We start from the raw sequence: 72089 nt of genomic DNA, 5'->3' as shown, positions 1-72089 counted from the left end.
TCATCCAGCCTATCCCAAATACCCACTTGCCATAAGGCCTTAAGTCTTGTCCCTAAGGGTCTCGATCTTTTTAAAAGTTTATACAAAAAGGTTAAAATGTGCAAAAAGGTAAATAAATAATATAATAGACTGAAATTAAGCAGATATTAACATTTTGCCATATTGAGATGGTTCTCCTCTTAAAAGAACATTATAGAGTTCTGCTAAACTTTCCCCTTCATCTCCATGTCCCTATGCCCCCAGAGGTAGCACTAATTAGAAAGGTATCTATCGTTCCTATGTGTGTTTTATGCTTTTGCTACATTTATGGTATCACACTGTACACATCAATTTGCAGCCTGCTTTTCTGAATTCAGCATCTTTTGTTTACTGAGATTCATCAATGTTGATACAGGTTGATCTCATTCGTATTTTTCAACTGCTTTATACTATTCCATTTCATGATTAATATTCATTATTTGTTGTTGGTTTTATATAAATGATGGTGGTTTATGCATACTAATCGTATATCAAATAACTTCAATGAACTCATTATCTTTAATAGTTGTTCTATAGATTATTTTATTTTCTATGTTGAAAATTATTTCATCTGTGATAATAACATACTTTTTCTTCTTTTCATATAGTTGTTCTTTTTATTTCTTTTCCTTATGAGTATGATTTTGAAGACAAGTGCTAATACAGGCATCCCATCTTGTTTGTGACTTTTAAGGTAATGTTTCTTAGACTGGACCATTAAATAAGATTTTGCTGTGGGTTTTTGGTGGGCCTTCTCTATTTGGTTAAAGAAATTCCACTCAATTCTTATTTTGCTAAGGTGTTTTTTTTAATCAAGAAAGAGTGTTGAATTTTTGAAATACTATTTCTATGTCTATGAGGTGATAGCAGGTTATTCCTCACTTTTGTTAATGTGTTCAATTACATTAACAACTTTTTAATTATTCTTAATTTCTGAAATTAAGTCAACAAATTCAACTAAGTCACTATGTATTTTTTAATGCATTGATGGGTTTGGATTGTGAATACATGATTTAGGCTTCTTCTGTCTATTGTAAGTGAGATTGACCCATAATTTGCTTGTCTTATTAGTTACCTGAATTTCATATCAAACTCCAACTTTATTCCCTGATGCAATTTATATGAAATAATGATTGTTTATTCCTTGAAGATTTTGTGGAACTCATTATAAAACCATCTTTTTGCATCATTCTATTTATCTGTATTGTAGGTAGCTGTCAAAGTACTGATGCAATCTCCTTAATGGCTTTAGACCTATTCTTGTTATCTGCCTTCCTATTCACTCAGCTTTGATTAAGCTGTATTTTATCCGGGTTTTCAAATATATTGGTATAAAGTTCATCACAGTTAGTTCCTAACTTTCAAATCTATACTGTAAATGGGATTCATTCTCCATTTCAACTTCTATTTTGTTTTTGCATGTTCTTTTATTAATCAATATTGCCTAAGGATTGCTGGTTTTGTTACTTTTCCTAAAGAATCAGCTCTTAGTTGCTTCTTTGTATTATTTTTTCTTATTTCGTTCATTTTACTCTTCTCTTCATTATTTTCTTTTAGAAAAAAAGAAATTTAGAAAATTTAAATTTCCATGAGATTACCCCCACTGCTCTTTCATAACTTGATTTAGACTCTTACTTCATGAGTTTTAGCATTCTTTATATCTGCATATATCACTAGTGGTGCACAAAGAGAGTCTGGTACATAGGCCCTTAAAAAATGTGTAATACTTACATACTTAATAAAATGTGTCTTTAACAATGTAATAATCACCATCTCAAACTTGACAGTAGCTTGGTTTGAGTGTGGATGTTGCTTACTATAAGGAAGTAGTAAGTTAAAAGACAAAGTTCATTCAAGTAAAAATGGAAATAGTAGTCAAGTTGCCCAAGTTTGAAAAGAGTGTATTTTTCTAATATACACTGAAATCTAATTTTCTAATATAGAGTGTAAGAATTTTAGTTATGTACATTGGGTAAAGGTTGTTAATTGTGTTGTTCAAATCTCCTGTGTGCTATTTTTTTTAATCTGCTTGATCGATCAGTTTTTAGAAAAGCATGTTAAGATCTCACTATAAATGTATTTGCCAGTCCTTCCTTACATTTCTGACAATGGTTGCATTATATAGTTTGAATTTGAATTGTTAGGTGTAATTGAGCTCAGAATTATTATATATTCCTCATAAATTATTCCCTTAGTAATTAAAGAATGACTCTATCTCCAAAAATACCATTCTCTTGGGTCTTTTTTGGCTGCCATTAATATGGCAACCCTGGTTTTCTCTTAGTATTATTTGCTTGGTATGTATTTTTCCATCCCTTTATTTGCAACCTTAGTGTGTCATTAAGTTTTAGTATTCTTTCCATCACATCAGCCAGTTCTTTTCCTGGTTCGCTCTCCTTCACCAAGGTCTTTCATAGTCTTGAGTTTTGGAATGCTAGTCTGTCCACATGACACATATATCCAAATATCCAGATGGAAACAAGAAATCTTTAAGAGAAGTCTGGATTCTCACAAAAGCAAGTTAGAGCCCCTGGTTTGCATCTGGAGACGGACAAGGGACAGCATGAGCTCTGCAGTCTCCTGCCAGCCTAGGGAGTGCGTGTACAGCCGCGTGTAGTGGCCTGGTTGTAAAGCTGGGGTGCATACAGTTCTGCCTCCTGATATTTATAGCTCCATGTAGGTGGGGATGCTGCTCCTCAGAACAGAGAGAGAAGTTCTAAGCCCCAGGGAGACAATGTAAACCACTGTATGACTGATCAAGTGTCTTCCTCTAGCAGTTGTTTGACAGATTGTCACCCAGGCCTTAATTCCTGGTGATGGGGATTAAGGCAGAGGACCTCAGGAAACAAGGGGCCTGTCCCCAAGCCCTGCTGACACTGGAGATCTACTCTCAAAAAAAAAAAAAAAAAAAAAAAAAAAAAAAAAAAAAAAACAAGCTATGAGTTACTTCTGCTTCTATATACTGCTCTTCATTAAGTGAGCAGGCAGAATTAATTTGTCTTGTTTTTTCCAAAACATCCAGGCAACACTGGAGTCCTGAGGCTCCAAGGAAACTACCTTTCTGTCTCAGATCCACAGAAGGGAAAAACAAACCATACTCCACAGGATGGGAAATGTGTGTCTGGAGGAATGAGGACAAGAAGCACTCGCCCTTCAGTGGGAGGAGGAAACTGTGGCCCAGCTCTCCAGGAAGAGCTCTGCCAATTAGGAAGCAAGGATGCTGACCAGGCACCAGACTCCAATGTGGGACTCAGGAGAAGTGGCCCTGGAAAGCATTCCTAGGCAGGTGGTGTCCATGGAGGCAGTTGTGGACACCACAGTTCTGGTTCCTTATCAACCATTTCCTCGTTTGGGCCTCAGTGTCATTCTCTGTAAAACAAGACTACACCAGATCTGGTATTTCCAAACTTCATTTGATATCACTTTCACATTTTCTGACACATTCGTTTGCCAGCTTTAGTACTGACATTTCTCTTTACATTGACTTTGTTTTACTTCTCACCTTATCTTAATCACTACTATTTGTGGACTTATGGGTTTAATGTGACAGTTATATTTCTTTCTAAGACACATTGAATTAAATATACAAGTACTAAACAAACACTTTTTGAGGTCCATGTAGCCCCTGCAACCTCCTTGTATGCCATCAGTTATAAAATATATCAATAAATATCATGCTTGGAAGCTATTGAATGATCTTTAAGTTCCCCTACCATTGTAAAGAGTCTAAGTGTCCATGAAATCAGCTTTGACCCACATCCCCAAGACCCCAAAGAAATCAGTCAGGAGAACCAGAGGAATATTGAGTGCCAGGCCCCAGGATCTACACTGCCCATTGCTGCTCTGGTTCCTCCTCCGTGTTTGTTCCCTGGGAACTTTGTGAGAAGGTCCTCACTGCTAAAAGCACAGCCTAAGATCCAAGTTCACATCTGTACTTCCAAATCAAGTTTACAGATGGCTCATCCAGATTAAACAGAATACCATAAGCAAGACAGATGCCAGGTGCCTGCTTGGGAGAGTTCAGTGTGATTGGCATGTAGGTTTGGAGTCAAGCTTAATCACTACCAGATTACACACTATTGCTTGTCACCCTCCCCCCAAATGACACTAATCCCAGACTCTATTTGATCTTGATGTCCAACTAATGAAGGATTCACATCTTATACTTCCTTCTTGCAGCACAAATGCCATTTCTTACCTGCAGAGAGGTGCTCTGTGAGCCTGTGGCTGACTGATCAGCTTCAGAGCTGGGAGTATATGTGGCTTAGAGGGTGTAGGTATATTACTCCATGCAAATAAGGATTTTCAGTGACAACAACGAATCATACAGACCGAGCATTCAGAAAGCCATAGTGATATCTAGAAACTAATCATGGCATAGATTCTGTTTGGGTTGTTAGTTTGATTTTGGACCCTCCTACAGAATTTTGCTTAGACCACCTATTAGGTAAGGGGCATCTGAGACCTCATATCTATCACAGAGGAAAGAAGAATGGCCTAAAATCAGGATGCTTGGTGCAGAACTAGAGTTTGATTTCCATATGACGTTGGAAATGTCACTGACCTTCATGGTCCTAAACTGTACATCTGCAAACTGGAACTTATAATCCATGCTTTATTAACCTCCTAGGCATGTTGATTTTTTTTTTTATTGACTACTTATTGAGTAATGCTTAACACAGGCCCATGATTCTGAAGCCCAACAGAAAGGAGATCAGGATCCTAAAGAACCTGGAAGTCGCAGGGTTAATAAACTCAACAAAGACAATGACGAGGGCATTAGTAACTAAGCCCAACTCTTGCATCATCATGGAGACATCAGGCCACGTGCGCAGTCTAGCTGGCAGCAATGCATCAGGACTGAGCCTCCTCCTCTAACCAGGGTGACCATATGACTTATTGGAACACTTCTGAGAGCAAAAGCAGGCACTGTTAATAATTATGCCTGGACAGTAGGTGTAAACCAGAACTGTCGTAGGCAAAATAAGATGGGTGGTCATTCCATCCATAAGTTGAAGAAGTAGCTAGAGGCATTTTCCTTTCTATAAACTTCTCTATGTAGAGTTTGGTAGAAGTGTCTGAAAATCCATGTTAGACAGACCAGAATGTCCTGGATAAATTGCAGTATTGGGAACCAGAGTCTATTGAAATCTTCTACCTTAAATTCCTAGACTTGACACCTTGCAAAATACTAACCAACTCAAATGTTCTAGGAAACCAACAAAACTCGTATTCTTGCAGTTTATGTCCTGAAAGCCTTCATCACTGGGACAAACAAAATAGAAGTGAACCATGGTGGAGCCACCCTGCAAAAGCTCAGTTCCTTGCAGTCCCAGATTTACAACCTTTTCTGGGTGCTGAGGATGGAGCTGTCACCAGCACCAGGTGGCTCTGCAACACAGGGCTGAGAGCCCAGCTTCAGGGCTTGAGAACCACCCTCCCCTGAGTATATTGCCATCTTTTTAGAGAGGTTCTGAGCTATTCATAAGGTGTTCCTTTCATCCAGTGTCTGTAAGAGAAATCATAGTGACCTCTCATTGCAACCAACTCCCCTAACATGGATATTCCCAGAAACCTCAGGAAATGTATGAGACGCTGCTGTGAGTTCACCAAATACAAATCTAGTTTCCTTTCCCAGTCTTGCTTGTAGGCATATGGGGCCATGTATATGATTCTGGGCAATGGAATATTGACAAGAGTAATTTATGCCACTTCTAGGACTGGCCTTTAACACTCCTCTGGATAATCCTACTCCCTCTCTCTTCCCTTCATCCTTCGCCTTCAATCCACAAGCAGTGGAAAACCATGAGGCCTGGGGAATAGCAGGGCCTGGGTCCCTGGAGGCATGGAACAGAGCCTCCCACATGCCCTCCTCTTTCACCAACTCACTTTGAACTATGACATGAACGAGATAGGCATTTTATTGTGCTAAGCCACTGAGTCATTGTTGTTGTTGTCGTTGTTGTTTTTAAATGTTTATTTATTTTGAGAGAGAGAGAAAGCATGAGCATACATGAACATGTGTGAGTGAGGGAAAGGCAGAGAGGGAGAAAGAGAGAATCCCAAGCAGACTCCAGCACTGTCAGCTCAGAGCCCAGTGTGGGGCTCGATCTCACAAACTGTGAGATCATGATCTGAGCCAACATCAAGAGTCAGATGTTTAACCAACTGGGCCACGCAGGTGCCCCTTTGTTGTTGTTTGGTATCCTGACCAATGTAAGGAATTTTCAAACTAGCCTATGCCAAAGCAGTAAGGAGGGGATCCCCATGTCAAATGGAAACAGTGTGGGGTCACAGTTCTGGATTTTCTGGATGAGTGTTGTCCTTTATGAACAAGAATCAGTCAAGGGAATTACTGAACTGTTTTCATACCCACATCCCCTCGAAGGATTCAGGGACTCAGATATTCCCAGACTTCTTAGTTCTGTGCAGTGGGATGCACTTGTGCCTCCCAAAGTGTAGGGTGTAGGATGGGAGCTAGTCATCCCCTGACCCAGCTCCAGTTCTACCCCAACCTTTCCTGCCACGCATACCAAAAGAATTTCGCCAGATGACCTGCTTAACACATGTACCATTTCTCAACTTTTCCAGTTAAGAAGTTCTCCCATTTATCTGATCTCAATCCCTCTTCCAACAGAAAAGTCCCTTGCACTCTTTATTCCCTTGGGGAGAATGGTTCTTAACCTCTCCCACTCTGCTCCAAACATTTGCAGTCACCCTCTTCCCCAGCTCCCATGACCCCGTCCCCGTGCCGCCCTTGTGTCTGCCCATGGTTCTGAGCCCCTGCCCTGCCCTGGCCCACCAACCACACTGTGTGGCCAAGAAGCAGCCAAAGCACTCTAGAACAGGCGCAAAGGAAGCCAGAGAGGCAGCGTCTAAGCTTTTAGTTACAGCTATTTCCTTGGACATTGCCTTGCTCGTCCAGATGGTGAGCTGGGTAAACAAGAAGTCCCTGTTCTCCATCAACATGTCAGTGAGCGCCTTACTCTCAGGCATCTGCCAAGCTGGGAGTACTGTCTCCGTTTAGAGTTTGGCTCCCTTGGCGTGCCAGAAATGTGCCCTTGTGTAAACACTCAGAGCACTTCCTCCAAGGAGGACACACGGACAGAGCTGTGAACACCTTGCTCCCGCTGGCATAAGGAAACCAGAAATATCACTCTCCTTCTCCAGGCCCTCTACTCAGCCACCCCAGCCCATCAGCTGCCATACTGCCCCCCCCAAACATAGGCACACACCCAACTGAGTCAATTTCTATCATATCCCAACCGCCTGCCAGTTTTCCCGAATCTGTATTCAGCTGCTGCCCTCCCACCCCCCACCCCCCGGCTCTGCTACTTACCAGCTGTGTGACCATGGGCAAGTCACTTAACCTCTCTGAGCATTTGTTTTCTCAAACAAATAATAGAATAATACCACTCATCATATAAAAGTCTCTCCTTGCCACTAGGACTTGAGAAGATACATGCTCGGCCAGAGGACTTCAGATATACAAGCCCTGATATATCCCAGGGTTTCTCTGCAAGTGTTAACCTCTTTCCTCTTCTTTGGTGCAGCTTAGGGAAATCTCCTATCTGGCATTATTTCTTGTACCAACAAGAAGTGAGTAAGAACCTAACAGTTGGGCCAGTCTCATGCTTTAAGGTCAGGTTTATTGTGAGCCATGTTGTCTGCTCACTGATGCTGAGAATCTCCCTCCTACCTACTGGCCCTGAGAGCCTCCCCTATTGCTTCCCATAACCCCAATGACTGATTACTTCTTAACTTTCATCTCACATGCCAGGATTCATGATCTACTGTCTGTTCCTGCCTCTGACATCTGACCTCTGTCTTATCAGTACCTAACTGGTGGCTCTTCTCTTCTGTTTCCCATCATCTCCATGCCTGGGCCCTCAGTTTGTTTCACATGAATAAATGATCAAATGAATTCCAGGGCCATATAAGCACTAAGGAAACTGGAAAATGATATATGGACTTAAATCCTCAAACTTCATTCATCACTTTAGGGGATTTGTACTCCCTATTAAAAGTACTCCATGACATTATTTTTCTAGTTCTGGTAGGAAGTTGTGATACATTTCCTAGAAGACAGGAAAATTTTGCTACCAGTGAATGTAAAATCTCTTCTGAAAGGGATCTAGGCAGAGATCACATTTTGTCCTCCTAAACAGAGCCTGCACAAACACATGGCCTGGGAGCTAAGAAGCCAACTTCTATCCCTCACTGCATTCCTAAGTCTCCAAGTTGGCCTGGGCAAGTGACTTTGCCTCTCTCATCAGCACTGGCTTGGAGCTCCCTCAGTGTCTGCATAAATACAAGCCAGGGGAGGACACTAGGCTACATCAGAGGTATGTTGGAGCCAGCTCCTGTTAGCTTGCTAGAACCCAATTGTTACATTTTCAGGAATTCTGCAACCCAGGTAATAAACCACTAGTAGCTTGAAGTTGGCTACAGTGGGGTATTTATACCAAGGGAACTTGCAAATCCTCCAAATAAGGGTGTTTTCCCTTAAAGGGTCAGTTGTTAAACATTTGCCAATACCCACCAATTGCATGCCATGTTCCCTCTCCTCTGAGCACTAAGGGAAGCCAAAATGGCACAGAACTTAAAGCCTCAGTTTCCCTCTCTGTAAAATGGAGGGAAAGGCCCTTGCTTCCTACCTTCAAGGCAGGCACAGCCTCAACGTGGGGGGAAGCAAGGGTCTTCCTGGTGGTGTGGCTTGTAGGAATATGGATAAGATGGCCCCATCTGGACCCTAATCACTGCAGGTGGCTTCTGAAATATAAACTTGATCTTGTCATTTTTCTGCCCCCAAACCTTTGATGACTCCCTATTGCCTCCAAGAAACAGTCAAAATGTTACCTTTATCATCTTATCCAATCTACTCCTCTGGTTTCCTCTCCATCCACTCCAGGCTACACCCCTTCCCCCAGCCACAAACAATGGCTGTTTTCCATGTAATTGTCTGCTCACTATGCCCCTTTATTGAGTAAAAGCACCTGCACTTTTGGAGGGAGAGTAGAACCCGTTTTATGGGTTAAATATCTGGAATGCATGAGGGGCAACGAGGGACTAATAAAGCATGACAGAAGGCATTGCCTCCGAGATGAGGCTCTGGAGGCAGACTTCCTACACAGGAGCCTCAGTTTACCACTTGCCTGTTGTGTGACCTTAAACAACTTACTTAACCTCTCTGAGCCTTATCTGCAAAACAAGAACAGTAGCAGTACCTATCTCATGGGATTGCTGTGAGGATTAAATGGACGGCTGCATGGCAAGCACTTAGCACAATACCAGGTACAGACTTAACATTCATGAAACCCTAGCAGATATCATCATCTTCATCATCACCATCGCCATCACCACACGTCACCATTTATTAGCCTCAGATCATCATCATCACCATTACTAATCCCACTCACGGCGTCTTGGACCATAAGTAAGTCTCTGGCCATTCATTCTTCTGTGCTCTTCTGTCCTTAGTTGAGTTCTCTTTGGACCTGGAAAATCTCAGAAAACAAGTGGAAACAAGCATTCCTACCATATTGACAAGGACAGACTTTGCAGATTCCTAGGATCCAATTAACAGTCCTGACTTTTCCAGTCGCTCACAAAACCCCACACTATGGTCAGATAAACAACCTCACAGACAAATAGGAGAACCATATATAAAATACACAGAGAGGGGGAGTTTGCTATAAAGGAGTTTTGGCCTGGGACTCTCCTCCCTGCACAGCTCATAGTAGCCCAGCCAGAGCACTTTGCTGAGAGCATATCCCCCTGGAAGCTATGTGTCTTCCAACTGGAAGCTTAGTGTGGGGTAGTCCTGCTCCAGAGCCTACCAAAGCAGCAGAAGTGCCTTGGAGATCTGGTGGTTTGTCACTGGAGACTTGAAGGGGAAGAGGACCCAGTAAGAGCAAATGTCTTGTAACAGTTAGAAAATGCTATCTGTGTTCTAATGCGACAATACTGTAGCCTTTAATGACCCCTGTGGCCAGGCACATAGTGTTCAAACTCCCTAGTTTGTTGGTCCCTCCCCATCTGACTCATCTCAAAACATCAGCTAGAGAACAGAAGCTTCTTCATCATATATTCAAACCCATGTGCACTTATCTGAAGAACTACTGAGGAGAATCTAACAGAGAAGGTGATTGTCCTGAGAAACCCGTGCCCTCTGGGGACAAGGAGGGGGCTCCAGAGACTGGACACTTTCCATCTGGAGGCAATGGCACAGCATCTGGGGTGGGGGGAAGGGAGAGAACAGTACGGTCCTTTGTGTGTCCCTCGGATGGCCCAGGCCTGGGACCCACACTGGACCCTGGCTTGTGGGGGATGGGGTGGGGAGTGGGGATAAGATGGAAACACAGGAAAAGAATGGAAGCCATTTCACTAAAATCTCTGAGGCCGGGCAGCACAGAGCAGCTTGGGCTGGTGAAGTCGGCTTTCCCATGCAGGTCACTTTAGGAACATTTTAAGGCAAACGATGGAAACTGCACCAGAAGCCAGAGAAGAACAAGGGAATAATCAGGAATGGGCGTGAAAGGAAACCAGTGGGAACCGAGTATTCGCTTCCAGGACAAATCCTAGAGCACATGATGCACTTTGGGGACACTCAACACCATGTGGAAGGAATCTTGGTGGACCTGAGTTTCCTCTTAGAACCATAGAGGCAGAGCCAGGCAAATAAAAGCTTCTGACTCCAGTTGTGATATCCTATGAATACTGGTTGTTCCCCAGCCCTAGGGAAATGGGACTGTGCTTCTCCCCAAAGCACCCCCACGGCTTACTAACAGAGGTGGTTTGCCTGAGCAATTCTCCTACGTTCTCTGTGCCTGTTTCCTCCTCTACAGTAGAACCTACCTCTAGGGCAGATATGAGGACTGAACTGATTAATGCATGCAGAGTATTTTGGGTGGCATCTGGCACACCACACCATCATCTTCTTCATCCAGAGGGAAGGAAGGATGGCATAATAGTCCCGGACTCAGCTTGTCAGGGTTGGTCTTCCAGCCCCTCCCCCTTATTCACTGTGAGCCCCTGGGGAATGCCTTCAATCCGTCTGTGTCTCTGCTCTCTCTCTTCTCTGAGTGAGGACAATACTCATGCCCATCCCTCTGGACTGTCCCAGGGATTCAAGAGCCCAGTGTGAGAACTAAGAGCTGGTGTTCACTGTCTAGTGGTCTTGCAGGGGTCTCCTAGACCCTGGCAGCCCAGCACCCCTGTGGGAAAATACTCAGCCTTGCTTCAGTGCATTAGCCCACGTGTCCCCCTACCCACTTGTCCTTTTGTATTTTAGGGCTGAACCCAATCCCACCTCTTCCAATAAATCTCCCTCCCACAGTGAACCCTCCCTTTCTGACCTCTGACCTAACATGCTCTCACACACTGGCACACACAGGTGTCCTCTGCCCCAGGCACCTGCTCAGGAATGGACCCCATGAAGATATGCAGGATGAGGTCATAAACTGGAAAGGCCCCTACCTTCACCCTGAGATTGAGGGGGAAACAAAGAAATTAGGGTCAGACACCCTAATGACAAATGTCACCACAGGGATAAGCTCAGGTTGGCATGGAGAGGAGACCCTGACCAGGAGAGGTGTCTGGAGAATCAAGCCCCTGTGCTGAGTCCTGAAGGGGAAGGCGCTAAATTATAGAAACTTACCCTCTCCCATTTCTAGACGCCCGAAGTCTGAAGTCAAGGTCTTGGCATGGCCGTAACCCTTACAAAGGCTCTAGGGGCAAGTCCTTCCTCGCTTCTTCCAGTTTCTGGTGCCTCCCAACTCTTCCTCTATCTTCACCTGGCTTTGTCATCTGTCCTTTGTGTGTCTCTGGTAGGAATACTTACCATCGGATTTAAGGCCCAGGCAGATAATCCAGGATGATTGCATCATGAGGTCTTTCACTTAATTACATCTACAAAGACCCTGTACCCGAATAAGTCACACTAGCAAGTTCCAAGGGCTAGGATATGGACATATCTGTTTGGAGGCCACCATTAAACTCCCTGCACAGACAGTGGAGTAGTATGAGTGAGGGGATGGTGGCCAGGAGGATGGGGTGTTTTCCTGTCTCCCACAGGCCCTCTGGGACTCTGGGACTCTGAGCCTAAGACACTAGTGTTGACAAGGGGGTCTTCCCACACCTCTGTGTCTTTCAATTCACCACACACCACATGCTGCCAGCAGCCCTGCTGTCTCCACATTTTCCCCTAACACACACACACACACACACGCACACATACCGGTGGAGATGAGTGGACACGTGGTCCTGGAGAGCAGGCTCAGATGCACCAGCCTTGCTGGACTGGGCACTCCTTGGAATGACAAGGTTCTTCCATCCTCTGAGGTGGGCCCTGGCCAGGCTGGCATGTTCCATGGCCAGAAAGGCAGTTCCCTCCCTCTAAACTGGGCTCAGAGCCACCTCCCTGAAGCCAGCCCTGATTAGCCACACCCTCCCTCTCCCCCCACCCCCAGCATTTGTCATCCATTAGTGCTGGTTTCAAGTTCCATCTCTTCCACTTCCCTGTGGGACAGACTTTGGACCTGGGACTTAACTTCTCTGACCCTCTGTTTCCTTAACCATGGACACAGACAATAAGTCTTGGCCGGCTGGTCTCAGGAGCATATTGTGAAGACACGCAGCATAAAGGGGTGTGAAAAGCACTTGGAACATTGTAAACATGATAGCAAAATGAATTAAGTCATCCTAAAACTGTTTTGATGCAAGTTATTATACATGTGAATATCTAGTGCACACAATACACACACACAAACTCACTTTTATTATTGGTTTATACCGTTGCTCTATGACCTGCTGTCCTCATTTTCAAGTTACATGGCTGTCATCATTTCAATTTGTACTTGCAGATTCATAAATGATTTTTTTTGCAGTTCCTGGTTTTGTATTCCTGCCTCCCCACAATGACACAGGGTCCTGAGCTCAGAGATGCCTCTGTTTCTCCAGGGTCATGGGATTCCATGCCAGGTGGGAATCAGTGTCACTGATGAGTTGGCTGGCTGGTGGACTGTTGTCCCGGAATGAGAGGCACTTCACTGTCTTGTCCCCACTCAGCTGCCCCTGCAGTCATCAGGCTCAGTGGCTTCCACACAGGCCATTCCAGGTGTGGAAAGCATGGAGTTTGCAGCCCCCTACCTAATACCCCAAGAACTCCCCTTGGTAGGAACTTTGACTCCACAGGGGATGAGGCTGACACAGCCCTCCATCACCTCCTAGAGGCAGCCTATCTGTCTCTTTGCTGACGCGGTTTCTTTACAGCTCATAGTTTGGGGCCTTCTGAGAACAGGCGACTTCATAGGCAGATTTTCCACAGCCTGCCTGAGCCCTCCAGCTGGATGAGAGCCTGCACGCTCTGGCTTGCTGATTTCTTTGCCCCCAGTTTGAGGGAAATTCTTCCCCGCAGGTCAGTAAGGCACTTGCCTCTTTACCCTGGGAGGGAATGCAATGTTTATCCCACATTGTTAGGCAAAGAGTGGCCAGTGGCCACTGGAACTGCTGGAATTCTAGCCTGGAAGCAGGGAACCAAGGTTCTACTTTCTGCTACTAGTGGGCTGTGTGACTCTGGGCAAGTTACTGCACCTTTCTGGGTGTGTGTAAACTCTTCTGCACAAATGAGAGGCTTAGATCTAAGGGTGTCTTCAGCCTCTTCCTGCTAAGGTTCTGAATTGCTTCTCATTCTGGGGCCTAACCTTATGTATGTATGTGTGTATGTGTGTGTGGGGGTGGGGGGTGGTCACTATTTTCCCCTCAACCCATTCCTGAACTGGCTTGGAGAGTGTATTGGAAGGGTCAGAGAGAAAGCCTCCCATGGATGATTTTCCCATGGCACATTTTGCTCTTTTTATTAATTCATTCAATAAATATATATTCAGTGCCTAAAATGTGCCAGCACTGGTCGGGGCACTGAGGGATTTGTTGCGAACAAAAGAAGCAACATCTCTATCCTTATGGAACTTGGGTGACAAACAATAAACCAAAGATGGTAGGATATACGGTACATCAGGTGGTGATAAACTAAAAATTAAGCAAGGAGAGGCATGAGAGAATGCTGGAAAGGGAGGTGGATGATCAGGGAAGGACTCACTGAGTATTGAGGAAGTAAGAGTCCAGGAAAAGGGGCATCCCAGAACCCCAGGCTTGTGTGGAGCCTGATATAATAAGCAAAGAGGCCACCGTGGGATCTGCCGAGTCTCAGCCAGGTAGCTGTGGGAATATGTGAGGATGGGGAGTGTGGGGGTCTTTTCAGGGCACTCAGAGCTCTGGCCCCCTCCCCCACCTGCCAAAGGCCTTGAGGTAAATGGCTAAGTTCCAGGAATAAGAGGGGGAGGGACAGGGTCTCAAGTAGCCTCTGAAGGACACATAGCATGCCATCCATTAGCATCTCTGTCCAAGTCACTCCCAACTGACTCCCAAGCTTTCCCAAATGCAACCCTGCCCTCTGAGTCCTGGACTTCTTCCTTGCTCTCTTCCTCCCATGGAGCCATGGCCCCCAGAGCCCTGCCTGGCTGCCTTCTTGCCCCATGCATAGCACACCCACCCCCAGCCACTGTCTGTGCCTTCCTCTCCCAAGGCTGACTCTGTGTCCAATCCGTTGTCCAAAACCTCCCGTGACGCAGCTCCTCTCTATAAGGTGGTGCCACTGGAGGGCAGGTAGGGAGAGATCTGAGCATAGACATCTGGGAAAAGGAGAGAAAAACATGGTAAATTAAACCAACTGCTACTGCCTTTGAAGGCAATGTCATTGCAGCTGCTGAGATGAGAGTCAGGTTGCTTTGGCCTGAAGCCCTGGGACATTGGAGAGAAGAGCATGGTGGGTATTCATGGGCTCCCCAGCATAAGAAAGGAGCCTCCTTTCTTCTTGCCTAGGGTCCAGCTTCTGCCAACCTTCCTCTCTTCAAGAAGACCCCTGGTCCCCACTGCATGGCCTGTCCCACCTAACACCAAAGTCCCTGGGAGAAACACAATGATCTGGCCACCGTAAGGGCTTTAAAAATAGACTGTGGATCCCCTGCAAAAAAAAAAATAATAATAATAAAAGAGAGAAAGAAAGAAAGAAGAAAAGAAAAAAGAAAAGAAAAAAGAAAAAAATCTGTGGCTAAAAATAACTCTCAGCAGCTAAGGGAGGAAAAAAAGAAACTGCAGCAAAATTCAACTGGAGCAGTGACTTTCCTGCCTCTGATGTTCCGGGTCAGTTACAGCAGTGGGGAAGGCTAGGATGGGGGCGGGGAGGAAAGGAGAGAGGAAGGGAGAATGGGGGTCCCACAAGGACAGGAAGAGAATCAGCATAGCAATCTATAGCACACGCTGCTCTCCAGTCCCTGACTTCTGGTCCTTGGACCCCTTCCTGGTCCCGGCAACCTGACAGCACTCAAGACAGCAGAAGGGAGCTGCAGAGCCTCAGCTGGCCACAGGAGCTGTGCAGACTGGCAGAGGGGACCTGGGGGCAGGCCCTGAAGTGTCCCAAAGACACGAGTTCAGGGAGAGCAGTGCATCAGGATGGCATCTGATGTTGACAGTTCCTACTATCCAAAAAGCTGCAGAATGGCTAAGGGTTGAGGGCAGATGCTCTGTCTTGAAAAGCTGCTGCTTTTTGCACTCAACAAGAGACAAAGAAGCTTTTTTGGACATTGTCACAAGGAAGTCAGAATTTGTATCCAGGACATCAGTGCAGGGGGTGGGGGAACCCCATGGGCTCTTATTTAAGATCCCTTTCAGTGGCTGGCAGGAAGGAAAGCTGTGTAGGACAGAATGGCATGGAGACATGGTTTTCCTTACTAAAAATGCTTTACAAAGTGTGTTTGAGGTGGCAAGGACACACACACACACATGCATTCATACACACACACACACACACACACACACACACCTTTTCATTTAGATCTATAAAAGAAGGACTCTGCTCATTTGCTCATACCAAAAGCTATCACAGTAAGCTAGAGAAAAATCAGGCAACTGCCTGTAAAGAAAAGGTTTGGTCCCACCATTTAGTTGCAATCGGGGCTCTATCTGAACATTGGATTTGTGCGTGTTGGTCACAGAGACAAGAAAATGTTCATAAGCTAATTAGAGGATTGTTGGGGCAAGAGAAGTATCCCTTAGGAGAAGTATGGGTGGATCTGGGAAATATGCACCAACTCCCCAAACTAAATATTTACTGCCTATGTTTTGTTACCATAATTTGCCATAGAGGTGGTACTCCCACATGCACAGAATGGCACACACTTACACACACATAGAAATTTGTCCCTCAAATGAATTAGGGCTCAAAATACACATCCAGCGCACCAATGATCTTACCTATTTTAGTGTTGCCTGGACTCGTATCTTTTCCCCCAAATTGCTAGGCAGCCACTTTCATGCCAATAAAGGAAAGAAAGGGGTTTTTGGTGGCTGGAATGCAAATCCCTTCCAAATAATCTGTGGGGGATTCAGCTCTCTCCAATATCCACCCACCCAGTGGAGAGAAGAGGGCTTACTGAGTGAAGAAGAGGCGGGGATGCCGTGCAAATATCCGGTGGCAAGTTCCTGGAAGGTGGGCAGTGCATCTCCTTCGCTGCCTGCCTGCCTGTGGTGCTGCTCAGGATGCAGGAGTCCCCAGATGACATTGGCTAATGGGGAACAAGGAGGGAACACACAACAGCTCCTGGACACGCTTCTTTGCAAGGGCAGGGCAGGTAAATACCGTCCTGGTCATTTTGTGTGTTAGCCTTGAGGACTGCCTCACTTGGTGTCTTTCTCCCAAAAGAATTCTTTCACCTTCCCCACCCTAAGGAGCACAGTCTGATTAGCACCATGGTCATTGGGGTCAACAGAGACCTCGGAGCTGCCCCCCCACCCCCACCCCAGGCTTACACCCGTTCCACAACACACCTGGGCAGGAAACATTTTGGTGCAGCCAGCCCGGCCCTCCCCTACTGTCACCTTGCACAAGCCCCCTTCTGCCTCTTCTCCATCTACAAAAACAGGGATAGTGATCATCTCATGCCACCGAGATGATCTCTTTGATCTCTTTGATGCATCTCTAGCTTCACAGGGTCACCGTGTATGCGCTTTGAGACAACGGGAGGGAAACCAAACACCTGGAAAAAAAAAAACAATCCCCACTGCCCGCCAAACCCCAGTTCGCCAAGGTGTCCGTGCACATCAGGATTGCAGTGCTATGCTGCTGCGGCTGGGCTCCGTTTTGCTCACTCTTTTCAGTACTTTTCCTCTTCTCAGACTCTCAGGCCTGCGAAGAAGCAGTCTTGGCTCCCCCTGCTGGCCAGAAGCTCCCCGCACCAACTGGGATCTCCCCTCAAACGTGGTAATTAGTAGTTCAGCTCATTGACTAACGGTGGGAAAAGGGACTGTCCTTGTTTCCTTGGAGATCTAGCTGCTCACGCATTTATTGCGTGGACTGCTCTCTATAAGCTGGACAATCCCTGGCTTATTGTCAGCTCAGTACTTGCTGCACTGGATGTAGACGACAACGGGTGTCCTCACTGCACTCCAGGCCAGTATTGCTCAAAGTATGATGTCCTGACCTGCAGCGTTGGCATTAGTGGGAGCTTGATAGGATCAGGGAGCCCACCACATGGGCCCAGGATCTCTGAGCAGCCGTGTTTTCCACTCCACACTGCACCTCATCCCGCTCATGCATGGCGGGTAGGGGAAGGCAAGTTATAACCCATTTCTCTGGACACCCAGCCACCTAGGACTGTGGGAAGGGGACCCGGACAGACCCTGAGGAAGGACAATGCAGACTCTCAGCCCTGCGTGGATTCACACAGCAGGTTTGGCTGGTCATGAAAGGACCCTGTGGAATGACCTGTCTCATAAACTCTTCCAAATTAGGAGGTGCCACGGGCACCCAAGGGCAGCTCTGGGTCTTTGTTTTCCATTTGGCCTGTGGGAGAAATACAAGTGGTCGTGGCTCCCTCTAGTGGAGTTGTCAGAAATGGAAAGTGGCTCTAACTGAACTGGCTGGGGAAGGCACCTGCTGGAGATTCAGAGCTGATGAGTGTGGCCCAGATTCTCACATACATCATCTCAAGTAGTACATACAGTTTTGGAAGGAAGCTTTTTGTTTTGTTTGTTTTTGTCACCTCCAGCATGGGAGGCTGTGACTTCAGGGACCAGCACTCTTGATCTCTGGCTTATAAGGTTCAGGGTCAGCAACATGTCAGAAGCTAGAAAGCCAGGAACTCTGACGTCTTATGCGGAAAGCCCCTTCCAGCCACTGCCACACCATGGACAAACCTCTTTCACTTCTCTGGGGCTTGTTGGAGGTGGAGTGCAGGTCAACCTGCTGATCTCCTGTCTCCAAAATGCTCTAAAACACTTTGGCTGAAATGAGCTCACTGTCTATTGCTCATCTAGGAGGAAGACACAGCATTCCTCAAACCTCCTATGTTTGGAGGGAGCCTGAAGGTCACCAAGAACTTTCATGAACATCACTGCACTTTGCTCTCTCAACCATCACCTTATGCACCTTATCCTGACCTTTCTGAATCGTCCACAGCCAACAGGCTGGCTTTGTGTTCGGAGACTGGGCTCAGAGATGAAGGATCCTCCCATGTGGCCCACAGAGCCAGATTCCTGGCCAAGAGTTAATCAGGGCTGCTGGCCTGAGTTTGGAGCTCAGTGAAAATGACACTGAGAAATTCCACTCTTCCTTAGCAGGAGAGAAATGTCTGTGTGGCCCATCCCATGGTAGGTATGGGAATAATAATGATGGTTAGCACTTAGACATGCTTCCAGCAGGCCTGGCACAGTTCTAAACACTCTTCTTATATACTAACTCATTTTATCCTCACAACAACTCTCTGCCACAGGTAATCCATAAACCTGCCATTCTTGCACAGATACCAGAATAATTTTGCTGAGAGCCAAAGTTACCTGGCTTTTATAACTGACTGCCACTGAGTATAGATGCCTTGTAAGAATTGTGTTCTTTCAATTGCTCCGTAAGCAAGGGGAGAGGGCTTTCATTTTCCATTATGTACCTGAAAATTAGTTTGCCCTCGGTTATCCACATTGTAATATTGTGATTTACAAAAAGAAATATATATTTGGTCTTCATCCTGTTTCTGGTGCAGAACTCCAAAAACACTTGGAATTTCCTAAGTGATAGGAGCTATCAAGGTGTCTTTTGTTATGTTAATGAGGCAACTTCTGGACTGTACCTAAGGATGGGGGCTAGTGGCCAGAAGAAATCACCGTGTGATCAGAAGGTTGGAACTTTCAGCCCTTCCTCTCTGACCTCTGGGGAGGAGAGAGCGGCTGGAGGTTGAATCAAGTGTCAACAGCCAATGATTTGATCAACCATGCTTATGGAATAAGGCCTCCATAAAGAGAACAGTGAACTTCTGGAGAAGTGAACACATGGAGATTGGGCATTTGGTGAACTCGGGTCAAGCATAGAAGCCCTGTGCCCCTTACCCTATACTTTGCCCTATGCATCTCTTCCTCTGGCTGTTCCTGAATTACAGGCTTTTATAATAAACCAATAATCTAGTAAATAAAACATTTTTCTGACTTCTGTGAGCTGCTCTAGCAAACTACGGGAATGCAAGGAGGGTGTTGTAAGAACTGGTCAGTCAGAAGCGCAGGTGCAGTCAATGTGGGACTTAGCCCTCAGCCTGAGGGATCTGAGGCTTCCTTCAGGTAGACAGTGTCAGAATGAGTTGAATTGAAGGGATCCTGCTGGTGTCAAACAATTGTTTGGTGATGTTGGAAAATCCCCACACATTGTAATTGGAATCAGAATCATAAACACGATGGAGTTAAAGATCTTGGAATTACTACATGGCAAGAGATACTAGAGATCATTTGGTCCAGTTCTCCATTTTTCAGGTGAAAGGTCTTGATGTGCATCACATAGTGAGTTTAGGGTTGGCCCCAGGTTCCCAGAGTCTCAGCCCAAAACTCTTCCCACTCTACCATGTTGTGGCCATCACACACTTAAGCAGATGAACAGAGACCCCCAACACCATTCCTTCTGTGGCCCACTCAGCTCCCTTGTCTTCAGCCAACCCATCTGAGCTCAAGAAGAAAAAATTCGTCTGACAGTAGCCTCAGGCACCGAAAAGTGCCTGATATCTTACCTAAAACAAAGATAATAGTCACCCTAGAATGGTGCATTCCACAGGTAGTCAGATGGTAGGGAGCAGGGACAGTGTGAGGGCAGTCTGTGAGACTAGGCCTCCTGCTTATAACATGAGGGGTGGCCATCCTCCTTTATCCATCTACTCTGGACAAGGCCTCAATGGTCCCTCTTCAGGAGCCATGATCAAGGTCTTCTCAGCTCCCACTGATTTTTCTTCTTTTCTCAGACTGATTTGGGGTTCTACTGGTCCTTTCCATGCACCCCACCTTTTCCTTCCCCATTGTGTCTGCTCCAAGGTATTTTTGCCTCCTGCTTCTTATTTAGGTATGGTTTCCACCGGGATGTGACAACACTTTGCCTGTCATTTCCCAGCTGGGGCCAGTGCCAGTCACGTCCCCAACTTTCCAGGAATGGTCTGAGTTGAAAAAGAACCTTCCAGACAATCTGTCTTTGTGGCCATAGACTTGGGTGGCAGTCTCCTGGTCCCATGGCACTCTGCTTATGGGTGTTCTGTCACTTGGCTGCTCTTGTCTGAGTGGAGAGAATGAGAAATGGGCAGAGGGTAGTGAATAAAATCAGGGAGTGGGTATGTGGAGCAGGGAGACTGAGACACTGAGAATGCATCACAGAAGCTCAGATGTAGCCCATACCAGATATGGGGTCAGGAAGAGAACAGGGCAGGAATGACAACAGCTGTGGCTCTCCCACTGGCTTCCTAGAGAGGAGCTGAGGTTAGGGTGGATTTGAGTACACAGCCTGCTTGCCTGGATGAGTGTCATCCCATTGGCCAGCTTCTGGGAGGGGGCCTCCGGGCCTCCAGCAGCAGCCAGAAAGGGTTGTCCAGCCTCCACGTCTTCCTTTTTCTCCACACACACCCTGAAACCCCCAACCCTAGAGTCATCCTTGCTTCTTTCTCTCACACCCCCTCATCCAATTCCTTCCATCATCACCCCCACTGCTGACAGTGGCCCAACCTGACATCAGTTCTCCCCCAGACTATTCAAACAACCTCCTAACTGGTAAACTCTATTAAAATCCTATTGCTTCTCTGCTCAGAACCCTGGGGAAAAGACTTCCCTCCAACTCAGAGTACAAGCAAAGTTTTTTCAGGAGCCTGTGATACCTTGCCTGGTTGGCCACCCAGCTCTTTCAGGCTTTATGTCCTGCTCCTCTCCTGCTTGCCCGCTGCCCTCCAGCCACAGTTGAGGGCACACTGGCCTTCTTGCTGTTCCTAGAGCATGCCAGGGATGCTCACATCTTAGGGTCTTTGTACTGGCTCTCCCCTCTACCTAGAATGTTTCCTCCAGCTGCCTTCATGGTTCACCCCTTGACTTCTTTTGCTCTTGACTTAAACATTACCTTCTAGGTCAACCTTTCCCTGTCTCCCCTATTTTAAGCTAATCTCTACCCCCGCACCCCACTGTATTCCATAGCTCCTTTCTTGATTATCTTCTATTACCTTCACACTCACCTAGTAAACAATATATTTGAGTAATTTATTGTATCCATTGCCTGTGTCCCCACACCAGAACCTAAACTTCATAAGGACATAGATTCTTGTTTTTATTCATTGACCTGGCACAGAGATACTCAAGGAACACTTGTTGAATGAAAGATCAAACAAATGGTGGACACAGCTTGGGAGAAAGACCTTCACAAGAAATGTTAGGGTTATAGAGCTTCTCTAGTAAGAAGAGAAGCCTAGGAGGGTAAAGGATGTATACGTGTGTGTGTGTGTGTGTGTGTGTGTGTGTGTTGCAGGGAGGTTTGACAATATTTTCATTTGTAATAAACAACATGTGGTTCTTGATGATTTGTGTATAAGTGTTTTAACTTTATGTATTAACTAGAGTCAACACCTCATTCACTCATTCACCAGACATTTTATGAGTGATAATTCTGTGTCAGGTGCCCTGTTAGACATTACATGGGCACATGGCTAAAAATGTGGTACCTGTTGTAGAGATTTCCACAGTTATGGTAACAAATCCCCGCATTCAGAATATATCTGGAAGGGCCCAGGCATTATAGCAAACTGTAATTCCAGCCACACTTAATTAGGAAAGTAAATTCAGAGGGAAAAATCAGTGTCATGTGATTTGTTCCCCAAGAGAAAAACATACTTGGAAGAGTGACAGCCAGGTGGTATCTCCCCCTCTAGAGCACCTAGAAGGAAGCTGGAGAGAGACTATGTGGGCAGGAAGGAGGGACCTTCCAGAAGTAATCTTTCTCTCCTTCCCCTGAGGACAGGCCATGACAAGAAGAGCAATGAGGGTCTCACACACCAGAAAGAAGTCTTTCCTGCTCCTAGGGGATCCCATGCACAGCATCATCTGGGTCCTAGGAAAGTCATGAGAAATATAACGCTGACCTTGACATTGCCCATCAGCATGTATATATAAAAGGCAAACAACTCCTAGCCCATGGGTTACCTTCTTGGAGAATGTCCCCAGTCCATGGTAGGGTTGATGCAGAGGGTATTCAAGCACCTTTTCTGATCACCTGTGTGTGGCACCTGGAAAGCTGCCCAGCTATTCTGGCATCCTGGTTACCTGTTTGCTTTTGTCATGACTACCTGACTTGTCTCCTTAACTTAGCTATTGATTTTTTCACACAGCAAAACACATAGCCCCTGAGACTTTGTCATATATTTATTTGTTAGTCTTCATGGTCACCCTTTCCCTGGGTGGGTCTGTAGCACAGCCATGCACTTTCTGGGATCCCTTGACCCTGACCTCCCCATACGTGGTCTTTTTTGACCCTCCCACCACCTTTCACCTTCCCCCCACAGCCTCACCCCAACATCCTGGGCCCCATCTTTAATGCTGGCAGGTCTGGTCTCAGCTTTTTCTAATCTGGTCACTGCTTGTGGGAGGCCACTGGAGAGATGTCAGGCTGCATGATCCAAGGAGGGGTCTCGTCTTCCTGAGAAGTTGGGTGTCCAGGCCCTCTCTGTCCAGCCGCTACCAGAAATATATGTGTAGGTCTCCTTGTTTGGACAACTGTGCCAGCCTTTTCCCTGCCAGGGAGAACCAGAACAAAAGGAAGTGCAGTTAGGGATATGAGGGTGATCTGCATGAGGAATGGCACCAGGAAACCTGGGAACAAGCTCCAGCATTTCCTTGGCTCCTCTGACATGTGCATCATGGTCCCTCAGCTGGCCTCTCTTTCTGGGCTCTCTGGTTCACTCAAACCATACCTCCCACCCCACGAGGGTTCCTGCAACCCATCAGCCACTGCTGAGCACACTCGACCTGAATCTACTCCTGCAAAAGTTGTCTATAGATGCTCAGTCACTAATTCTCTACCTTTAATGGCTCAAAAGTCCTCCAGGAAATCAAGTCCAAGCAATGTGTTCACCCCCTAAGGCCCTGTAAAGTGAAGCCTCATACAATCTACTCAGCTGGGCTCCCTTCTCTCTAATGCCCTGCACCATCCATCTAGGTCCCAGGGGCTCATCTCGGACCCTCAGCATACATAACCAGACACATCATTCCCTCTGTGAAAGAGGTCTGTCCCTGGCCTGGCTACTCCCTTGCGCCACCCATGGGGTTCTCTTGTTCCCCACCTGTCCCCCCGACATTCCTCAGCTCTACCTTCCCTGTAGGCCAAGCCCAGACCCACTCACTACCTTCATGAGCCTCTCTAGCCATCCCAAGACAATTGATCTCTCTCTTCCCTGATTTTCTGCTGCCTTTATGGGCTGTCCTACACTGTATCACATGTAATGTTTTCTATTGGAAAGTATGTGATAGCTGGGGCACATAGTCCTATGTTCAAGGTCAGCCTCTACCATGCCCTGGGCAAAGAAAACTAGACCCCGTGCTTACCCTCCTGATGCCGTGTGTATGTGTCTATGACCACAAGACACTTCAAGAGCAGGCCAGATTTGGCTAAACACAAATAAACCAACAATTTATTGCAACTTCTGTCTCTGCGAGGATGGCCATGAAGAGGTGTGTTCCAAGCCTCTTAGGGCTATCACAGGGACCAGATGTTAGCGAAACCATTTTGGAAAAGGTAAGCCTTAACTAAAATGCTAGTAAATATTATTGGGCCTGTGTAGTAGCCTCCTCCTACTTGATATTTGTAATTTTAATTATTTGGGAACAAACCCAGAGGTTCATAACATGGAGTTACTGTAATTTTAGTAAAGCACAAATGTGACCCAAAAGCATACTGCAAGCCTGGTGTTCTGGGCACAGCAACTCACCTCATGGCTAAGTGTCACCAGCCACTGGCGTTGGCCTCACAAGACCTGCACCCACATGCTTTCCAGTGGGTCGTCTATATGATAACCTCTGACAAGGGGTTGAAAACTTTTGTTCTTTGTGATGTTCCAGTGGTCATCAAGTGAAAGATAACACTTTAGCAAATGGTAAAAATATGGGTTTTTGAGAGAGAGAGAGAGAGAGAGACAAAGTACTAACAGGGGAGGGGCAGAGAGGGAGAGAGGCACAGAATGTAAAGTAAGATCCAGGATCTGAGCTGTCAGCACAGAGGCCGACATGGGGCTCAAACCCACAAACCGTGATATCATGACCTAAGCTGAAGTTGAACACTTAACCCACTGAACCCACCCAGGCACCCAGAAAACTTTTTTTTTTAAGTTTATTTATTTTTAAGTAATCTCCTACACTCAATGTGGGGCTTAAACTCATGACTCTGAGATCAAGAGTCACATGTTCCACCAGCTGAGCCAGCCAAGTGCCCCAAGAACAGAAAATTTTTGCTCTTCTCACACACTCATGATTGGGAAGAAGCCTATACAAGCACTTCTGCATTCAAATTTGGTGTTGTATCAACTTCCAAATGCCAAGGACATGTGTTAGGCTCACCTCTCCTGATATGAATGTAAATTATACACTGTGGCCTTTATTCCAAGGCTGCCCTTCACCTACAGCTCTTCACTTGTTCTCGGGGAATTCACAATTTTCACATTAGCCCAAAGAATGCATATTGAGAAATCATCTGACCTAGAGTTAAAAATGGCAGATCAAAAACATGGGATTTTTTGTTGTTGTTCGAAACCTACTAAAATAATTGTGAGGGAAATTTTTACTTTTTTAAAATTTTTATTATCTTTTTAATGTTTATTTTTACTTATTTTGAGAGAGACAGAGAGCAGGGGAGGGTCAGAGAGAGAAGGAGAATACCCCAAGCAGGCTCCATGGTGTCGGTGTAGAGCCTGACGCAGGGCTTGAGCTCAAGAGAACCATGAGATCATGACCTGAGCTGAAATCAAGCCAGATGCTTAACCAGCTGAGCCACCTAGGTGCTCATGTTATGATAGGAGAAGATAGAATTCAGTAGGAGGAGAGGGAAAGATTAGGACCTGAGGTCCCTGGCTGGGAAAAAACACATAGTGTCTGACCCACAGCAAACGCCCTCAGGTTCCTCTTAAAAATGTAACAGACATCACCCGCTCCCCCTCAGGTTTCCCTCAGGAATTTGACAAAAGACCTAACTAAAAATAAGTAGTAGACCACAAAACATATGACCCATAAGGAATGATATGGCCATAGACCACCCCTCATACGATGGACTTGAGCCAATCAGGAAATGGACAACCCAACACCTAGAGCTATCCAGCCAATAAGGGTAGGACCTGAGAAGGCACAAGGGGGGAGGGATGGGAGGGCTGACCAGAACCTTATAAAACGAGGACTCTTGTTTATAGCTGAGGGCATTCACTTTCAAATATCCCCTCCTGTGAAGAATGCTTTCATACTATTCTTGCTTTCTGACCTTAGACTCTAATAAAATTTGCCTGCTGCTCATTTTGTGTCCACCTCTTCATTCTTGGAAGTAAGATAACGAATCCTGGGTATTGAGGTAAAAAAAAAAAATCCTGCAACACTGTGAGGGGAATTTTTAAACAGGGCAGTAAAGTTACAAAGACAAATAAGTCAGGATAGGGGATCAAATATATGTAAGAACTAATCTGTAGGTGACAGGAAGCCAGTGGAAGAATAATAGCACTGGGCTTAGGAGAGGGGCAAATTTGAAACCTGAGTGCCTGCAGATGAGGGTCAGTGAGATGCACAGGTTTGCTCCCAGAGAACCCATGGAGGCTCGGGACCTGGTGGCACCCTACACCTCAGAAACAGGGTCAAGGGGGAGAGCTAAACATTGGCTGCAGTTAAACATACCCTTCCAGGTCTCTCCCCCAGTCCCACAGAGCCATTTACCCACCTGCTACCCCATCAAAGAGAAGTCTGAGGAGAAACTAAACCTGAAAGGCCTGGGTTCAAGGTCATTTGTACCAAGTAAGGCAGAAGCACATACTGAAAGTAGGGGGGTTACATGTGACATGAGTGTCTACCTGTGAAGTGTGAACAGTTTGCCACCTCCTCTGCTTTGCTGCCAGATATTCAGGCCAACAACTGGAGAATTTCTTCCTATTTCTGTGTATAGACATGGATACCAAGAAATCCTCAAAAAGATGGCGTGGTCCCAGCTACATCATTACCCTGCCATGAACTCACCACTTAACAAGCCCCACAGACACTGAGCCTCCGAAGCCCCTTCACACCTCATTTTTTAAAATACACAGATATCATTAAATCACAAACATCAGAGGAAAGTCTTGAACAGGCCAAAACAGACAAATTCAGAGGAAACAGAACATGCCAGAAAAAAAAAAAAAACTTCAAAAATATTGGAAATCCTCAGATAAATACTTTATCCATGAAGCAAGAATAGTTGGCTATAAAGAAGGAAGCATCCAAGAAGAAAATAATTCCAGGAAATGTGAAGTATAATAGCTGTTTAAAAAAATCAACTTAATTTAAAGACCTAACTGGCTTTGTTAACTGATTCATGAATCAGGCATCATCCCATCTAGCAAGTAAAGGGAAGCTCTGAGTAGTATAAAATGGAAGGCTTTTTTAAAGTTTATTTATTTATTTTGAGAGACAGGGACAGAGAGAGAGAGAGAATGGGGAGGGGCAAAGAGAGAAGGAGAGGCTCTGCACTGTGGGCACGGAGCCCCACGCAGGACTCAAACTCACAAACCATGACATCAGGATCTGAACTCAAGAGTTGCAGGCTTAAGGACTGAGCCACCCAGGTGCCCCCAACATGGCAGATTTTTATAGGAAAGGGTGGGCAAGAAAGTTATTAAGGAAGAAAGAAAGAAAGAAAGAAAGAAAGAAAGAAAGAAAGAAAGAAAAGAAAAGAAAAGAAAAAAAGAAAGGAAAGGAAAGGAAAGGAAAGGAAAGGAAAGGAAAGGAAAGGAAAGGAAAGGAAAGAAAAGAAAAGAAAAGAAAAGAAAAGAAAAGAAAAGAAAAGAAAAAGATTGTTTTCAAAAGAAAAGAAAAGGATTGTTTCAGGCAATGTCCCTTTCCCCTAGGGGCCCTTATCATGAAGATTACCTTATCTTCCTTTGAAGATAGGAGAGCCCAGCTGACAGATTGATTGCCTGGTTGGTGCGGACCAGAAAATTCCAGATTAATTGGCTTAAAATTCCACTCTTGGAGAGGTTGTCCCAAGGGCAAGTGACTCCATCTCTAGTCTGATTTTCTTTTTAATATAGCCAAAATAAAACTGAAATAGGTCTAGAAGATAAATTAAAGGAAATCTCCCAAAAAGTATAAAGAAAAAGAGTAAAGTAAATGTGATACTGTCATTCACAAGAAATACAAATTTAGGTCTTTGTTGATGGTTCATGGATCACAGCTGGTAAATCCCATGTAATTTCCTAAATGATTAGAATAATAGGGGCATCTATTGTTATAATATTTGGTTTTGCCCTCAGTTTCTGAAATAGCTTCAGAACCACAAAGGTCAAATGGGTATCCTTTAGAAGCCCCTTTGAACCACACTTGAGTTTACATGACTGCAGCAACTTTTGAAGAGTCCCTAAGGATGGGGGCTGGTTGCCAGGGGAACCAACCAGAATTAGAGGGTTAGAACTTTCCATCCCACCTCCCCCTCCCTCTATACCACCCACAGACCTCCTGGGAGAAGGGAGGGCTGGAGGTTAAATGGATCACCAATGGCCAATGTTATACTCCATCACTGCTTATGTACTGAAGCCCCCAAAAAACCCCAAAAGGACACAGTTCAGAGAACCTCCAGCTTGGTGAACACGTAGAGGCGTTAGAAGAAAGGCGCCTGCAGAGAGGACATGGAGGTCCTTTCCCCAATCTTGCCCTATGTATCTCTTCCATCTGACTGTCCTGAGTTATATCCTTTTACAATAAGTTGATAATCTAGTAAGTAAATGGTTTTCCTGAGTTCTGTGAGCTGCTCTAACAAATTAATTGAACCAGAAAGGGGGATACTCTCTAATTTATAGCCAGTCTTTAGAAGCACAAGTATCACCCTGGACTTTCTACTGATGTCTAAAATGGGGAAGAGGGCAGTCCTGTGGGACTGAACTTTAACCTGTGGAATCTGATACTGTCTCCAAGTAGAGAGTGCCAGAACTGAGTTGAATTACAGGACATCCAGATGGTGACCATAGAATCTGAGAACTGCTTGGATTGGGAAACCCTACACACACATTTTGTGGCCAGTAGTGTTGTGAGTGTAGTATAAAATTAAAGGAAACACATAGGAGTGGTTGTCCTTAGAGTAAAGAAATTTAAGAACCAGTCAGGAGATCCAAAGTCAGTTAATAGGAGTTCTGGAAAAAGAGAACAGACAAAACCAGAATGGAAGAAAATCATCAAAGACATAGTTTGAAAATGTTCAAAAATTGAAAAACAGGCATTTCCAGGCCAAGAAAGTCCACTGAAAGTCCATGAAAATGGATAAAAATATACCTACATCAAGGCACGGCACATGAAATTTAGGAACTGGGACAGCATCAGATTCTACCAAATCTAGAAGCTAGAAGACAATGGAGATGATTTGCAGCCTAAAATACTATACCTATGCAATCAGGAGACTACCATAGCAGAGGCATGAAGTGAATCCCTGGGTGAAAATGAGGGGGTGTCATGGGACAGAAGGCATGCAACAGACCTACACCATTCAGGAGCAGGAGGGTGGAAAGGCCCCAGGCAGTCCAGACGAAGGTGAAAGCCTGGTGTCTCTGCAGATAAATAGGAGGATATCTACATAGCTGGTGGGAAGTTTGCTGAGCCCCACCCTCCTTTAAAAATAAATGTTTATTTATTTTTGAGACAGAGAGAGACAGAGCACAAATGGGGGAGGGGCAGAGAGAGGAGGAGACAGAATCTGAAGCAGGCTCCAGGCTCCGAGGTGTCAGCACAGAGCCCAACGCGGGGCTCGAACTCATGGACCGTGAGATCATGACCTGAGCCAACTGAGCCACCCAGGTGCCCCTACCCACTCTCCTTTTAGACATCAGATTGTGACAGGTATATAGAAAATTAAGCAACAAAAAAGATATTTAGTAGCTCCGTAGGAAAACAAAAAGCACAAGAATGGAGATGTAGTTACATTGCAGCACACTACTTGGCTCAAGGAGAAATAATATTACAGTCATAATAAAGTAAAGGAGCATATTGAGCAAATAAACATTATGCCACTTATCCCACAAAGGGTTGAGAAGTTGTGTGTCTACCTTGTGCAGAGTAATGGAGATCGTGTAAGAAAGAAAAATCCTTATCATCCGTAAAAGCAAGTCAAATTTTCCAAGACTTAAAAAATAAGGGGAGAGTGGCCTGGATGGCTCAGCCAGCTGAGCCTCCTACTCTTGATTTTGGCTCAGGTCATGATCCCAGGGTCATGGGATCAAGCCCCATGTCAGGCTCTGCACTGGGTGTGAAGCCTGCCCAAGATTTTCTCTCTCTCTCTCTGCCCCTCTCCTTGTGTGCTCTCTCTCTCTCTCAATCTCTCTCTCTCAAATTAAAAAAAAAATGGTTGTGGAGGGGAATGTAAGTGCATTATTGAGAAATACAGTCTAGAAATGCAAATCTAAAATAAAGACCTAAAGAGTTGAAATAGATTTGCTTCTGTGAAATACAGGATAGGGATGCGGAGGAGTGGGGGCAAAGACTGCTATTTTGGTTATAAGCCTTTTGAAATAACTTATCTTTTTAAACCTAGACTCATATTTTAACTTAAAGAAAAATAAATAATACATGAAAATTTCCTTAACCTGAAAGACATGAGTCTTCAGATTGAAAAGACCAAGTTCTAAGGTTGTTATATGTAGCAACAAACAAACAAAAACAACAAAAAAGGACACTCAGTTAAATTTGAATTTCAGATAAACAGCGAGTAATCTTTTACAAAAAGTATGTGCCCAAATATTTCAAAAAGTACTTACTTTATCTGAAATTCAAATGTAATGGGGGTCTTCTATTTTACTAAGTAGCCTGAGGCCCGATACATGCATACCAAGGTACACAGCGTATCACTAAAAAACACTGGGGATAAAGAGAACATGTTAACAACTTCCAGAGGGAAAAAAATGTCACATGCAAATAAATCAGAAAAGCATTGACTTCTCACAGCAAGATTGGAAATTTGTAAACAGTGGAGCAACGCCTTCAAAATTCCAAAGAAAAACAATGTCCATCCTGGAATTTTATATCCATACAATCATTAACCAAGTCTAAGAACTGAATGAAGGCATTTTCAGGCATGCAAATTTTCACATACCCCTGACTTTTTCACTAATGTATCCACGTCTAGAACAGTGATGGGCACATAGCAGGAGCTTTAACAAATATTTGTTAAATGAAAAAAAGAATTCAAGATATAGCCATGTAAGTATTTGTTGAGAAAAATAAATGTAAATATGTGAAACAAACTTTTAAAATTCTTGAATGTGGTTGCCTGTCAGGACTCGGATTCATGGTAAAGAGAGAGGCAGGGCTTGCTGGTTTTCCTCAGAAGCCTTATAGCATCATCTGGCTTTTTAAAGCATGTACATGTATAACTTTAATAAAAATTAAAAGGGTTTTTAAGTATGTTCACTGCTTTTACGTCCTACACACATTCCCAAATCATATTTCATATTGATACCAAAAGGAAGCGACTATGGGATTCCCTACCCTTTTGTATTATTAATCTTAGAAGCCATCCTCTTCCTCTCATCCACTTCTTTCTCTCTAACCAATGCCTCTAATCCATCCACATGTCCCAAAGCTCTTACCTCCCTCATGGATCTCCAATGCATTCACCTTCCACCTCCATCTCTAATTACCCTAGTGCCATCTTCCACCTGGACATTGAAGAAGTTTAGCAATGGGCCCCTACATCCATCCAGTCCATCCAGCCTATTACACTGTGGCCAGGCTGATATTTTCAAGTACAAGTCTGATCACATCACTCCATCACCACCTGCTTTAAACATTCCACAGTGCCCCATTGCTCCTTGGCTAAAGATAAAGCTCTTAACCCTCCACCTTACTTGCTTACCCTTTCCCTTGCCACCTCAGTCTCTCATGCTGATCATCTTTTTTCCACAGGACATTTGCACATGCTGTTAACACTGCCCGGTGTGCTGTTTCTAGAACTTTTGCCTATTTAATCTTCTGCTCATCATTCAAATACCAGCGACAATGTCATTAAGTCAAATCCCCCTATTTTAAGCTCTTATTGCACAGCTACCTGGATAGCTGTACTTGGTAACATTTGTTACAGTTGGAGTTTTATATTTAGGCATACTGGATTAGTATCTTCATCCACTGCACCATCAACACACACACACACACACACAGGCACACGCACACTCACAGGCTCTCCACTAAAGGTGGAAATCCTCTGTTTCACTTATCATTATACATTGCTTAGTACATAGTAGAAACTTAATGCCAATGTATTGAATCTGTTGAAACACCACCTTTTACTACTGCAACAATCAGTATGTATCACTTGGGTTAGAATAACATTTATTCATCAGTCTCATCTCTGTCCTAAAATTCTAGAACTTGGAGACTGCATGCTATTTATTTATTTATTTGTTTGTTTGTTTGTTTGTTAGTTTTTGGAAGGCCTGCTACTCACTCCTCTCTATTTTTCCAATTTCCATCTTCACACATAATTTTTCAAAATGTGTATGTACATAACATATGCAAAGATTATGTTTTATGGGGTTTCTATCTTGGAGAGCTTACATATCAGAAAAGCCTTTACACCTTGCCTTTTAGAGATTATCATCCAGGATACATTTCTAGCACTTCACATATGATCTTTAAATGTGTTATCTTCCCTCACAATTCAATACAGATTCAAAAGGCTGAATTCTAGTAAACATCTGATTAAAGCTAAAGATTCAGCACTTTAGGTAACCCTGATGATTTTTATCTTGTCTCAGCTCAATGAAGTTTAACACCTATGCTTTGTGCTGTAGCCAAATCATTACACATTCTTTACTGTGCAAGGAAGATGGGGACATTGGCTAGCTGACAGAGCCATCATGAGAATGACCATTTGTCAGCTAGTGCACAAACTTCTAAATCTAGCATAAGACAGGGCATGGGGGGTGTCTAAACTTAAACAATGTTGAACACCACTTGTTTACAGTTCCTGTGCATATAGAGACTATCTGATAATCCAATACTAATTTAACACTTTGCTGAGTAAAACAAGTTTAAATTAATCCTCTCTCAGGGCATCTGGGTGGCTCAGTCAGTTAAGGGTCTGACTTCAGCTCATGTCATGATCTCGTACTTTGTGGGTTCAAGCCCCATGTCAGGCTCTGTGCTGACAGCTCAGAATCTGGAGCCTACTTCAGATTCTGTGTCTCTCTCTGTTTCTCTGCTCCTTCCCCACTCATGCTCTGTCTCTCAAAAATAAATAAATGTTAAAAAAATTAATAAAAAATAATCTTTTTTTCTTTTGTCTCATTTAGAATTGTATGAGAAACCAAATATTCTTTAAAGTTCCTTGTAGAGAATAGGACTATCAGACTGCCTTCCTTTAAAATAACTTCCCTTCAGACACAAGCTAATATAGTCATGGAGAGTCCTAAATTTCTTATGTCTGAAATTTAATATAATTGAACAATACTAAACTCAAGAATTCCCCATGCAGAGGTGCCTGGGTGGCTCAGTTGTTTAAGCATCCGACTTCAGTTCAGGTCATGATCTCACAGTTTGTGGGTTTGAGCCCCGTGTTGGGCTCTGTGCTGATAGTGAAGAGTCTGCTTCAAATTCTGTGTCTCCCTCTCTCTCTCTCTTTGCCCTTCCCCAACTTGTGTGCACACAGTTGTGCACGCACCTCCTCTCTCCTTCTCTCTCTCAAAAATAAAATAAACATTAAAAAAAAAAGAATTCCCCATGCAGTGTTTTTTTTAAAAAATCCCCTCCTTTGCCCCCAAAATCAGTCTCTGGAAATGGTAGCTACTAAGGGTCACTCTCCAAATGGACTGACTTCCCCAAAGCTTGGCCATGTCACATCAGCAGGGGAAGGCTGGGACCAGAATCTGGACAATCTTGCTGCTTTCTGGGCCCAGTGTGAACCGACTATCTCAACCTCTTCTCTACATTTGCTGTTTACAGACTTAGACTCAACAGCTCTTCCCCAAGCACTCTGTCATTTCTCTGAGTGATGTGGAATTTGGCATTTCTTGAAACCTTGAGCTTGCTAAAATTTTTTTGCTCCTCTGGGGTGTATCACCAAAGCCCTGCATATTCCCAGAAAGGTAGAGAAGAGGCATGCAACAAGTTTAGGGCTGTATTTTATGCTTCAGACAACCACAGTGAAACTGTCAAGACACTCATGGTTTTAGTGTTCACCAATACCTTTAAGAGAATGTGTGTACCTTATAATTGCCAACAAAATACTGATTCAACAAGATACCATTTAATACCCATCAAATAGATAGCCCAGCTAGAACATTCACAGTTGGTTGAGTGCCGTAAACACTCTCATACAGATCTAATGATTTCTTTTATCTGTTTTCTCTCTTAATTTCTATAACCACCCCTTATCATTTTTCAAGATAGAAATAATTTTTTCTTATCCTAAAAAAAATATGCTCTTTCACCTTGCTCCAGCAAGAAGGGCCCACAGAAAACTATAAAAGAGATGCTTAAAATCACACATAGCCTTTCTACCTAGAAAAAAAAAAAAAAACATTGTTCTTGGAGTGCGACAGTCTTAGCCCAGTTACTTATTCGGTGGCCTCATCTAATAAATGAAAACAATAACTCAAGGTGCCTCACACTGTGAGGATTTAAGATAATATTCGTATAAGGCACAGTCACTCGTAGCTGGTAGCTATGACCGTTGCTTTATTAATATATGTCCAGTATATAAAGAGATAGATAGATGATAGTTAGCTGATAGCTGATAGATAGATAGATAGATAGATAGATAGAGATATGGTGATATGGTGCCTATTTTATGTTTCCACAAAATGGCTTTTGTGTGCCCCCAAAAAACATTATGTAGAAGATACACTGCTTTGATAAATAAATATTCAATTTATTAAGGCTACAAATATTTCAATAGAGTTCTTCCTTAATCCTTTGAGTTCATATGACAAATTTTGCTCTTTGGTTCATAAGCAGAGGTTGCTTATTTTGTTTGTCAAAAGTCTGAATTGCTCGAGAGTCTTTGAAAGCAGTAATAAGAGGAGGACACCTTGAAGGATATGTGTTATGGACTGAATATCTGTGTCCTCCCGGCACCCATATGCTAAAGCCCTAATGCCTGGTGTAGCTAGCTGTATGTGGAGACGGAGCCTCCCAAGGAAGTAATTAATGTAAATTTAAATGAGGTCATGGGGGTGGGACCCAGGTCCTGTAGGACTGGTGTCCTAGAAAGAGGAATAGACTCTGACTCCCCCGCCCCCCTCTCTCTTTCTCTGTGAACAGAGGGTCGGTCATATGAGAGCACAGTGTGAAGGCAGTAGTTTGCAAACCAGGAGATCTCACCATAAAACAAACTTGCTGGCACTTGATCATGGACTTCTACTCTCCAGAAGTGTAAGAAAATGAATTTCTGTTGTTTAAGCCACCCAGCATGTGATATGTCATTACAGCAGCCCTAGAAGCTAACTCAATATGGGAAGCAGAGATTCCTGCGTTACATGGGGGGGGGGGGGGGGGTCAGAGGTCAACAACAAGAAAAGAGCAAGGATTCACATCCTACTAGATGGTTGTATCCTGGGAGGTGGCCAGACCTTGAAGGGAATGACTGCTAAGCACATCAAGGTGTCCAGACCTGTGGCACAGGGTTCCCTGCCTGCTCATGGAGATGGAGAGCCCCTGCTGGATTTGTGAACAGAGATTTATACCCAGTTTTAGAGTTGTCAGATTGAGCAAGTAAAAATATAGGATCAAAAGTTAAATTTGAATTTCAGATGATTTTTCAATATTTGGGACATTCTTCTTTTCTTTTTCCTCTTTGATTTTTCTTCTTTTTAAGCTAAAAAAGAAATAAGCCAACCAAAAACAAACAAAAAATGACCAGCTTACCCATTTGGGACATTCTTATATAAAAAACTATCCACTGTTTCTCTAGAATTCAAATTAATTGAATACCCTGTGTTTTATCTGGCAACCCTACCCAGCACAGGCATGACCTTCTGGCTGGCATTTTAATAATTCATATGGAAACGCCTGGGTGACTTAGTTGGTTAAGCTTCCAACTTCGGCTCAGTTCATGATCTCACAGTTTGTGGGTTCGAGCCCCATATTGGGCTCTACATTGACATCTCAGAGCCTGCTTGGGATTCTTTGTCTCCCTCTCTCTCTGCCTCTCTGCTGCTTGTGCTCTGTATCAAAATTATTACAAAAATAAATAAACATTAAAAAAATTCAGGGGCACCTGGATGACCTAGTTGGTTAAGCGTCCAACACTTAGTTTCAGCTCAGGTCATGATCTCACAGTTCATGAGTTCAACCCCACGTCGGGCTCTGCACTGACAGTGCGGAGCCTGCTTAGGATTTTCTCTCTCTCTCTGCCCCTCCCCTACTCATCCTGTCTTTGTCTTTCTCAAATCATTAGATAAATATACATGTACAAGTAAGGATATTTCACCAGTGTATTGCTTATAATCATAAAAAATGAAATTAATGTAAGAGCGGTTGAATAGTCCTGGTACTTTTGTTCAAATATATGCAGCTTTAAAGTTGTCATTTTTAAAATCTATATTTATTAGTATGAAAAGATGTCCACAATGTATTGTTAAATTTAAAAGGGTAACAGGGGCTCCTGGGTGGCTCAATCTGTTAAGCATCTGACTTCGGCTCAGGTCATGATCTCGTGGTCCATGAGTCTGAGCCCCGCCTTGGGCTCTGTGTTGACAGCCTAGAGGCTGCTTCGGATTCTGTGTCTCCCTCTCTCTCTCTACCCACCCCCCCCCCCCGCTGGCTCTCTCTCTTTCTCTCTCAAAAATAAACATTAAAAAAATTAAAAGGGAATAAAGTAATTTTAAGTTTGATTTTTTTTTTTTACTAATTTTAACAAGACACCATCCCTCACACACATATGTAAAAACATCTGGAATAATTATACCAAAATATTGACAGGAGTTATCTCTGGATTGTGGGATTACTGGTGATTTTTACTTTGCTCTACATCCCTTTATGCATGTATTATCTTAATAATCAGAATAAAACAATAATTCTATTACAATTTTGAAAAAAGTATTTGCAACCTTTCACACCCAGCACAGCCCAACACAGGGCCTGAACTCACGACCCTAAGATCAAGACCCTGAGCTGAGATGGAGAGTCAGATGCTTAACCAACTGAATTACTCAGGTAGCCCATGTACTCGTAACTTTTTAAACAGAAGTATGCAGGGGTGCCTGGGTGGCTCAGTTGGTTAAGCATCTGACTTCGGAACGGTGTCAGGATCTCACCGTTCCTGAGTTTGAGCCTCATGTCAGGCTCTGTGCTGACAGCTCAGAGCCTGGAGCTGCTTCAGATTCTGTGTCTCCCTCTTTCTATACCCCTCCCCCCTCATGCTCTCTCTCTCTCTCTCTCTCTCTCTCTCAAAACTAAATAATCATTAAAAAAAATTTTTAAAGGGAAAAATAAGTAAAAGAGAAGTATGCAAAAGCATTGATAACTCCATAATCTGACAATTTGAAGCAAGGAATTTATGTGTGGATTCAGGAATTCCTTACCTAAAGTCATGGACACATTCCTTATCATAATTCAGTGTCAATTTACCTCAATTATGACATCTTTATCATGTAATAGAGCCACAGAAACACTTGGATGTGGTAGACATTTGCTATTTTGGTTCCTTTTATTTAGGGTTGGGGGAGTGATTTTTTTTTCACTACCCAGCATCCATTTTATCCCTTCTTCTTGTTACTGAGTACCACTTTTCCTTCAGACAAACAATCTCCAGACCTCATGCTCAGTCCACATGCTTTGGGTAACTCCAACCTTGATTCCAAAGGTGTGCATATGACCCAAATAAATCCAATCAGAGCATGCCAGTCCCCTGACCTAATAATTCACCCCAATAAGATAAGGAGGTAGAATTCCGATCAGTGAAAAGCAGATCATGGATTTTGTCAGGCTGAAAGAAATACTCTTTCTACTAGACTGAAACCCAGGAGGATATGTGCCTGGAGTTACTAGCCATCTTACTGCCATCCGAAACCAAACATGGACAGCAAAATTACGGTGAGAGAGATGAACAAAAATTTACCTCCTGGATCATACGGAAACTAAAACTCAATATTATTATTTTTTAAAACAAAATTCTTCAGAAGAATTTTATCATTTTCAAGTAACATAGTATGGACCCTAGAATTATTGTGAATTTTCCCAGCAAAGGCACTGGCTAATTCGACTGATATGAGAATGAAATTAATTGAATGTACTGGCACTAGTTATAAACACTGCTTACAGGTCTGAGTAGAATTTCATTGGTATAAATACCCTAAGGAGAAGAGTTGCCAGGCATCCTGTATATACAGGATATGTCCCGTATTTAATGATTTTTGTCCTGCTTCCTCTATTGGCTTTTCTCCCCCTAAATGCCCTATGTTCAGCATTTTCAATAAATTAAGATGTTGGGGGTTTTATCAAATTTATCTAGGCATGGGCATTTTTATTTGCTAAATTTGGTGGCCTTACTGAGGAGTCGTTTAACTCCTACACCCTTCCATGTTTCACCCTGCTTTACAGTAGTTTTGCCAACTGAAGCCCAATTCTAGCTGACGTTATAGGAGTTAATAAAATTTTCTTTTTCGATTAAGAAGATTTGAGCCAGATTTCCAGTCTCTTATAACCAAAAGAATGCTAACTGAACCCAATTAATTGTAGAACCACCAACACCTAAGCTCTATGGCCTAATTATAGTAATAGCTACATTTTACATTCATCACTAAGTGTGTTCAAGACATTTTAATTTTTTTTATGTTTGTTTGTTTGTTTGTTTGTTTATTTATTTTGAGAGAGAGGCAGAGAAAGAGGGAGACACAAATCCAGAGCAGGCTCCAGGCTCTGAGCTGTTAACACAGAGTCCGACGCAGGGCTCAAATTCACAAACAGTGAGATCATGACCTGAGCCGAAGTTGTATGCTTAACCCACTGAGCCACCCCAGCACCCCAGGACATTTTCAATATGGTATCTCGGGGTGCCTGAGTGGCTCAGTTGGTTGGGCATCCGACTTTGGCTCAGGTCATGATCTCACAGCTCATGAGTTCAAGCCCTGCATCGGGCTCTGTGCTGACAGCTCGGAGCCTGGAGCCTGCTTCAGATTCTGTGTCTCCCTCTCTCTGCCCTCCCCCCGCTCAAGCTCTGTCTCTCTCTCAAAAATAAATAAATATTTTAAAAATTTAAAAAATAAAATAAAATAAATATGGTATCTCATGAATAAACCCACCCATCCTTTGAGATAGACATTATTTTCTCTATTTCAGAGATGAAGAAACTCAGCTTCCATGAGGTTACATAATTCACCCCAAATTGCACAGTTAGGCTCATGGAACCAGTATACCAAGACACCAAGCCCATGTTCTGCCACTGTACCATACTACCTTCCAATCTAGACTTAGAATTCTCAATTCTGATTTCACACCACAGAGAGAATTCTTCCAGTGGGCTTAGGTTCACTACTGGTTGAAGTAAATAACCACTGGAAAGCTTAACTTCCCACTCTGATTTGAAGCCAAGCATATAAAAAGTGCCGGAACAGAGCTTCAGTTTATAGCGCATGCAGAAAGCCCTCACTACAGTCTTCTCTAATTTCCAAGCAAGGCTTATGATCTGAAAGCAAGTTTTTGGCTCATTTGAGTACTGTCAAGTTAATCAAGGTCAGTTCCATTGTTGAAATTAACCAAACAACTGCAAATTTTCCACTGTTTATGGACACTGCCTAAAACCATGTAGGCTGGACATGCTCTACATATAAAGGCAGACCTGAGACAGAGGAATCACTAGATATCTAACAAATCACTTCAGTTTTCTACAAATACATAAAAATAAATAAAATGGCTCCTGCATATTTACCTGTGATATGACATTTTATGTGCAATTCATCCTGTTTTTGTTACTTTCATAGTAGCTCTGTGAAATATACCTCTCAAGAAACTAAGGTACAGCAGAGAGGTGATGTCCTCTGTGCAAAGTCAGGCAGCAGGTCAACAGCAAACAGATAAGACCCCAAACAAACACATGAACAAAAATAGCAAGTATCTACTATATCCAGGTGTTTCTGTGGCTCTTTTTGCAAGAGAAAGATGCCAGAGCTTAGATAAATTGACACTAAAATATGATGAGGAACATGTCCATGGCTTCAAGTAAGGAATTCCTGAAGCCACACACAGAGTCCTTGATTCAGACTTTAAGATTATAGAATTATCAATGTTTTTGACAAATAGGTTGATCTAGAAACAAACCAAAACTCTTTTCCTGGTGGCCTCTGCCCCTCCAGGCTTCCATAGGAGCCCCTGCTCCCACTTTTGCTGCCCAGGAAAGCAGTAGCATTGTGCCATTCATGCAGGGAGGCTGCCAATGAATAATGTAGGTGCCCTCCTTGGAGGGCAGACAGTGAGGGCAGCATCCTGGACCTCTGATGGCTTTTCAAGTGCAGCCCAAATGAATGTGATAATGAAGGTCCAAGTGACTCTGAAAAGTGAGGAACGCCTGTTTGTCAAACATCTCCCCTTGATTATTTCCTGGCAGCCCTAAATATTTTACGATGGAAGCTCCAGGAACAAAAGAGATGCTGTTCCTTACCACCGCCTCCCAGCAGGCTGAGGGGGAGCTTCTCAGGCTCCTGGAGAGGGTCAAGGGGAGACCAGCATGGCCTGAAGAGATGGAATTTGTGACATTGTCCCCTGAGGTCAGAGAGATGATGACAACCATGCCCATTCCACTTCTGCTCCTTGCTTTCCCAATGTGTGTGTGCATTTTCCACTAGTGAGAAACCCTCAGAGGACAATTTTCTGGAGCCTGGTGCAGCAAAATGCCAAATACAAAGGCTCTTTTCAAATCCACCTCTGAATTGCAGAGCCCAGACTCAGCCCGTCCATCCACGAGCTCCTGGCACATACTCAGTACGTGACTATAATCGCTTCTACCTGGATTCCTATAGGAGCCTTCCACTGTAGCACATAGAAGGCTGTGCCTTGAAAGAGGTTTGCCCTCTCACACTCACCCCACCCACAGACAGAGGATTTAAAAACAGCAATGAAACTGGCCAAAAAGTCCTACTGCTTTTTATTTTGTATCTGTCAAGCTGTCCCGCCTAGAGTGGACCTGGGTCACCACCCCTAGTCTCTTTCCCACTACTGCCCCACTTCAGCCAAAGAGAGCCCTCCAAAATGGGACCTGAGCCTGTCGTACCTCTGTTTTAAAACTCTTACATTCTCCCCTTCATTGCCTTTAGAATGAATCCAATTTCTAGCAGCGTCATGGCTCTTCACAGTCAGTCTGAGTCTGACCTATTTTCAAGCTTTGCCTGTGCACTCTTATGCCATGTATCCCAAGCTCGCAGTTCCTTGAGCACATCATCCCTTTCTCAGGGTCTGTGCCTCTGTTCACATCATTCCTTCTATTGAGAATGTTCTCTTTGATCCTGAAAACTCCAACTCCTCTTACAAGGCTGGCTGACATGTCCACTTCCTGGACACCTTTCCCAGGAAGAATTCGTTACCCTTCCTCCCTTATCCAGAGCACCTGCTACATGAATCTACTGTAGCAATTTTGTGGTTTTCCCCACATGGCCTCCAATGAAGGCTAAATTCCTAATCCCAATGGTAGAGCCCAACCATTTGTTGCTGTAGAGCCCAACACAGTTGCTGTGCCTTAAATTAGTCCTCATAACCAGCCCACCTTACAGTTCCTGACTCCTTGGGTCAGAGCTCATGTGACCTTCCTGAAACCAGCTGGGAAAGTGGGCTACAGCCACCTTGGAGTCTTGCTCTCTCCCACCGTCCTGAAAGCCACTCCCAAGACAGCTGGCCACGGATTCTGGTTCCAAGGTAGGTAGGAATAAAGACCCCTCCCCCCAACATCATTTGTCTGCAATCTCAGCTGGGTTTCAATTTGGCAGTTTAGTTGCAGGTAACTGGGTGCTACCTTGGATAATAATAAAATTGTACCATTATTCCTGCATTTGTCTTTGCACTTCAGTCCCCCAGTCGGAACACAGTAGTGATCAGTGAAGGACAGCAGGGCAAGATCTGGGCCCTCACGTAAGCCTGAAGGCCTATCCCCTAGTGTCTGCCACTCACCAACACTGTATTATAGTAGGTTGCTTACTTGTGTCTTCTATCTCTTATAATCAGCTCCCTAAGAACATTAATGTTCTGCTCACCTTTGGTTCTCTAGGGCCTGACACGAGCAAGCTTAATATAAAGGTCTATTAGAAAATAACGAACAGGGTGGGGAGGGGCGGGGGGAGCCTGGGTGGCTCAGTCGGTTAAGCGTCTGACTTTGGCTCAGGTCATGATCTCATAGTTTGTGGGTCTGAGCCCTGCATTGGGCTCTGTGCTGACAGCTCAGAGCCTGGAGCCTGCTTAGGATTCTGTGTCTCTCTCTCTCTCTCTCTCTGCCCCTCCCCCACTCACATTCTGTCTCTGTCTCTCAAAAATAAATAAGCACTGGAAAAAAATTAAAAAAAAAAAGAAAAGAATGAATGGGTACACAATATTGTGTAAGGTGATTCCTCCACCCCCTACTCATTCTTGGCCCAGCTGCCACCCCCCACCCCTACTTCTTTTCTCTCAACTCCAGTTTTGTTCAGGTTTCTGGAAACCAACCACCTCAAAGAAGTTGAGGCCCTCCCCAGCACTATGTTGAACAGTAATTCTACCTGCTTCTGACGAAATTGGATATGATGGGCTTGTGTCCTAAGTGTGGCTTAAGAGAGGTTGGTGGGAGACACCTGGGGAAGGTTTCCTCATTCTTAGAAAGGTTTGTCTTTTCCTTCCCTTGGATGTTGCGGTGTGAGGGCACAGTGCTGTCATTTGTGAAAATGAGAGGGAAGCCAAGCAAGTCTCAGAGAAAAGAATCCCCTGAGCCCCAACACAGCTATGGCAGGCTGGCTTCAAAAACGGTTCAAACTCTCCATGTTGCCCTTTACAATATGACTTCAAAGTTCTTCCACCAAAAGGCAGAATCTTTTGGTAATTGCCCATTACTTGAGTTGTACTGGCCTAGTGAATCAGTTTAGCCAGTATCAGGCAGCAGAAGTGACTGTACTCATTTTCACTCTTTGCCTCAAGTGGCATTGACATTTCTTGTGGGGAATAAGCCTAAGAATTCCCTGAGTTTGCATCAATGGGTTAACAAGGCTTAGGGTAGGAAGCAGCCACAAGGCAAAAACACCCCCAGCATAGAACAAAGGGTAGAGCAGAAAGCCACTTCCACAGGACAAAAGCATCTGAGAACAGGTAGAAGTGGAAAGCCCCCACAGCAGGGAGAAAGTGTCCAGAGCTAATTAGCAAGAAAAATGGCTTATTAACCCTGACGTAGCGTGCTCTATCTATCTTAGCCCCTAGAAAAGTTAAGATAAACAGACACGATGCCTAATGCCTGCAGTAAACAGCCATCTGCTTGGCACTGGGGCTTTGATTTGTATTGACCCTAACCCCTAACACACACACCTTCAAAACCCCCTTTCTCTCACACACATGAGTTAATGATCACTGTTTTATTGTCTCTTTCTGCATATCCATCATGAATGTAAGCCTTCTGATCCTAAAAACTACAGAGCAAGGACCCTTACTCAGGGCTCTTTTCTCCTCCAGACATTAGCTTCTCTCATATTCAATTCTGCAGCTGCTCTCCTGCTGGACAGACAGAACTCTAGGCTCAAAATCTGCAACAACATCTGCTTGCTTTTGGGCCCCTGAATCCACTATAAGAAAGAGCCCAGGCCACCTTCCAGAGGGATGAGGAAGCCACTGGCAGAAGCTAAAGGTCCCTGGCCAATAGCCAGCTGACCCCCAGAGGCAGTACCACCTGATCAACCCAGACCTGGCCACTGAGGCATAAGGAAGCATCTGTCAGGCAAGACCAGAAGAGCTGCCAGGCTGAGCCCAGCCTAAACTGCTGACCTGCTGAACTGGGAGCTAAGAAACAACAATTCTTGTTGTTTCAAACCCCTAAGTTTTGAAGTGGTTAGTTACATAGAAATAATGAACTGACTTACCAATCCTGGAGCTGTCCCTCCTCAAGACTCCAAGTTATAAAAAATAGTAAATGATCTTTTGGTATCGTGTTCTTTTTTTTTTTTTTTTAATCCTATGGTTAGGGGCTCCTGGGTGGCTAAACCAGTTAAACATCCAAATGTTCATGTCGGCTCGGGTCACAATCTCATGGTTTGTGAGTTCAAGCCCTGTGTTGGGCTCTGTGCTGACAGTGCAGTGCCTACTTGAGATTATCTCTCTCCCTCTCTTTTTGCCCCTCCCCTGTTTTCATGCTTTCTCTCTCTCTCAAAATAAATAAATAAACTTAAAAAAAATCCTATGGTTAGATGCAGCCAATAGCTTCCTGATAGCTTCCTCCTTCTCAGGAGTGAAAAGATGAGAGAGGGCTTCTGCCTTTGGTCTAACTGGACTTAAGATGTGTATCTTTTAACTAGGCTGTCAACACTTTGAGGTAAAGAACTGGTGCTGTGTGTATCTGTAAAAAAGATTAGAGTCTGGGGGAACCTGGGTGGCTCAGTCACTTAAGCGTCCAACTCTTGATTTTGGCACAGGTCATGATCTCATGGTTCGTGAGTTCAAGCCCACATTGGGCCCTGTGCTGATAGTGCACGGAGCCTGCTTGGGATTCACTCTCTCTCTCCCTCTCAAAATAAACAAACAAATTTAAAAAGAAAAGATTAGAGTCTGAAAACATACATATCAACGCAAGGTAACCTTCACACAATGCAAAATGAGCGGGCTAGTCCATCTGAAGGCTTCATGAAGGAAGCTGGATCTGAGCTGGATGGTCTCTGAAGGAGGTTTAGGGTTGAGAGAGATAAGAATCCAAGAGGAGGTGGAGAGAGGCAGGCCCCTCTCTGGCCCTGGAGAATGGACATTCCATGGGAATCTGTTTTGGGAAAAGGTGAATGACCAAGAGGCAAGCTTGGATGTGATAATTTAAGGTATAAAGGACACACCAAGGAAAAAACAGCTTTCTCATTATAAGTCCAGCAAAGGTTAATTCTGTGAGGTCACAAGACAGACCTGTCAGGAGGAACAAACCAGTGTTCTCCCTAGCCACTCTCAAAACAGTTTCAAAAAGCACCCCTGTTCAGGGGTCAACAGGCCAATGCCCATGACCTCAGAAATGACCAGGCCTGAAGAGTCTCTTTCTACCAGTGTGACCCATGTACTCTTCACGTTCTCTAACTCAGTGGGCCACCTGATAGCCTGGGGTAGGGGAGGGGGTTGTAGAGTAGAACTTTAATAAAGATTAGATCACAGGATGAATGGATTTCATAAGCCTAGAAAAAAGGTAACAGAGAGGTACCTGTTTCTTTCAAATCACCAGAGTCCACCACATCTCTCTCTACATCTGAGTTGCCTCGGGCCTGAGAGGCATGAGCAGAGCCTAGCAGATGGATACCCAGGCTCTGTGCAGGGCCACCCCCCCTTGGAGTCTGGAGAAAAGGCAAAAGGAAGCCCTCTGTTCTCCCAGCTACAAGCATGCAAGCACTAAATAATTCTGAAAATCAGCTTCAGAATTAGAGCACAGAGAAGGAGGGAAGAAGTCTGTATTTTGGCCAAGAAGCCATCTTTCTCTTACTGAACAATGATTATGTGCTAAGCACATGTTATCCACTTTAGAAAACCCTCACAATATTTCTCTGAAATAAATATAATGATTCCTATTTTGCAGTTGAAGAATACCGGCCTCAAGAGAGTAGGAAATGTGCCATAGTCCTGATGCTAGTGAGTGGAAAACTCAGGATTCGAACCTAGGACAGTTCAATGCCAAAGTCTGGGGGCTCCCCACAAAGCCCCCATGCAGGGCTTAACTACTAGGATTTCTTCAAAGTGTCAGTGGAACATAAGCTTTCATAGGGGATTAGTTGTAGAGGTATCCCCTAGTCAAGAGAGTCAGTGAGTTAACACTTTGGACTTCAAACCAGCTCTGTGGGGGCACCCAGGTGGCTCAATCGGTTAAGCTTCTGACTTCAGCTCAGGTAACCATCTTGCGGTTCATGGGTTCAAGCCCCCACGTCGGTCTCCATGCTCACAGCTCAGAGCCTGGAGCATGCTTTGGATTCTGTGTCTCCCTCTCTCTCTGTCCCTTCCCTGCTCACACTCTCTCTCTCAAAAATATATAAACATTTTTTAAAAAGACAGCTCTGGAATGAAGTAGCCATAACAGCCATAACAGCCCTGTAGCCTTGGCTCAATCATATGATTTCTCTCTTTTTTTTTTCATTTATAAAATAAGAAAGTCAATTTATATAATAGATCAGACCCCTTCCTATTCCCATGGTTGGAGGTTTTCCATCTCTTCCATAGAGAAGCTAGCCTAGACTGATCTCCCTTTACTGACAGTTTCTAGGAATGAGGATAAGGTTGGTTCAGATCCAAACCTCCTCCATTCCGCTGTGTCAAGGGTCCAAGAATATTGACTTAGCTGCTGGAGCCTCGGCCTTGTGGGTGACAATGGGGCAGATAAAGGGGCAACTGTAAAGGACTCTTCAACCTTCTCATAACCATTTGATCTGATGATGTCCAAACAGAACAGTAATGATTCACCAAGCCAGTCGTTCCCAACCATGGGAAACTTTACCACTGCTTCCCTTGGTTTGAAAAAGGAAAGCTTGTTCATCCCATGTCCTCTCCCTTTCTTCTAAATCCTCTGATGGGGCAGAAAATCCATATAGGGCTGTTGTCTAAGAGGAGGGGGCCAGCCCTGTTAGCAGAGAATGTGCCTTTCCTGAAAATCAGTCCAAGGGGATCAAATGTCATTGAGGACATTGATTGACCTTCCACACCAACCCCTTAAATCAGCTAACAACCAGCAGTGGGCAGGCCCTGACAGAGGGAAACACAAGATTGCTGCAGGAATCTGAGGGGTGGAGGCTTCACCTCAGTCACAAGGCTGCTGAATAGGTTAGGCAAAGAGAACCAGGCAGGGCATTTACACCCGCATTGCTGTTAAGACAAAACCCCGCCTTCTCCCCGCCCCCGCAGCCAGCATCCCTGGTACTGAGGCTGCAGGATCCTGACACAGAGAGCCTGCAGTCGCTGGGAGCCGCTCCAGGACACAGCCTGTGCGAGGGAAAAGGTTTGAACAAGAGGAGGAAGAGTAAAGGGCAGCCAGAGTCTTTGGTTTGAGTCCGGAGAGTTTGAGCAAATAGTTGGTTGCTGGGTGGAGGACAGTGGAGGGGCAGTTACCTGGCTATGTTTTCTCTCCCTGCTCTACCTTGAGCTCCGATCAGCCAGATGTCCAGAGTGGGGACTCACCACTGCAAGGGCCTCTGGCCCTCAGAGCAGCCTCACAGGAAGGACTCAGGTGGGCTTTAAGGCTGTTGGGGTGGGGGACGGAAGGGTGGGTAGGTGCAGGGTAGAGAAGCTTTGGGGGTGAATGCGAGAACTCAGGATGGCAGGTGCCATCTGGGGAGAAGGGAATGCATCCCCGAGGCAGCTGATTGTGGATGTGGCTTCCCAGAACCTGCCAGCTACATGGGAGGCTGAGGTCAGACTGCTGTGGGTGACATGCACTGTCCAGGTCCCCAGGCTTCTGTTTCTCGGAGCCATTATCCAAAGCTTTAGCGGGACGAAGCTTGGGAGGGGAAGAAAACGTAGCTGTACATTTCACATGGAGGCTTTGTGAAAAGGAAGAGCGGCTGCAGTAGAAGGGATGTGGGTGAGAATGAACAGAAAGAGCCTCCCCAGCATCCACACTAGGTGAGAAGGCTGACGGAAGCTAAGAAAACTTGGTCCTGGAAGATCTTCAGGAGAGGGGAAGCTGCCCCCTCCTGGAGGGCCTGGCAGGACTGGCCTGGGCTGGGCAGAGAACAGCTGCTGCTGACTGAGGGAGAAGCTGTGCACACTTGGGCAACTCAGTCACCGTCTCCGGGCCAAGGACAGGCATACAAATGCCTGCCCTACTGACTGTAGTGCATTGTTATGCTGCTCACTTGTGAAAGCCATCTGTAAAGTATGAAGTGCACTTCAATGGAAAGGTGTAAAATTATTCTTGCCAGAATTTCTTAAACTAGCAGTTCCCAACTCCAGATACACACTATAGTCTCTTGAGAAGCTTTTTAAAAATGCTGCACTTAGGGGCACCTGGGTGGCTCAGTTGGTTGAGTGTCCAACTTTGGCTTGAGTCATGATCTCATGGTTTGTGAGTTTGAGCCCTGCAAGGGCTCACTGCTGTCAGCTGGGAGCCTAGAGCCTGCTTCAGATTCTGTCTCCCTCTGTCTCTCTGTCCCTCCCCTGCTTGTATGTGTGCGCGTTCTCTCGCTCTCTCAAAAATAATAAATAATCCTTTTTCAAAAATGTTGCACCTGGACCCCATCCTAGATCAATTATTCAAACTGGGGGTGGGGAGGGGCAAGACAGCAGAGGGGACTGGAAGTGGTATTTTTTTAAGTTTATTTATTTTGAAAGAGAGAGAGAGAGAGAATGAGCGGGGGTGGGGTAAAGGGAGAGAGAGAGAGAGAGAGAGAGAGAGAGAGAGTCCTGAGCAGGCTCCACACTGTCAGCACAGAGCCTGACTCAAACTCACGAACTGTGAGATCCATGATTTGAGTGGAAACCAAGAGTCTGACACTTAACTGACTGAGCCACCCAGGCACCCCCAGGAAGTGGTACTTTTTTTTATAAAATCTTCTCTGGGGTTCTGATGTCCTGTGAAGTTTGAGCCCCACTACCTAAGATTTCCCAAACTTCCTGAAGGTAATTTCTTGGAGCACATGTTTCATAAAGGCAGACTCCCAGCTTCTCCCAGATCTACTCAGTCAGAATCCCAAGGAGGCCTGGCAATCTCTACGATGGGCAAGCAATAAAAGCAGCATGGATACGTCATTCCATTGATGAGTCTGTCAACTATCTCCTTCCCTACAGAATGAAAAATCATACCCAGCGATGCTTTTACAGTGCAGGCATAGCAGCTCGGAGAGCGGAAGTGCCCTTCAGATAGTATGTGCGAACATGTGCTTCTGGGATGGAGTTGTGCTAGACAGTCACATCCAATCTCGTCCCTGCTGCACTGAGGTGACAGTCCAATGACGAAATGACAAATTTCCCAGGCAAAGAGCCTGAGAACCTTAAGATAAAGAGGAAACCATGATGTTATCTGTAACTATAGCAGAGATTACCCATGTTTTATTGTTTTGCCAATATATTGTTCAGGCTTTCTTGTTTCATGCTGTCTCTTCTGACTCTGTTCCATTCCAAAGATTATATAAGCACACACACACATACACACAAACTCACACCCACTCACACATAGAGACCCCAACCTCATCAGGCACTCAAATGGGCAGATGAAGAGGACTTAAGGAGCCAGCCAACTCTTACCAGGCAACCTTGTCATCTGGGCACATTGCTGGTGTAGAACAGAATAATGCAGCTAATGTTAGGAGGAAAGGTGGCCTAAGGATTGCTGGGTCTAGTACTTTTCTTTCACAGGGACATATGAGCACAACCATTCAGACCAAGGACTGCGAGCCAGACTGCCTGGGTTGAAATCCTACCCTGCTACTCACCGGCTGTGCCACTTTGGGTAAGCCACCTCTCTGAAAGAGAGATATGCACAGGACTGCCGTGGAGATTAAATGAGTTAGGACATGTAAAGCTCTTAGACACAGGCTTGGCAAATGATATGCTGGGCAAGTGCTGCTATAATTGTTGTTTATGCTGCTGCTTTATTACAGGTAAGGAAGCTGGGGTCTAGAACATGGTTTGCTCCATTTGTTCATGACTCTTGTAGGAATAAAACCTAAGGAAATAATCATGAATGTGGATGGATATCCACACTAAAAATAGTCACTGTAGCATCATTTAGAACAGAAACCTGAATGTCCAACAGTAGGGGGCTGGTTAACAAATATGGTGTATCTATATGATGTATTGCATGAGAATATTAGAGATATATGAGGTTTTTTTTTTTTAGAGAGAGAAAGAGAGAGTGCATGAGTTGGGGATTAGGGCAGTGGGAGAGAGGGAGAGAGTGGGGGAGAGAGAGACACACACAGAGAGAGGGAGGGAGGGAGAGAGAATCTTAAGCAGGGTCAATGCTCAGGGTGGAGTCCAATGTGGGGCTCAATCCTACAACCCTGGGATCATGACCTGAGCAGAAATCAAGAGTCAGATGCTCAACTGACTGAGCCACCCAGGCGCCCCATATAGGAAGGTTTTTTTTAATGAAATACAATATGACCTCTATAGAGATACAGATACAGAGACAGAGCTAATCTAGAAGAGAAACTGCAAACAGGCCAATACTGAATGTCTCTGGCTGTGGCATTTATGGGATCTTTTATTTTCTTCTTTACATGTTTCTGACTTGTATGCTTTTCCATAGTGAACAAAAAAATCAGAAAATAAAATGTTTCAAGCAATTTGTGCAAGGCCAAACAGTGCATTAGGAGCCCACACAGGCTTTCTATCCCTGTCCAGGGTTCTGCTGCTTCATCTGGTGCACTAGCAATAGCAAGGGAAGCTAAATGGAATGAACATGATAACCAAACACCAAAAAGCACCAAGACCAATGCAGCCATGCAAGACTGGGACCCAGCACAGCCATGCAGGACAGGGACCCGGCACAGGGGGAACCCTGGTCTGGTTGTGTAGCTCTAGCTCCCAAGGCTAAGCTGGTAGGGCAGAGCTGGGCACTTTCTATCCAACCAAGACCTTTCTATCCAGAGCCACTGCACAGCACAGTGGGGCCAGCATATAATCCAGCACCTGCCCTTGGGGTCACTACCACTTTCCCAGAAATGACAAAATCAGCTTCTACTTTGTCTAAGATAGCAAAGAATTGTACCAACTTTTCTTTCCCTTGTCTTCTCTACAGGCTCCTTTGGTAAATGGGGAGCCAGAGACCCAGAGAATACTAGTTAGCACCCCTGCTGGTCTTCATTTCCCCCCTGCTTCTCCTTAATATAGAAGTGCCTTTGCATGCCCAACATTTTTCCAATCATAATGCCAAGATACTTGACACAGCCAAAACCGAGGAATGTTTATTTTGCAACTTTGAAATAAAAAAGATCTGGAAGCACTTAATAACTAAAAGCTCATCGAAGAAAAATAGGAAGGCAGGAAGGAAAGAAGGAAGGAAGGAGGAAAAGCAGAGGGAAGAGATTTATCCCATTCGACATTACATAAAAATTAGCATATCTCTTCTAAAAGTCTGCTGTAACCTGCTCAGTATATTTGTAAGTGGTAAGTTCTGAAATGTGTCTGTAAAATAAGAGGATGGAGTGGGTGAACCCTGAAATTCATTGAGTCTAGATACAGTTGAAATTTAGTAACTCCGGCTCTCTTTTTAAAAGATCATTCCCGTGGCAAAAGTCAAACAATACAGTTTGCCAAGTTATCAAGGGGACCAGCTGTACATTTAATGAATAAGATAGACACCCACAGAATTTTCAAGCAAAGACTCAAAAATTGTCTAATCCAACTATCTCATGTTACAGATAAAGACACTGGACGAGAGAATAATACTAATAGCTGCCATGTGCTGAGTGCCCGACAGGCAACTTGCTCAGGGTCACACAGCGGGTCAGTGACAGACCCAGAACTGGATGCAATGCCCACCTTCTCCACAGTCCACTTGTTCAAACTTTCAGCAGATTTAAAGATTTAAAGATGCAAGAAATAACTGGCTAGCAGGCACTCCTCACAGCCCACAATGTCCAGAAAAGGAACAACGGGTACAAAGGTTAACAACAGGTCAAGAGCACCTACATCCTCTCTCCTTTTACCTCTAAACACAGAAAGGAATCAACCCATGGAGGAAGGACTGTAGTCCTGGGCCAGGTGGTGGAGGAGTAGACAGTGAGCATCAGACCTTTCCTGGAATGAATAGAGTCAAAGGTAAGAGCCCTTGGTGGCACCTAGCAGGTGCCCAGAGGACTGAAGTCCCAGCACTGGAGGAACAGGGTCCAACTGGAGGCACCAGCACCTGAAGCACCTTGGGAGAATACCTTGAAAAAAATATTTAGGGAAACAGGAAAAAAGACTGAGGAGCCTGGGTTCTTAGAGCTCACTGCTAGTATTTTTTTTTTTTTGAGTCTTGTTCAGATTGTGAATAAGATATTTTAAATATGATCATTAGCAGAGGCATGCTTGAATGTTTTATGCAAAGTTCTAGTTTAAGTTAGAAAAGCATTTGTAAATAGGGACACACATTATAATCTTCAGTTTTATTAACGATGTGCATAGAACTTGGGCTGTTACACCACAAGGCAATGCCATCAGTAAGCTATCGATCTGGAGAAGCGCATCTCAAGTGTGGACATTTGCAGCAAATAGAACAGAAACTCTAAATTGAACCAATAAGACCAAATTTTACAGTTATTCTTCTCAAAGGCTCCTATTTAAGAAGGTTGGAAGGTCAGCAAAGGGGAGGTATCTTCTCTCACATGGTTCAGAGCCCTATCAAAACATTGATTCTGTATGTATCTGCATGACTCAAAAGGAGTGTGGAGAACTTTCAGAAGGTTGACAAGAGGCCACAAAATGGTCCATTCAAGAAATCCTTTAAGGGCTGAAGTTCCATGGACTGAAATTCATAAGGAGTTTCAGATGTCTTTGAGTTTCTCAAAATTTATTCCTTGGATTACAATTTTTATAGGATGTGAATAGAAGTTCCCCCCAGAAAGGGGGTGGAGATACTACAGTAAAAATAATTTGAACAACACTGGTTTAACAGGTGAAATAGTTTTATTCACTGCAGGATTTCTCCGGGCCTTTAATCTTACAATCCCATGTATTGTGTATCTCCAAGAAGCAGGTACGTAGTAGATGGGGACTATTTTTCCATGGGAATGCTGTGGAGGACTAGTACTCTGCATATCACATTTGAGGAACTCTGGCATAAGGAGTTATTCTAGGTAATATGGTCAATTGAGTATCCATCTCAGTTGGTACAAAATAGTGGGAAGGAAGTTTAAAGTACAGCAGCACATGTGTAACTGAGATAGGAGAAAAACAACCCTACAACATCCCTGGAAGTCTCTCTCCCGCCCATCCCGTGATTGTGGGGGGGTTTCAGAATAGGCCTGGGATAATGAGGGACTTTTCCTAATGCAGGACAGAGTAATGGATTCTTTGACTTTTGGAAGCCACTGCCTGCTCAGTTTTTGTATGTCGTCTTGTCTTAGTCTCTACTTATACATCATTGAGTTCAGCTGACTTCTTTGCAAATTAAATGCATTCCTGAAATGTTGTATGTAAAGAAAGACATTATCCATAAATCAAATCATATTTTCCACTGGCTTGTGTTATAATTCTGAAGAAGGTCAACCCCAAATGCATCATGAAAGGCACATTTATGGGCCTGTTCAGCACTCGAGGAAACCTTCCTGGGTTCTTGTGCAGTCTCCTTTCAGTTCATTCTTTCACTCAAGGCAAGCCCAAAAGTCAGACAAGTGAGTAGCTGAACCACATGATCTTTCTACATTCAGTTATTTGATGTTCCAGTTAATTCCTAAGTGTGTTGGAAATTCTCACTGCTTCCCAGGATTTTGCTTATTTTTTTTTTTTAGAAAGAAAGAGAGAGAGAAAGGGTAGGGGGGGAGAGAGAGAAAGAGAGAGAGAATCTCAAGCAGGCTCCATGCTGTCAGCACAGGGCCCAACACCAGGCTCGATCTCCCAAGCCACGAGAACATGATCTGAGCCAAAATCAAGAGTCGGGGGCTCAACCAACTGAGCCACCCAGGCGCCCCTGCTTATATTCTTTCTAAAGGGATTATCAGAACCACTGAGTATTCTCTTCGCTGCCTTGTTTTAGCAGGGAAGCAGTGCTCTGTCTAAGGGGGTATTAAGCTTCTGTTATATGAGTCGCCTGTGTTACAACCAAGTATTGGATAATTACCTACCTGAATCATAGTCAGTGTTAGGTCAGGAAATCCAAATCTACAAAGTGACAGAAACTATTGCACATATATTTCCTGAAGACCTAGATTTACATGAGCTTTGAGTGGTTCTAATTACTTCTAAAGGTTGGGCAATTTTTAGAGGCCCTGCCTATGCCTCAGTAAGCATAGTGCTGAAGTGGGCCAAAGAGAAAGAGACCATGGAAAAAATAACCTACTTTTATTGAATGCATACTACACACCAGGACCTGCAATGCTCATTATTAGCATCATCTCCTTTAACCCCACTGGCCACCATGAGGGATGTTCTATCAATGGCCTGATTTTACAGAGGAGAGAACCATGGCTCAGATAGGTTCCTAGGCCACACAGTTACACAGACAGGGTGGCAGCCCTGGGTGCTGACTCCTGAGGTGACTGCCATCATCACCCCTTCCCACATGGTTATAGAGAGACACAAGGGACTTAGGGCCACAGCCTCATTTCTCCCATCCTTTCTCAGCTGACACGGCTGTAGGTATGGGAGATACAATGCTATATACTTGGAAATTCATCATCTAGACAGTCAGAAATGCAGCAAGGAAATGAGAAAATTGTAACAGAGTTTGTTAGAGTTCCCACTTTTGAACATGTGTTTTGAAAAATATCCCCTAGTTCCTCCAGTGAATAAAAAAGCTCTTTCTCAAATCTGGTCTGAAATCCCCACCATTTCTAATACCACAGCATCCCCTGTCCTTCCACTAGCAGACAGAATTACAGTTGTATGAAGTATGCCATAAACTAATTTAAGTGCATTTTTTTCTATAGACCATATATTTTCTTTTAAGTTTAGCTATATTCTGTGATGTTTTTTCTCTTTTTAAATATTTTTATTTATATTTGAGAGACAGAGGGAGAGACAAAAAGCATGAGTGAGGGAGGGACAGAGAGAAAGGGAGACATAATCTAAAGCAGCCTCCACGATCTGAACTGTCATCACAGAGCCTGATGCAGGGCTTGAACTCATGAACTGTGAGATCATGACCTGAGCTGTAGTCAGATGCTTAACCGACTGAGCCACCAAGGTGCCTCAATTTCTTTTAAACGTGAAAGGGCCCCTGCCTAAAATCACCTCTGATAGGAAAGTGATTCTATTACTTTTACACACACATGCACACATACACAGTCATGACAAAAACAACTTTTCAGAACATCTATTGGAAATGATGAGGCAGACAGGCATTATGATGGAAGGCCCTTGATGGATTTCCTTTAACCCACCTGATTTAATTTTTCCTGTGCTCCTAGAAAGGGCAGTATGGGAGGAGGGTGGTGGCAAGTTCATAGAATCCTTTTAAATTTGGGTCTTCAGAAGTGAAAGCTGTCCCCAGTAAGGCATGGCCAACATGAAATCTGCTTCACTCCTGGGACCCTAAGGATTTTGAGCTATCTCTAGCCGAAATTGCTACTGACACTCCCCACTTGAATTCTGGCCCTGAAACATTTTGATGAAATAAGAGGTAAAGCAAGGAAAAGAGGAGAACATTTCTTACCTCTCTCCCAATACAATAATGTTGGACATAGTTCCAACTCTATGGTCAGCTCACTTTGGGCCGATAAGCTCACAGACAGGAGAGTCTACCTAAGAGCTGAAACTGACAGAGAAGAGTCTAGGAAGGGAGGAAAGAAAGGATCTGGGGGTGACCATGGGCTTCACAATGTGGCACTAATGCAGAGCCCATGGCTGGTGGCTGGCCAACCATTACCCAGGAAAGCCAGATGAGCCCTGACTCGTAATGCTCAGTGCCAGCCAGCACGAACAGAGTGATGTTTCATTATCTGACATAACAGAAGTAGGCAGCTGGCTTCAAATCAGAAATACCAAAACACCGATGTTTGCCTTTTTGGGGTTGTGTGTGTGTATGTGTGTGTGTGTATTTTAATAATTGTAGATGGAAATCCTTAATTGCATCACACATCTCCTTGCCCACTTAATTGGACAGAGAACATAACTTAGCATGTTCTTGATTCCTGCAAGGTCCCTTCTCTCCAAGCAGCCACCCAATTCTGTCTCTCGTCTGGAGTCGTGACTGCCTCCTCCATAGGCTGCCAGCCCTCGCTTCGGCTTTCACTCTGTTCCCAATAACCACACCTACCCCCACTCCCTTCTAACAGTACACTGCGACTCAGTTCAATGAGATCATGCAGGAAGGCTTCAAGAGGGGTCATGCACAGGCATCCATGGGATCACCAGATGAAGTGGGCTGGGGGCGTAGTGCCCTTAGTAGAAATGCACACATAGGAAATGTTTCCCACCTAGAAGGAAAACAATGCCGTGGGCACAACAAAAATGACAGATGGCCACTGGGCACTGGGTGGCACTCAGAGGGCACTGGACAAAAGAGAACCCACTCCCCTTCTGAAGGGGGCAGCTCACTCAGCTGGTGGAAGGCTGAAATGCAAGATCATCAAGACCAGACCTTTGACTTTTCAAAAGAAAACAAAAGTCAAAGTCTGCATGTAAAATCTCCCAATATTTATTGTATCTTTTCCCAGTTTTATTGAGATAAAATTGCATATCCAGTTATTTCTTAACACTGAATCATATGTGATCCACAAGTCACTGACTGAGGACCTATTATGAGGAACAACCTGCACAGTTTTAGGTTAGGTACTCTGGGATTGTTATTTGGAATTCTGCAAGGTTATAAAACCATCTACCAGAGGGTTGCAGGTGCAAAAAAAAAATTAAGCGTATAAAATGAAAACCAAACAAACCTCCAGAGAAGCTGAGGGCAACTACCAGGCCTGGAGTGTGGCTGAGTGTGTGTGTGTGTGTGGGGGGGGGGGGTGGTGAGAGCCTGGGTCCGCTACGCACACACGTGTGTGCTGCTCCTGGGTGAATGTGACCCCTCCCCCGAAGCACAGAGAGCAGCAGTCTTACAAGAGACACAAACTCTTTTCCCCATTATGCCAGACTTCTCTCTCCTTCCAGCAATGCCAAATTGCCTTAAAGCAGCTGGGGAGCGCCTGTCTGATTTATGGCTCAGCCACTATGGCTTCTGGAAACTTTGTTCTTCCTGACACTAGTGATTTATAAAAGGCATCTGTAACCAACAGTGACTTCTCTTTCTCTCCCAGGACAACAAAGTACAGGGAAGGATCTAGAAGCAGATCTCTGTTTCCTAGGTCATCAGAAAATTGGCACTCCTGGGTAAGATGCTCAATTTTTGTGTGCCTTCTTTTCTGTTTATTTTTTTATTTTTTTAAACTTTTTTTTTTCATTTTTGAGAGTAAGAGAGGCAGAGCATGAGTGGGGGAGGGGCAGAGAGAGTGGGAGACACAGACTCAGAAGCAGGCTCCAGGCTCTGAGCTGTCAGCACACAGCCCGACGCAGGGCTCAAACTCAGGAACCACGAGATCATGACCTGAGCTGAAGTCGGATGCTTAACTGACTGAGCCACCCAGGCGCCCCTCTTCTTTTCTCTTTAAAATACAGAAGTCTCCAATAACCTCCTGCTTTCCTGACTTCCAATTTGTGACAGTTTCCTGCAGCCCAGTCACTAAATTTAACATTAAAAGTATAGCCCTAAAAGGTTACATAGAGCCTCTTGGTAAGATTAAAAGCTCAGGGCCTGGCTGCCCAGGCCAGTGCCTATTTATGAGCCTGTCTTTGCCCTGTGTGAAAATACCTTTTGTACTTACTAGAGTAACAATTTTTAGTCATTCATTCCTTACAAATCCAGGAGCTGGTTATCTGATGAAGAATTTCTCTAGTTAGGCCAGCTGCCTCTGTACCTCGGAAAGTCAGGGAAGAGAGAGATGAAATTAAAAAACACTTAATTCCACTTCCTATGGACAGCTGTGGTAAGGAGTTTGGTTGGGTGGGAAATGAATACAATTGGTTAAGTTTAATCCTTAGGTTTCCATTTTTCCATAGAAAAATATACCGGTGGTGGAGTTAGAAAATGTGAGTCCTAGACCCAGCTATGCTCTGAACTGCCTGTGATCATAGGTTAATTGCTCCATTTGTCTGCATCAGCCTTCTCCTTCACAAAGAGGAGCATTTAGGGCCCCTCCTAGCACTCCTGTTCCCCCCCCCTGCGACCCTCAGTATTGTTGTTTCCAATGCTCTGGTGCTCCCGGGAAGGATTATCTACCTTGGCTGGAAAAAATATTACTGGTATATCCATTCTATTCTTACAAGATACATTCAGATTACATTCCTATATATTAAATCACATCTTAAGTGCAATTATTTAAACAGATTCTGCTGTGACTGCTTCAGGCAAAGAGCCTTCTGGATAAAATAGCTAGCTACCACGAGTCTATTTTTTATATCATATTTCATTTCAATGTTTGTTTCAGAGAACAGAACTGAAGTCAGCAGGGATCCTGCCTTTCTTTGAGAGTACAGGTGGTTTTAGCCCCACTCCCTGGTGGCTGTTCAGTGTCACTGGGGCCCCTTCAGCCGTGCTCCGCTGAGAGTTTATTTCCCACTAACCTCTTTAACGTGCCTCTTGTTTGAGCCTCCCAACAACTGTGTGAGGCAAGTGGAATTAGCTCTCTTATTTTGCAGATGACAAAACTGTAGAGGTTAAATGAGGTGCAGCTAATAATGGTGATTCAGAGGCAAGTTCTCTACCTCCAAAGGCAAGCAAGCCAAGAAGTCAGAATAGGGAGTGAGGAGGCAGTCCCATTGCTCTGCCCTGGGCCAGGTTCCCTGTGCAAGCTGGCGTGGCTGTGGGAGGGAGCACAAGGTGAGTGGAGCATTCTGGCCTCAGTCCAGGACCCCCAGAGAGAACTTCAGTGGAAGCAAATTCGGACTCACAGGAGTAGGAGGGGCTAGCTTCTCCCCACTCTAAGACCTCCTGTCTCCTCCCCCTGAAAGGAGGAAAGGGAAGCTGGAGAACACCCTAGGAATGTTACAGGGTGTTACCACCTGCAAAGTGGTGGTGGGGGGGTGTACAGTCATGAAGATGGCTGGGGAAAAAGGGAGCTGCTGAAGACAGGACCAGGAGAGGTGGGATTGTGAGGGCCACTAGAACAGTACAAGAAAACTGAGCTGCAGTCTGACTTATGTGTTCTGGCCTCAGGGCTAACTGTGGGACCCTGCATTTGTCCCAAGGAGGAAGATGCAGAGGAAGTGTGTGAGGAAGGCTGTAATGGAGTTATTAAAATGTGGAGGGAGGAAAGCAGTGGTGACAATGAGGAGGGGTCTATAGAAAGAACAACAGGTTTTCCCTGTTATCCGAAAGTTTGCTTTACACCACTTTCCTTTTTTTTTTTTTTTCTTTTTAACATATATACAGGTTTGCTTTTACTAAAGACCTATGCTGGTGCCTGATCTCACTATCCCAAGGAAATGTGAAGATGATTTTTGCTTTTAAGAAATGGTAATTGCTTCTTTGCTTTACTTCATTTGGCTTATGAAAGCTTTCATAGGAATGCTCTATTTTTGGATAGCTGGGGAAACCTGTCCATCTTGACACCCACATATATATATTTGCATATATATAAAATCTATATATATATATGTATATATATATATATATATATATATATATATATAGCTATATGAGAGATATATATACACACACATATACATAGGACACCTTCTGGTTTTCCCTTAAAGAGACAAATTAGCATGTAAATAAAAGCCTGTATACACATTTAGGAGCTACAAATTCATTTTCTCTTCTTCTTGTTTAGTATTAATCAGACCTTCACCAAGTTCTGTAAATTACATCTCCCCTGAGGGTGATGGTCACACATTAGTTGTGTGCCCTTGAACATGCCCTCTGAGCCTCAACTGTCTTACCTGCCAGAGGAAAACAATGCCTGGCCTACCTACCTCATTTGTTTGTTGTAGGATAATAGTAACAGCCAATCTTTGTAGAGTGTTCATATATTGTTACACACTATACTGTGTACCTATTATTACATATTACGTAGACATTACGTATATTATTAGCTCATTTAATCCTCAAAACAGCTCCATGAAATCGGTACTATTACTCTCCCTCCACTTTATGGGAAACTGAGGCACAGAGAAGTTTCAGAACTTGCTCCATGTCACCCAGCAGGCAAATGGCAGAGGTGGGATTTGAACCCAGAATACCTGGCTCCAGGATCCATGCTCCTAATCTTGTTGTTATAGGACGTGATGTTTGAGAGCACTGAAGGCATTTTAAATGCTTTTTAAATGGATGGTGTCATCCTCATTCGTGTTAGGACCACTCCCATTGGGGAGGACCAAAGCTGAGGAAGGATTCACCAGGCCAGGATGGTGCCCCAGCCTCAGATCCACAGACCCTGATGGCCAGGAGCCCAGCTTCCTGGAGGAGAGAGGAGGAATGGCTTGTTCTCCTGGCCCCCTCCAGCCGCAAGACTATCTTCCTAGGTTCTTTTTCAAAGCAAAGTGTCTCTCCTGCCAAGGGCTGGTCTGTCTGTCTCCTAGAGACAGAGGTTGTCAAGCCCTGAGAGAACAGCAAGCATGTCAAAAATAGCAGCACCAGCAGACTGCGTGGCTGCGATTTCCTTTTGAAATGTTGGTTTTGCTCTCACCAAAGAGCCGGGGTCTGTCTGTGCTTCCTGCTGCCTGCAGCAGAAGCTGCTTATGGTGCCAAGATGTTTTCTAGGGGAAGGCAAAGATTGTCTGCTGAGGCCCATGACAGACTAAGGGAAAATCCCCTTCACAGTAACAATGATGAGGTCAGAGTTGTGTTTAAAAAAAAAAAAATTGTTATAAACCTCACCAGGGCTAGGCCCTAAGTAGGTTAAGTGGTAGCCAAGATGAGACCAGTATTAACGATACTTGTGGCCCCTTTCGCTCTTTTGTTCTGGGAACTAGGGAGTCAGTTCCCTGTTTGTCCTTCCAAAGTGGTCACTAACAGATGACCACTCCCTCCTTGGGGTACCCAGGGGATTGGAAGCAGGGTGAAATCCTTCCTCTAGGGGTTCAGAGCAAAGGGACACGACATGACCATCTCCAATCCCACAGGGACTTCAAGCCCAGAACAGGAAGGTGGTTCACTGGGAGATACAGTAACATAAGAACTCAGAGCCCATCTGTCTTTTACTCCCAGTGGACTGCATCTGGCAAGTTCCCTCTCTCACTAAAGCCCCAAGCCCAAGGCCATATTCTGCCAGAAGCTATCTGTGCAACCCGAGGCTGCCGGGTGTAAAGCAGAATGCAGAGAGGAAATCCTACGGTTTAAAGAATTAACAGATTTCTTTTCCTTCCCTAAGTGACCTTGACAAGCTAGGATCAGAACACACTTTGCTTCCCAGGGCAATAGCACACAGTCAAGCCCGATGAGGGCTGGCATGGAGGTTCCAGCCAGATTGTCCCAGGAGGACAGTATTCTCTGGGAATCTCTCTTGGCATTTGTGTAGAGATGCCGGGTGACAGGAATACTGCCAAGAGCAAGGGCTCAGCCAGTGCAGAGAAGGAATGATCAGCAACAGGACTGAGAGGTGTCCCATGAGAAGTGCCATGGGGAGGGAAGGACAGCACCCAGTGAGGGCCACCGGGGAAGAGCAATGTCTGACAGACAGCCACAGAGAAGGGTGAGCTGATGGAAGGTGGTCACCACCCACTGCTGTGTCCAAACACCAACGACTGCGGGGACCCCACAGCGGTTGTAAAGGGTCAGGGAGGAGAGTGGAAAGGTTGCCGGCAGAATAAAACCTTGATTCCTGTACAATTTCTTAAGGAATCCTGAGTCTACAGGTGCAGAGACTAGGTGGGGGGGTTTGGTTTGTTTGTGGGGATTTTGAAGTTTTTGTTCTTTGTGTTTTGCCAGCAGAGTATGAACCCCTCGGGCAGGTTCACTGCCTTAGTCCTACGTAATGAATAACGTCCAACATACTTACCCTAGTCCAATATGTGCTAATCATGCCCTGCGCTTACCAAAAATGGCTTTGACCTTTCTTTTGCTCGAGCAAAAAGGAAAAAGCATGTAAATCCCACAATGATTTGATTGTCAAAATTAAAAAAAAAAAAAAAGGCAGTTCTTGGCACCACACTTGAGTAGAAAGGAGCAAACTGCATGAAAGCTCTAAAGTGTCCCCAAGTGGCAGAAGAAAAAATCTGTCATTCCATCCTGGATATTTAAGCTGGTCCATCTTTAGAGATGCTAACTTTCTAGATTCAAGAAACCAAACCATTCTCCCAGCCAAGGTGTGAAACTCCCAGGTTATCAACCTCATGCCACTTTCCCCCGACCCACAATCCAATGACTTTTCTTGGTTAACTTATAGAGTTATACAGCTATCACCATAAACCTGTTTTAGAAAACATCCATTACCCTCCAAAAAGCCCCCGATGTCCTGATGCAGCGGGACTGCCTATAGCCCACCTCCTCCAGCACACACAGCTCCCCTTACAAACTGGGTAGAGAATTTTAATCCATCTTGGCAAGGAGCATCCTGTGCACTTCGCACCCCTGGGATATACGCCGTTGCTTTGTTCTGCTTTCAGTATGCAAGACAGACAGCTGGACGCTATGGGGACCTTCAAGAATTAGGTCAGTATGATGGCCACTCCTGCATTAAGGTGTTTTGAGGCTAATTCCACTCTTATGCCTTCGTCCTAAATCCTCATTTTTGCATTTAGCCTACTGTTTCTACTGTGTTTTTTTATTTTTTTTAATGTTTATTTATTTTTGAGAGACAGAGAGAGACAGAGGATGAGTGGAGGAGGGGCAGAGAGAGGAGGAGACACAGAATCCAAAGCAGACTCCGGTCTCTGAGCTATCAGCACAGAGCCTGACATGGGGCTTGAACTCACAAACCATGAAATCATGACCTGAGCTAAAGTCGGATGCTTAAATGACTGAGCCACGCAGGCACCCCTTTTTCTTTTTTTTCTTTTTTAAAATGTGTACTGTTCTTTGTTTTGAACCTTTCTATAAGCTTCTTAAGGTTGAGGGACTTGGAGGTTCTCTCTCTCTCTCTCTCTCTCTCTCCCCCTTCCCCCCCCCCCTTTTTTTCTTTCTCTTTTTATTTTGGAAGATACAGGAAAGTTCTGCAGAAACATTTTTCTAAACCCAGCACAATCTCATCTTGCTCTGTTAAGTTCAGGACTTGAACACACAGGGGCCAGCCTGGCAGGAAATGATGGTACACTGAGGTGGCAGGAAAGGCTGGGGGGCATCCTTCAGCTGGAGAACAGACTCCTTATCAAACACCCCAGATCACTGCTGTCCTAGAGTTCAAGGTGTGATCTCAACAGAAATGCCACAGCTGCCCCCAGCCACTAAAAAGGTGGAGACAAGAAGAGAGATAGAAAGACACATATAGAAGGAAGAAGAGATTAAAACAGCAGAAGGGCAAATGTTAGAGAGATGTGACAAGAAGGGGGAAAAAAAAAACAGAGAAAATGAGAGTAACTAGAAGGAAGGGGAGGTGCAGAGAAGAGGAGGTGACTAGAAAGAGTTGGGGAGACAGCAGTGAGAGAGCAGAAACCAAGGAAGGACACTGAAGTCCATGCAGTCACAAAGAATACACAGAAGGAGAGGGAGGTGGCCGCTGAGGAATGGGAAATCAAAGCCCTGAGTCTCCAGAATGCAGGCGCTCACCTCCCCCAGTTCCGATCTGACCCGGAGCTCTGAGCCAGGAACCAAGTTCCCCAACAGTAGAACCTACCTCAGATGCAAAGGCGGCCAGCTGTCCCACTCTCTCCTTGGGGATGATCAGGGCAGGAGGACTATTCCACATCTCCGCCGTGCCTGCCAGATCCAGGAAGGCATTTGGGAGCTCCTGCCGGCTCGAGTCAGGTGTAACGAAGGACTGACCCCTGCCTTTGCCGGCAGCTGTGACATCGCCACCCCAGCCATCTGGGAAGCACGGGGTGCATATTCTCTTGATTATTGGGGCACAGAATCCACATAAAGAGGCTCAGAGTCAGAGAGGGATCACTTGGCAAAATCCTTCACAGAAACTAGGTCAGGTCACAGCCTCTCTGTGTTTCTTCGATGTCTTAAGGAGAGCCACCTATGAGACTGCTAGGAACGGAGCTAGATTATTCCCTGGGAGGAAGAAGTGGCATTTCTCTCTGTCTCTCTCAGACTTGGGAGGAGCCTCTCTCTGAGGAGACGGGACCTCCAGGATACTGTTACGGACCATAACTGTCAGCACTCTTGGCAAGGCCCAGCCTGGCCGCCTCTTGAGGAGCGTGTCCCCTCCAAGTCTCCCCTTGTCATTTTGAAAGAGATAATACTGACATTGGTTTAACTGGCAGTTGCTTAGCATTCAGATTTCTGAAGAATCAGGGGTGAGATGAGGCAGTTTCGATGACTGGGTGGGAAGGCCAGGAAGAAAGGTCCAGGGAGGAAGTTTGGGGGAGCTGTATGTATCCCCCTCATTTTCCAAAGGTCACACATCCTGCCGGTCATTACCAGCCCCTAAACCACTATGTAGGAGGTGTTCTCATTTCGGAAACTGGGAATTTGTAGCCTCCCATTCTCACTTGCTGCCCAAATCAGAAGATAGAGAGAACAGTCTGGAAGGTTGCTATGGCAACCAGAGTCCCTGGAGAGCCCAGCTCTCCACAAACCCTTTACTTTCAGGCATGCTCTGACTTGAAAAGGAAATGTTTCATTAGGGATGGTGATGAGGATGATCACATACACACATATAGAGATACATGCATACATGTTCCAACATTTACCCTCACTGGAAGCATCCCTATTGCCTCTGTAGTGGGCCCTTCTCCTTTCCCCAAATAGCCGGAAGCAACTGAAGGAATTTGGAAAACTGGAACTTTATGGTCTCAGAGCAGGTTACTGAGTCATGAACTCCTCTTATCTTTATTTCAGGCTTGGAGAAGCCAAACTCCCAATCAAGGCGGCCTCTGGCCCTGGAAGGATCCCACCGAACCTGTCTAAAGAGCATCCTCCTTGCTGAAGGGTAAGAAAAGAGACTGAAGCCCAGTTCAAGAGGTTAAGGAGGGATTTAAGGAGCTAATAGCCCAGTGTGGCCTACTCTTGGGCTTTGAATCCAAGGCAGCAACTCTGCGGGGAGCTTTTGACTCTGGGAGACACGGAAGGAAACAGGCTAATGAACTAAAAAATCAATACCCTTATTAAAATTCACACATTTGCATAGCATCATCCCCAGCTTCCCAGTACATCAACATTCCCCATGAGGTAGGGAGGGGAAGACATTAATGTTCCCATTTAATGGGTGGGGAAACTGAGGCACAAAGAGGAACTGTGTTACCCTGTAAAGCTGTGGCAAAATCCAGATTTAGATCTGGCACTCACAGGAGCCACAGTGTCTCTCAAGAAAACCCTCAAAAGGCCATCCCTCATAAGTTGCTCTTTGAGAAATTTTTTTTTTAAATCCTCATCAAAGAGTCTTAAAGCATAGATACAAAATTAAAAACATGTTAACAGTCCTTTTGGTTTCTGAACTGCACCCAGAAGAGCTCAGAACAGTACATCACAGTTTTTCAAGGCAACAAACAAATGACAATGTTACCAGGAGAGAAATGAGGGGAAGTGGGGGGTGGGGGGTGAAGGCAGCAGTTTCACGCTGGAAGAGGATGGCTTAGTCCCGGTGGTAACATTACCTTACCAGTTAGAGCAGGTCAGCTGCAGCTTCAAGGGGCAGACCAGGTAAATGTTTGCTTGACTCAGCAAAAAACCTCTAACGGTGAGGCTGTCAACAAAGGAATGATGTTTCTTCCTTACTCTAAACCTATTTCATTGCACGTAAAACGGGAAGAAACCCGCGCTAGTAGCATCCAATGTGTGCTTTTACCTGTCTGCAGGTGTAAGCTGGAGTTTGCTTTGGAAAACCTTCAACTGCAATCCTAAGTCAAATTCCCAGGAAGAAGGAGGGTGGGGTGCTGGAGAGGGTTGGGGGGCAAGCAAAGAAGACAAACTTGCCATCTGCAACAAGGCTCCTCTTTGCACGCCTCCCAGATGACAGTGGCTGCTTAACTGATACTAACTCTGTAGATACTCCGTCAAGCTAGTTGCCATTTCTCCTGGCTCTGTGGTTCCCTCTTTCCAGTTCCTCTGCACAGGAAGGCACTTGCACAAAAAGAGTATTTGGCTCTGAGAAGGAACCTTCCTGGAAGCTAGACAGTCGGGGAGGGAAAGACTGAATGCAGACCAAAGGCCGATGTCCACCGTGCCAGGACACCTGGAAGAATCCATTGGCCCCTTTGGTCTGGGACTGACTCTCATGGCCTCCAAATGGCCAAGTTTAACTGTAGTTTCTCTAATTCCTTCCAAGATTCAAGATGAATGACATATCTGGAGGCTGTGCAGCTAAAGGCTTTACCAAGGGTCCTCTGAAGGATGACTAGCAGGTGTCACAGGCACGGGAATAAAACAGAAAGATGAACACTGTTTCTGTCCTCCAGCTTCTGCTAGTTACCACCTAGCCAGAAGCTGACAGGTGCATGCCCCAAAGCAAAGGACGCTAAGGAGAGAAATAGGACCCAGGTATGCTTGGTTTCCATCCGGTTGACATCTTTGTTCCTAGAGAATTCCAAGCCCCAGACATGAAAATTTACAGTCATGAGGGAAGGTCAGATGGAAATCTCATCCACATGACAGAAGATGGGCATGAATGGGTGGCACCGTTAGAATTTCAAAAATGTCACTTAGATGGATGAACCTTGAATGCTGCGGAAATCAAGCAACAAGGCTGACAGTCCAGGTATCAGGACTGAGTGCAGGGGAGGGAGTCAGGAAGTCGGCTGGAGGTCGGGTGAAGGGAGTGGAGAATGAGAAGGAAGCCTGAGACTGTTTGCTCAGTGTCGTCCTTCTCATTGATGCCCTTCCTGCATCACTCAAACCTCAGTGAGCATCCTTTTCTCTGCATATGCCCGATGCGGAGGGGGAAGGTAGCTGGGTCTCCGTTCCCGAGTGGTCTCAGAGAACTCAGGCTTGCCAAGTCCACTGTCAGCTGCCTTCAGGTCTGGTGCAGGCTGCCCACAAGTGACATGGGTATACTGGCCTTGCTCCTCCTGCTCCGTCTCCCGGTGGTAGAAGTAGTTGAAGTTGGAGACAATGACCGGCACAGGCAGGGCGATGGTGAGGACCCCAGCGATGGCACACAGCGAGCCCACGATCTTGCCCCCGACCGTCATGGGGTACATGTCTCCGTAGCCTACTGTGGTCATTGTAACCACTGCCCACCAGAAGGCATCCGGGATGCTGGGAAAGAGTGAATCATCATCATCAGCCTCTGCGAAGTAGACGGCACTGGAGAAGAGGATGACCCCGATGAAGAGGAAGAAGATGAGCAGACCCAGCTCCCGCATGGAGGCCTGCAAGGTCTTGCCCAGGATCTGCAGCCCCTTGGAGTGGCGGGACAGCTTGAAGATGCGGAACACCCGGACCAGGCGGATCACCCTGAGGATGGCCAGGGACATGGCCTGCTGCCCATTCTGGCCACCCCCTCCACTGGCTGACTGCTGCTCCTGCTGCTGCACCAGCTCAGTGCCCAGGGTGATGAAGTAGGGGAAGATGGCCACCAAGTCAATGATGTTCATGATGTTGCGGAAGAAGGCTGGCTTGCTAGGGCAGGCAGAAAAGCGAACCAGGAGCTCAAAAGTGAACCAAACTATGCACAAGGTCTCCACCAGAAAGAAGGGGTCAGTAAAGAAAGAGCCCCCAAGAGTACTGAGTGAGGATGAGCCCCCTGCCATCATTCCCCCCGGCGGGATGCCAGGATGAAAAGTGTAGGAATCATCTTCATCTTCCTCTTCCTCCTGACTACCCCTGGAAATCGGGGAGTCTCTGCTCACACCATTGCTTCCACCTCGACCATCTGCACGGAACTGGGGCAAGGTCTCCAGGCAAAAGATGACGATGGAGATGAGGATGACCAACACGGAGACGATGGCGATGCCTCTGGCGGGGCCCGAGCTCTCAGGGTACTCGAAGAGCAGCCACACCTGGCGCTGGAAGGGCTGGGAGGGCAGTGGCTTCTCGTCCTCGCCACCTTCTGGCAGGCAGCCCTCGTCCTCCCGGAAGGCCGCCAGGGCTTCATCCCCCAGTTGGTAGAAGCGGATCTCCTCCAAGAAGATGTCCAGGGGCACGTTGACCGGCCTCCGCAGGCGGCCCCCGGACTGGTAGTAGTAGAGGATGGCGTCGAAGCTCGGCCGGTTGCGATCAAAGAAGTACTCGTTCCTCAGGGGGTCGAAGAAGCGGACGCGGCGACCAGGGTCTCCCAGCAGCGTGTCGGGGAACAGCGACAGGGTGCGCAGTTGGGTCTCGAAGCGCAGCCCGGAGATATTGATCACCAGCCGCTCGCTACTACAGCAGCCCCCGCCCCCGCCGGCCTCCGGGAAGTCTCCCGCATCCTGTTGCTCCCCCTCTGGCCCACGGACCTCCCCCGGCGCCGCCAGCGTGAGGGATTTCTCCGACCTCATGTCCCCTCCGCGGTGCGCTCCCCGCCACTAGGACGGCGCCCACGACACCACCTCTGGAGCGCGGCACCTCTTCCCGGCTCTCAGAGCGGCGATCTCTGTTTAGGGTGGGGCTCGCGCTCCTCCGAGCTCTAGATCTGGCCTGGCCGCTGGGTCCGAGGGCTCCGAAACCCCGGTCCCTGCAAGGCTGGGTCTGGGGAGGGGGCCCGGACGCAGAGGGTTTAGCTCCGCGCCTCCAAGACAGCCGCGCCTGGGATACAGCTACAGCCTACTGGGATACCTGGAACAGCAAACTGGCGCGCGTGAAACCGGCTGCCCGAGAAGACGCGTGGCTTCGCCCCCCGCCGTGCCTGAGCCCGGGCTCTGGGACGCGGGGGTCCGCCCTCCGGACGGGTTAGCTCTTCCCAGCTCCCACTGCGCTCTCCAGCCGTTCGAGCCCCCCGGCTGCCGCTGGGAGCGAAGCGCCAGATGCGCCTCCCTCCGGCTCGGCAAAGACTCCTGGCGGGGCTCGGCCTCCGCCCTACGTACACCGCGGACTCCCGTCTGGCCAAGGTCGCCGTTCCCGCCGCCACAGCCGCCACCTCCTCCCTGTGAGTCGCGCCTCAGGCCTCGGAGAGGGCCCTGCGGCTGCCCCGGCGCCGGGGCGCGGGGACCCACCTCCCCACCGCTCAAGCCTTCTCTGCAGCCGCGGCAGCTGCAGCGGCTCGGCTCTCCGCTCTGCCCTTCCTTCCCAACACTCACTCTCCAAGTGACGTGGCAGGCCCCGCCTGCTGCCCCCTCCCACCCCACTCTCACATCACACCCCTCGCCCAGCCAGGGGCTGCGGCGAGCCAGGGCGCTGTGGAAATAGACACACACTTGCCTCACCAGTAATCTTTCCCGCGCACGCCTGGCACGCCTCTCCCTTGCATTCACAATCGCGGCCCCCCTAACCAAGCACCAGCAGCCTAATACCACACCCCCCTCCACCTCCGCAATCAGCTTTCCTTATTTCGCTTTACGGGAGTTGATCTGCGCAGTGCATTTCATCCATGAGAAAACACACCCCGCCCCACCGCACAACACACAACGCGGAGCACTGTGTCTCCACTCATCCAGAAATTTCATGAAACAATCAAATCATAATTCGTCCCTCTGTATTTACCAAGACCCATTTGCCAGCTTCCTTAATCTCTACTTAAAAAAAAAAAAATAAAGAAAGCATTTTTAGAAGTCTTCAGAGCTTCCAATTTAGATGGTCTTCCAATGTAAGTCCCCAGAGAATCCCACATCTCCCTTTGCAAACCTGGGAGGGTGAGGCTGCAGCTGTCCTAGAATCGCAAAGCCATAGCAGAGAAAGTGTTGGGAAGTCCCCCATTGCCTTCCCCATCAGAAGTCCTCCCCCCACCCCCCCCCCCCGGAGTCCTGGGAACTTAGGCAGCAGCCCCTGTGAAGAAAGAGCCAGAAGATGATGGTATCTCAGAGGTATCATAGTCCAAGGAAGCATACCGTGAAATTCATTTGCTCCCAGCCTTTCTGGGAACTCTTCTGGAATGTCTGCTTATTGCACAGACAAGAAGAAGGAGGAGGAGGTGAGTGGAAAGTGGTATGTAAGAATGTTGATAAAAAGAATAGCTATATTTACTGAGCATCTGATATGTGCTGGCCACATTCCAGGAGCTCTACCTGTGCTAACTCACAACACTATCTCACACCCCAGTGAAAAAGATGTCCTCTGCTCCTAGGTAATGTTACAGTGAAGATTCCCCTGGCAGTATTTGGGTAGGGACCAAAGTTCGTTGTTAGAGACTATCCCTAACTCTCCTGGAGGGAGGCGGTAAGAATGGTTTTCTGTCCTTTTCCACTAGAGACCATGTAGTCTTTCTTTACTAGGTCAGACAGGTTAGAGTTTGGTGGAAAAGAATTGCTCTGATCTTTTCAGACGTCCACTTTCAGGTAGGGTTGACATTTGCTTCTCTGTGCCCCAGTTTCTCCTTTTTTGGTTGTCTATGGCTGAAATTAATTGGCTGACAACTACAAGTTGTTTTGTGTAGCTTCTTTTGCATTTTATATCGTTAGTAAGGGTTCATTGCTGATAACGATAGGAATGGTACGTAAAGATACCCTCAAACCACAAGATGCATGCAAGAGTTCTTTGTGTGGCACAGAGTGTTTTAAAATCACAGGAGTTCTCAGCAGCCTTCACTGCCAGAGGGACTAGGGGAGTAGAGAACTAAATCTTCTGGATGTGTAGGGCAGAGGTCCGGTAGGGAATGTGTAGGAGAGAGGCTAGCAACCCACTGCATCTTCATTCACTAGGCTGTTGCTTCACCAGGTCTACCAGGCAACAGCTTCTGCTTCCTTTCTGTGCCCCTGCTGTTGGTTTCCACTCCCTCCGCTCACCTTGCATATCTCATTAAAAGGCGAGTAAGTGAGCGTACCAGTCATCCAGTCCATTGTTTCCCTATTTCCAGGCTATGTAATTAAGCAATTTAGACTTGACACAAGTTGCTCCGTTCAAAAAAAAAAATGTAAAAGGGAAGAAAAGGAAACAGCAACAAATACAATATAGAAGATATTCTTTCACCCTTGTCCAATTATCTGCAGTCATTCTCTGGATTTTAAATTGATTTGCTCATGATTCTTTTTGCCTTTGTTTTCAAAATTTATAATGAATTTTTTATTTGCATGTTTGTTTTCATCATTGCTGATTTTATTCATGAGGTTGTCAACTAGGTCAGTAATTCTTCAAAACAAATGTTGGGGAAGCATAGGAAAGAACCTGCATTTTGCCAGGAGGGTGCACAGTCTAATAGGTGAAAGGAACCACCACTGAGTACCCCTGGGTTAAACCTGGCTGGTGCTGCCCGCCAGCCTACATCAGAGCTGATGTTCCATGGTTACCTTCACATCAGGCATAAGGTTGTGCCCCAGGAGATGTTTCACCATGCAGGAGGAGGTTCCCCTGGATAGAAAAGCCATTCGCAAATTCATGAATCAGAGTTCTGTTTTTAGTTCTTTTGTGAAAAAGGCTCCTTTCTTAGCTTTAGGAAAGCTGTATGCCTTGATCATTCTTATCTAGCATATATGTAGAGTGAGTAAAATCACACTTTCAGAAGTGCCAGTTCCCAGGTGAAGAGACACAAGGCACAACCCCATCCATATACTGCAACACCACTTCCAGTGACAGGGGAATGTTTCCCCAACATTCACTGAGCCCCTATTTCATGACAGCATAGATTTTTCTTGTTGTGTCTAAATTCATATATTTGCAATGATGTTAGAGGTCATTCATGTAATTAACAAGCATTTATTGAGAAGCAGCTGGGTGCTCATCATAGTTCCAGGTGCTAGGGGATTAGAAGTGATCTAGATGAAATACCTGCTTGTATGAGCTTACGCTTTCTTTTTTTTTTTTTAGTTTATTTATTTATTTTGAGAGAAAGCATGAGCAGAGGAGGGACAGAGAGAGAGAGAAAGAGAGAGAGAGAATCCCAAGCAGGCCCCATGCTGTAAGCAAAGAGCTTGACACAAGGCTGGAACTCATGAACTATGAGATCATGACCTGAGCCGAAATCAAGAGTCAGACACTTAACCAACTGAGCCACAAGCTTACGTATTCATGCAACAAATACATCACATTCTAGACAGAGTATTTTAACAGTAAATAATAGAGAAGATTTTTATATATTGTAGTAAATGTTTTGAGGGAAATAAATGAGATCTATGTCAGAAATCAACCTGGGGATTCAACCTTGAACAGAGTGGTTGGGAAAGTTCCCCCCAGAAGAGATAATATTTCAACTGAGATTTCAAAGATCAAGAATGAGCCAGCCATCCAAAGGCAGGGGGAAAGCATCTGGGCAGACAAATGCGTAAGGCTCTGCGCTAGAAAGGTCATGGGTGTTCAAGGATAATAAAGAAGGCCATGTTCTGAGAAGAGACTGGGCACAGGGAGAGATGTAAAAGGTAAGAAGAAGAAGCAAGGGATAAGTTCTTGCAGTTGAGTGAGGTGTTTAGGCTCTATCTTACGAGTGATGGATGTGAAGCCAGTGATAGTTCTCAAACCGAGAGGACACATCATTTATGTAAAGACTGTGAGGAGAATGTGCTACAAAGTGGCAAAAGGAGAAATGGGCCAGGGAAATGCAGTAGTATGGAAAAAACTTGATAGTGACGGGGGCTGGAATAAAGGTAAAGTGAGCAGGGCCAGAGTGGGGATGAGGTGGGGCTGGCGGTAGTATTTAAGAGACAGAATCAGC

General features: G+C 45.4%; 1 protein-coding gene and 1 long non-coding RNA gene across 3 annotated transcripts; one reads left to right on the top strand and one right to left on the bottom strand.

Annotated features, from left to right (window-relative positions):
• Positions 1-22755: 22755 nt before the first annotated feature.
• KCNA6 (potassium voltage-gated channel subfamily A member 6) lies at positions 22756-68091 on the bottom strand. Of its 2 annotated transcripts, none has more exons than XM_027074090.2 (2): positions 63105-68091; positions 22756-23138 (listed from the first exon to the last, which is right to left on the bottom strand). In XM_027074090.2, the coding sequence occupies exon 1, from the start codon at positions 67849-67851 to the stop codon at positions 66265-66267; it is 1587 nt and encodes a 528-aa protein (XP_026929891.1). In that variant the 5' UTR covers positions 67852-68091; the 3' UTR covers positions 22756-23138; positions 63105-66264. The 2 variants fall into 2 exon arrangements, with proteins under 2 accessions (XP_026929891.1, XP_014917018.2); XM_015061532.3 differs by having other exon boundaries at positions 65223-68091.
• LOC113603682 (uncharacterized) lies at positions 46652-64412 on the top strand. The gene is made up of 6 exons (XR_008300069.1): positions 46652-46936; positions 49063-49156; positions 51072-51471; positions 56595-56667; positions 58766-58849; positions 64277-64412. It is a non-coding gene; the product is annotated as an uncharacterized LOC113603682 (long non-coding RNA).
• Positions 68092-72089: the final 3998 nt, after the last annotated feature.

Source organism: Acinonyx jubatus, chromosome B4 (genome assembly GCF_027475565.1).
Source record: "Acinonyx jubatus isolate Ajub_Pintada_27869175 chromosome B4, VMU_Ajub_asm_v1.0, whole genome shotgun sequence".
NCBI lineage: Eukaryota > Metazoa > Chordata > Mammalia > Carnivora > Felidae > Acinonyx > Acinonyx jubatus.
This window is presented reverse-complemented; position numbering and strand designations above follow the sequence as displayed.

Bases quoted from the DNA above. Each gene is read 5' to 3' on its own strand.
- KCNA6 (XM_027074090.2), bottom strand. From the start codon at position 67,851: ATGAGGTCGGAGAAATCCCTCACGCTGGCGGCGCCGGGGGAGGTCCGT.